This window comes from Malus domestica, chromosome 09 (genome assembly GCF_042453785.1).
Source record: "Malus domestica chromosome 09, GDT2T_hap1".
NCBI classification, from domain to species: domain Eukaryota; kingdom Viridiplantae; phylum Streptophyta; class Magnoliopsida; order Rosales; family Rosaceae; genus Malus; species Malus domestica.
Window position 1 is genome coordinate 11842782 of NC_091669.1, and position 72089 is coordinate 11914870.

Here is a 72089-nt window from a genome sequence, read left to right on the forward strand (position 1 = left end):
TTCAAACACGGTTAAGAACTGGTACCATAACCAGAAAAGACTACTCCGCCTTAACAGCTATATTCCCAGAAGTGCAGTCTTTGACTCTTGAGGATGATGATCATTTCTCAGGGGGTTTCACCTTTGTTGCTGATATTCTGGATGTTTCAGAACCGTCTACTTTCAAACACGCATCTCAAATCCCACAGTGGCAAGTGGCGATGCAGGAAGAGTTTGATGCTCTTCAAACTCAAGGTACCTGGGTTCTTGTTCCTGCTCCTTGTGATAAAAATGTTATAGGCAGTAAATGGGTATACAAAGTTAAAAGGAATAGTGATGGTTCCATATCTCGATATAAGGCTAGGCTTGTTGCTCAAGGTTTTAGCCAAGAAAAAGGTCTCGATTATACCGAGACTTTCAATCCTGTTGTTCGCCATACTACTGTCCGGTTGATTTTATCTTTAGCAGCTATACATAAGTGGGATCTTCGTCAATTAGACATCAAGAATGCTTTTCTTCATGGTGAGTTACAAGAGGAGGTTTATATGAAACAACCTCAAGGTTTTGTTAATTCTCAGTTGCCCACACATGTTTGTAAACTGGTCAAATCTTTATATGGCTTGAAACAAGCTCCTCGAGCCTGGAATGAGAAGTTTACTAGTTTTCTGCAAGCCATTGGTTTTGAAGCTTCTCTATCCGATTCAAGTTTGTTTGTGAAGACCGATGGGGTTCATATGGTTATTTTACTCCTTTATGTCGATGACATCATACTCACAGGTTCTAGTACTTCATTGATTCAGTCTGTGATTACTACTCTCAGTGAGGTTTTTGATCTTAAGGACATGGGCAGATTAGCTTATTTTCTTGGTCTTCAGGTCATATATAAGCCGAATGGAGATTTGTTCATTAGTCAAGCCAAGTATGTCAAAGATCTTCTCCATAAAGCTGGGATGGATGATTGTAAGTCATGTTCAACTCCTTGCCAACCACATAATCAAATCTTGACTACTGCAGGTAACTTGCTTCCTGATCCTACCTTATATCGGAGTTTAGTTGGAGCCTTACAGTACTTGACCTTTACTCGTCCCGATATCGCCTTTGCTGTCAATACTGTTTGTCAATATATGAGTGCCCCTACTGATGTACATTTTGGAATGGTGAAAAGAATTCTGAGATTTCTCCAGGGCACAATTCATTGTGGTTTGACATACACTTCTGGAAGTTCTATGCAGTTAAAAGCCTACAGTGACTCTGATTGGGCTGCCGATTTGAATACTCGGCGTTCACTCACTGGTTATGTTGTTTATTTAGGAGATAATCCGATTTCGTGGCAGTCCAAGAAACAATCTTCTGTTTCTCGGAGTTCCACCGAGGCTGAATATCGTGCTTTGGCTCATACTACTGCTGACATTGCTTGGATCAGATTAATCCTTAAGGATTTACATGAATATTTGTTTTCTCCTCCAGTGATCTATTGTGATAACCAATCTGCAATTGCTTTGAGTTTAAATCCAGTTCAACACTCTCGAATCAAGCACTTGGAAACGGATTTTCACTTTGTCCGTGAACGAGTTCACAAAGGTGACTTATCTGTTGAATATGTGTGTACTAAAGCTCAGATTGCCGATGTGCTCACCAAAGGTCTTCATGGTCCCGATTTTCTTCGTCACTGTTTCAATCTTAAGCTTGGTTATCCAAGCTAAGATTGAGGGGGGGTATTGGATAAGTAAATAATATGCCAGGTCATCATTGTACATGTGCAGAACATGTGCACATATAGAGTAGTATAAATAGTTACTTTCCTCTTGTATTTTGGTAAGGTCGGTGTATAACAAAAACAGTTACAAAAATATATTGAGAGATTCTTCAGTTTCTTCTTCTTCAAGCTTTCTTAGTCTGCATATTTCTTGATTTCTATGAAGTATTTCCTTGTAGTTAATAACAATATTAAGAAAACCATAAGAAGAGACACTGGAACTTTCCACATTAAAACTACTTCACAATAATGTCGGATTAATGCATAAATCAAACTTGTTACAAACTTTTACTTAAAAATAGAATTTGAGAGACACAAAACCAACAATAAGCAATACACAATGCAACTTAGTGCCCCTTTATTGGCTTTTTAATGTCTCCTCCCTAATCAATATAATTTAGTAACTAGTTTCATTTGTGTATATATGGCGTATTATATGTACGCAGCAAAGAGTGGTCAAACCAACGCTATTTATCATCATGCGAAGGGCATGCCTCATGCATAAATTAACCACGGAAATGTTAGGGACCACGTTTGTGGATCCATGTGTGGAATATTATTCCTAAAATTTGTGGATCATATATACACGCACACCACAAAATGATATAATATAACCCATTTGTTAGCTATGCAGAAATGTATGATCCTCCAATATGGAAGATAAGATAGGTTAATCTTCTGTGCATATAAAGCCAGCGCCCCAATTTGGTGTCACGGCTTCACCAAAAGTTTTTGGACAAAAATGTTCAAAAGTAACCCAATATAATGCATCAAATAATGCAGAGGTATTTTTTGTCATATAAACAGTGTTTTTAAATAATTATTTTTTGAGAGCTACTAAACCCACCTCATTGTCCTATTTTTCCACCCATATTTTAATAAAAATTTCAAAGACATGTATATCCTTATAGGAAAAGACTTATAAATCCCTACATATTTATCTCCCCTACCGTCTCTCCCTTCTCCATTCTCTCTCTTCTCGGCTTCTCCACCAACCGTTACATTGTTTCTTCCTGTCTCTATCTCGGAAACCAGTCTCAAATCATTCGAATCTCTCCCTCTCTTTCGACCTCCCTCTCTCTTCCCCAACCCAAATCTTATGTCACCTACAATCCAAATTGCATCACTGAAAAAGCGGATCCAGTCCCCACCCAATATCCCATTTTAACCTTTGTCTATTTATGATTTCTATTTGCTTCCACTGTCAATTTTTTATTCAAATTAATTTTGGAATTAATCAATATTTGAGCTAGGGTTCATTTTTATTTGAATAAAACAAGATTGGTTGTATTCGCATCTGACTCCAACAAAACCAATGACTATGTGGCTCTCAAGGTTGTAAATTTTCACCCTTTTTAATTTTTCACAAGATAAGTTAATTTCTGGGTTTGTTAGATTTGCAATCTTGATTTTGGTGCAAAGTTAGTTCTTGGAGGTGTGGTGTTTAAATGTTATTTTAGGAATAACAGTGGGTGGGGAAATAAAATGTTAAGTTTTTAATTTTTTATGGTGGGTGGGATAATAAGGTCAGTGTGAAAATAGAACAATGGGGTGGGTCTAACATCACTCTTATTTTTTTTGTACAATGGTTTATTTATTTATTTTATAATTAGTACCTCACAATACGCTAACAATAATGTGATTCAATAAAAAAAGTCTTTCACACATGCATAATAATGTGATTCAATTAGTTATCAAATGATTTTTTATTTTTAATAAACAATATTATCTACACGGGGAAGGGGGTGAGCTTAGTCTCACAATGATCTAGCAATAATGTGGTTCAATTAGTTGTTTATTAAATATTATTTTCTCTATTTTTAAAAACGTTTAAAACATCTTAAGAGACAGGTAGTGCCGGTTATAAAAATGGTCTTTCGCACACATATAATAATGTGATTGAATTAGTTGTCAAATGATTGTTTTTTTTTTTTTTTGAACAAACCACATTATTTACACTAAGGGGGAGGAGGTGAGCTTAGTCTCACAATGAGTTAGCAATAAAGTGATTCAATCAATTGTTTATTAAATATTATTTTCTCTATTTTTAAACATGTTCAAAACATCTTAAGAAGTGTGTAGCGTTGGTTATAAAAAAGGTTTTCCGCACGCACATAGTAATGTGATTCAATTAGTTGTCAAATAATTATTTTTTCAACAATTTTTTTTCTCTACTTTTTGTTCTAATTTCCCTTTAATTCTCATTGTAATTAGTCCAAATATTTGACTTTCTTTTTGTCATAAAAAAAAATATTGAAGCAATTCAGGCGTATAAATACATCTAAAATATGTAAGTCGTGCCTAACTTGCCGTAATTCAAAAAATATCTTTTGCACGCTTATAAGAGCGTGCATGAAGGCTAGTGTATATAAACCGAAGGAAATTTTCTCTTTCTAGATTTACGTTCTTAGAAAAATGCTTATGTTGACACATTATGAATATGAGTTACGCATTCTTGCAAGATCCGACATGATCAGTGATTCAGATTCAATTTGAAAACATAAGTATCGATCCTTCATTGATCATGTAGCCATAGTGGTAGTACAGTAGCTAGTAAATAAGGTTTTGAGTACATTCGAAACCAAGAACCCATCCATGCTATGCATACACATACATATGTTTTGAGGAGATCCAAATATGTAGTTTGAGAGGGTGCAGTTGTTGTAGCAGTTGCTGGTACAAATTATTGGAAAAGGATTTTCTCCAGATTCTTTTTGTGGAGATTCGATGAATCAATCAATCATGTTCGTTCATCGTATATCGTGCAGTTAGAAATTATTTTAAATTTAATATTTAAAAAATAATATAAATAGTACTTAACGAAAACTGACTGCATAATATACGATGAACAGATATGATGAACGGATATGATTGATTGATTCACTGAATCCTTTTCCCAAATTATTAACCACATTTATTTGAAGGGATTCAGAGTTTTGGACTTTTGCACACAGAACAGAAGAAGCAGCAGTAAATTCATATTTCCGTAGCAAAAACGAATTGGGACCTGAGTTTATTTATAATAGCTGCAGCCAAGGGCTCTCTCTCTCTCTCTCTCTCTCTCTCTCTCTCTCTCTCTCTCTCTCTCTGCTGCTAGAAAACTCCAAAGAAGTATCACTTGTATACTAGAGGGACAATGAAACCCCCTCTCCTCTCCCAAGAAAACCAAATGGGATCGTAATGGGAATTCTAGGAAAGGTCTGGGTCAAGAAAAACTGATTTTACAACGTAGCAAATTAGTCTTTTAATTTAGAATGATTAGGTTATGTCATTAATCTTGATTGTTATATTGTTAGCATTGGTCAAACCCATTGTTCTTTGACTCATTTGAAATTCGGCATGAGTGTCCGACTCCTGTCACATGTAGGAAATTTCTTACAAAAATTACCTTGTATTTTGATCTTGTTAGTGTGAAAGTTGCTCTATTCAGACAACGTTAGTAAAGTTTATCTCGCCCAAACTTGTTTGCCAACCCATTTCATTATGTAGAGCCTTATCATACGAGAATATAGTCTCCTAGAAGGAGAGACAGAAGTTTTGTAGTATTTTCCCACATGAAATAAACAATCATAAATTTGGGCTTTGATGGCTAAAAAATGCCATTGGGAGTCAAAGTGTGAGGCAAAACCAACCAGAGGTGTTGAAATAGCTAGAAGAGTTTTATGGGATTAATGCTTTCAACTGCCACCAAAAACCCTATTACTATTTCAATTCACATGAAAGCTCATACAGTTTCTAGCTAAGGTAGTAGCTACTAGCTAGCTTCATAGGCCTTGCCATTTATCCATCACTGCTACTAAATTTAACTTGGGGCTCTTCACAGTTCACTGTTACCCTTCTCTAAATGTGTGACAACTCAGAATCCTCATTGACCAAGCTGTCTCTCTTACACGAGAAATTTTTTATCACGACGGAAACACGAGTGATATATCATGTGTTTTTATGTAAATGGTAGAAAATTTAATTTTTTAAGTTATTAACTTTTTAACACACATACCCCACCATTTGTTTAGTGATACGTGGTATACCACCTTGTGTGCCGATCAAACAAAAAATCTCTCCTCTTACACGGCCATCAAACTTTGGTTGAAAACTTGAGATAAAATCTCATTACTCTCAATGACGAGAGATTTTTCAGTGTGATCGTCACACGAGACGGTACACCACGTGTTTCTATATAAATGGTAAGATATGTGTGTTAAAAGGTTAATAACTTAAAAATTAAAAATTTTCCATCACTTACATAAAAACACATGGTATACCATCCGTATTCCCGTCACAACTAAAAATTTCTCCTCAATGACCAAGATCAAACGCATAATAGAATTTTCGTTCTTGTTCTTCCATGTGCTTAAACTTAATGGAATTTTAACGAAAATCTTACATTACTGTTCACTTTAACGAAAAACCACATTTTTACACTAAAAAATCAATCCTAGTACTATTCGCTTTACCTTTTATTTTGTTCTTATCGTTAAAACTCAAAACTTTCAAACCATTTTCATTAGTTTTCCTTAAACATTTTATGGTCAAAGGTGGATTTTAAACTTGAAAAAGCAATTCATTTGCAAAACCCTAAAACAATATGGAATTGGATCCTCGCCTTAGCAGGAGATCATGATCCTCCTGACCCACTAACACGAGCTATTGAATTTTGATCTAACGACTACAATTATTATAACTTTTAGATGGACCCCATATTTGTAGCCGTTGGATTAAAATTCAACGGTCCGTGTTATTGGATCAAGAGGATCCTAATCTCCTACTCAGGAGAGGATCCAATTCCAAACAATACCCTACTTTGCTGTCTTCTTTACTCCCCCCTCCCAACACATTTGTGCAATCTCACCTACTTCTCTGTAGATCTCATTAAGTTTGAGACAGAACCCACTTTATCTCTCTCTCTCTCTCTCTCTCTCTCTCTCTCTCTCACACACACAATTTTAGTCATTGTCATCTGTTACACACATGTACCATACTTGTTGAAAAAAATATTATGTACCATACCTTTAACATACATATTTTCCTAGCTACAACATCCACCGCAATGTGTTGAGCTAGCTAGCTGCAAATTTATATGCGGACCAAAGTGGGGAATTTGCATGAAACCATGACCGAGTCTTCAAAAATGTGATACCCGACAAGGTGTTGGTCCAGTTTTAATTTCCTTATCCAACAACATCACAAAGATCTTCATGCAAATGAATTGAATGGTTTCCAATTTTCCAGCTCACAAACATGAAAATGGTAGAGATGGATGTGAAAAGCACTTTAGAAATCTTTCAAGTGGCCCATCGCAATTTACATGAATTTATGGGTAGAGCTCCACTCGTTCTGAAGCAACTTCATAGACCAAATTGTAATTAAATACATAATCTTAGATTTAACACAGAATCCATTCACGTTGAATATGGACCAGGATGAACTTATCCTAGTTCAAGTTTTTTATACTAGGACAATGACATTGGAAATTGATGAATTGATTTTGGAGATTAACTCAAACTGGGTTCAGGTTCTATCCAGGGTTTTATTTTTAATCTTAAATAGCAAAGTAAGACACTGCAGCATATTAGGGGATAGCTAAGGAGGTTAGAGCAATGTGCTCGTCTGTTGCACCTACGTTCAAATCTCGCTCAACCTAATTTATATTAGATAAGAATATCGTTTGAATTCATAAACAAGCCAGCTGAAGGAGAACAACTTTCATGTGGCACATGTAAAGTTGGCACAGGTATACTACTGCTGTGACTTCTTATGTTAATCATATAATGTCATATGAAAAGAAACTTACTAGTATCATTGTATCAGTGACACAAGACGCTTCATGATAGTGTACTCATGTCATGGAAATTCTCCAGTTTGATATGGAGAGAATCATGCTCATCAGGCCACGAAATTATCTGTCCAACAGATGATTTCGTAATCACATTCATTTACCTTATTAAGCTACCTGATTTACGTAAAGTTGTGGAATCTTTCCTTGTGCAAATTGTCAACGGTTGTAAAGCCTTTATAAAAACTGTATAAATACCATGTACTCAGATCAATGGAAATCATCCAAAATTCAACCAAAAACCTGTGTCTCCTTTATGTTCTTTCTCAGCAGTACTTAATCTTTTACAGTTTACACAAGATGTATGCTTCTTCTTGGAACAAATATAATATCATGTAAAGAAAGATAAAAGCAATTAGCTCTCTAGTCCAACTGATATAATTTGTCCAGATCATAACCAATATTATGTCATTGCCCGTGAGTGAGTGAGTGGGTGAGTGAGTGAGTTAGTGAGTGAGTGATAGATTATGGTATGCATCTCAAAAGCCTAAGCTAGCAACTTGAGAAGTTGATACCATGTGTGTAAGAAACACGAGAGTAAATAGGAGTAAATGCACCTGCAACACATCAACTAACCACAATACTCCTTCACCTGCTAATATTAACTTCTCCCCTATCTACCCTTATATATTCACCCTCTTTCCCCTCCCTACAGTTACTGCACCATCCTTCGTTCCTTCTGCTTTTCCCTAATTTCTTGCTCTTCAAAGTAACTAGACAAAAATGGGGAGAGTGAGAAGCAATGCAGCCTCTTTGTTCCTATGGACTTTGGTTGCTGGGTTGCTCTCTCAGAACTTGATCATCCCTGTCATGTCCTCCGCTGTTCAAGACCAGAAGACCTACTACTCTCCACCAGACCCCCACTCCGGCAGCACCCCTGGAGGTCTCTCTCTCTCTCTCTCTCTCAGTTGATATTATGTCATAGCATGCACTAATATGTGTTCTCATGATCTCTCCTACTAATGCAGGTTCACACGGAACTCCTTCCCGCCCACCATCACACGGTGGCGGCTCTCACAGGTCTCATGGAGGTGGCGGAAGCCACAACCCTACACCATCACCACCTTCCAACTGTGGCACCCCACCAGCACACCACAACCCTACTCCATCCACTCCAAGCGGTGGTGGTTACTACCACTCTCCGCCACCAACTTATGGCGGCAGCCCCCCAACCACACCAATAATCGGTACCCCTCCCACCCCAGTCATTGTGAGCCCCCCAATCCCAGTCATTGGAACCCCACCAACCGACCCGAACACCCCAACTATTCCCACTCCACCTTTTCTTCCTGACCCCAACTCCCTTCCACCCTTCACATGCAAGTAAGTAACTGATTTACATAATACGCAGTGATTAGCTGGTAACGAATATCAAACTACAGTATTTGGCACATTACTGATATTTGGTTGAAAATTCGATTAAATATCAACTAAATATTGAAAATGTACCAAATATTGTAGATAATAAGATGATCACATACAAAAATGTTACATAAGCATAACTTCACTTCCATCTCTAATAACAAAAATTGTTACCATGTTTTGCAGCTACTGGAGGAGCCACCCAACACTGATATGGGGTCTGTTGGGCTGGTGGGGAAACTTGGGCCACTCTTTTGGTGTGTCTAGTCTTCCAGGGATCGGATCCGGCACCATGAGCCTCCCACAGGCCCTTTCAAACACCCGCACCGACGGGCTAGGAGAGCTCTACAGACAAGGAACTGCTGCCTTGCTGAATGCCATGGTGGATAACAGGTTCCACTTCACCACCAACCAAGTCAGGGACAGCTTCGTCAGAGCACTGGGATCGAACAAGGCTGCAGCGACTCAAGCCCGCGTTTTCAAGCTTGCCAACGAAGGAAAACTCAAGCCAAGAGCCTGATCTCAATTACAACCATCATTTGCTTTCATTTAATTAAATTTCAAAGTTAATCTTTATGAGTTGTTTAAATACTTCAATCTAAGACTACTTAGAGAGGCTTCAGAGTGTGTGCTTGTTATTGTTCTTGAACGTTACGTTCTTAGTTTCTAATCAAATTTGCAGTGCTACAGCATGTTAAGATGATGCATACTTTGGTTTAAATTTATTTAATTCTTATTTTATATCATCTTAATTCATTTTTAATTAAATATAATTCAAGATTTATATTCATATCTCATGCAGCATAAATAGAGGCAACAGTACTACAAGTGCTAAAACGAATCCCAAACTTTAGATAATTAATGTGAAAACGACATGACAGTGTTTAATTTATGGAAAGTAGATGAAGTTCAGGTAAAAATTACATGTTAATAAAACCATAGTACTACCTCTGCAGCTCATACCCCCGAATTCGTCTTTCATGTTGCAGAAAAGAAAATATGTGAGGACCACCGTCTTAAACTATCAGTACGGAGTATTTTTTGTTGAGTAAAAGCATGAAATCTCTTAGTTATAATCAGTTTCCTAATCTTAATGACATTTTAACTGGCATGCTAACATACCCAAAGGATGTCTGTAGAAGATGAAAACGCAAGCACAAGAACATAGCAGAAATAAAACTGCCAGGAAACTGTAACAGGGAGAAGAAATATAACAAAACTTTGAATCTTGCACAATCACTAAGTTGCATACGTGAGTTAGGCCAGCTAGTCAGGTCACCTGAGTTCAAATCCCCCTCCACCAACTGGTTATATTAGAATACTGTTTTGTCAAACAAAAATTATATCACCAACTCCACTTTTGATTGAGGAGGTTAAAGATGGGATAACTAATAACTTGGGATAAAGGCAATTGAATGGGAATTACTGTTGTTAAGGCCAAAAAGATTGATGAGATATAGCTTTGCTTGGTCCCCTCTTAAATGTCATGTTTAAACTTTTCTCAGCATAATATAATGTTTAATAGTAGAACACATCCGCTAAACTAAGCAAAAAGTATTTGAACTAGGGGAATGGCATAGGTACACCATGGCGTCCTGTGCCAATTAAATAAGAATATGTGGGCAAAAGGTTACATAAATTGTTATTTCATTGCTACGCGATGCCACATTTGCAGTATACTCGTGCCATATAAGTCCTCTTTGAACCAAATCACAATTCATTAATTCACAAACAAAACATTACAAAAGCTAGTCTTGGTCAAATGTGTAGCCCAAGTTAAAGCAAATATTATGGTACATAATTAAGTAAAAAAGCACACAATACAAACAACACAAAACTTTGTGTGAGCCAAATGGGTGACAAAGATCATATATAATTGAAATTTGAGTTAAATGCACCAAACTCAAAGCAAGCTTAATGTATTAAATGTACTTAATAGTACAATGAAGGATTAAATATCATAATAAATGGATACCTACCAAACTAACAAAAAGGAAATATATGGTATACGTTAAAGGGCCAAAAAACAAAAGTGGCACCATTGTTGTCCACATATTTTGAATTTCCTACCCCATAACAGTGTACTCTAACTCACCCACTACCTTAAATCTAATAGTGTTTGTTTGATGAGAGAGAGAGAGAGAGAGAGAGAGAGAGAGAGAGAGATGAACGGCCCATGGAACCGTGCACGTAAAGTTTTCCCGTCAAGATTGGGGAAGGGGTGGAGGAAGAGGAGCGAGGAGCGGGGAGGCGGGAGGGGGCGGGAGACAACACAGAGAGAAAATAGAGAAATAAGTAAACTCGACAGTTAAAATACTTTGTATGTCATGAGCAAAGTTTTAAGTGTACATACAATTAACTGCAATGTGATACTTGTAGCAAATATTTTACGATAGCAGTTGAGTTATCATCCATTGTCCAACCTAGAAAGTGTATGTAAGTTTTTAAATCCTCTAGGGGACAAGACAACTAAATGCCATCTTCTATTTACTTAGAAGTGTTGTGCTTCTGATATTTCCTTATGCAACCTACGGGATGCCTGTCCAAAGATGCATCTGTTTCTATGGTCCTCCTGGTAAGCTTCAGAAGACCTTTCTAATGCCTCAATATACAAAGATGGACACTATGATTTGAACGCTAAACATGTTCCCTCGGTACAACAAGCATTAGTTGCAACATGCACATAATAATTTTCTTTGGATGTTTAATAAAAATTTCAACGTGTTTATAACAAAGCACATATAGCAAAAGAACGAGCAAAAGTACTTCCTACAAAAGTAGTCCCAAACAGGCCCTAATTCTCCATGAACAACTAGAAATAGGTGATCATCTCTATCTCATGCTTGTGATTACACGGTGAGTAAATCAAATGACATTCAAGATCAACCAGGGTACAGTAATACAGAACAGCTATCGAGTTTTTATGCTCTTATTTTCCCACTGGTTATCCGTTGTTCAGATAAGAGGAAAAGAGGATCAAAGTGAATGAGAGATCTACACATCTAAAACTTAACAAATGTTGGAATCCCAGCAAATATCTTATTGAACAGAAAACTACTTTTATAATTCTTTATTACTTCCAAATGATGTAATAGGAAGATTAATTTACACTTACATTGGGCAGCCAAGTTTACAGTTGACCTAACAGATACTGTATATCTATCATGTACACTCTTCATCGTGCAACCTTCAAGCTTGTCGAGCATATCATCCAATTCAACGTAACCTTTTCTTCACAACTAATCAATTGATTTCGGATTCGATCCAAAAGAACAATTGAAGATATGTCTTTTCAAATCCCTTCCGCAACAAGTACCGAACAAAAAGCTGGTGCTAAGCCATGCACTGAAATTACTTCAAAGCTGGGGCCAGATCCACCAAATCAGGCAAAGCAAGGGAGAATTTGGCAAGCGGTTACCTCATATGAGATTCAAACCATTTAAACATCCTGTCAGAGTGCAAGCTGGTCATTTCATGGTACGCAAATGCAAGATTTAACTCCTCTTGGATGTAATGGGCCAGATGCTTGTCTAGAGAAATAATTTTACTCTCTCTCACAGCTTCTTTCCAATGTGTTCTACGGCCATCATTCTTCATATATCCATTCTCATCGATAAAACCCTTTTGCCGGAAGAGTTCAAACAACTTAGCAGAAACAGACTGATCAAGACCTGGGATTCTATCAGCTAAGAGATGTGGCGACAAGGGGAACTCCATGCATTTGAGCTCTGCAACATCAACACCTTTATTCCTCAAAACTTTCATGTACTCATCAATCTTTTGCTGCCTAACTATATCTTTGGGCATGTGCATGAAAAGGGTTGGGGGATAGCTCTCTTCTATTTTGACTCGATCAAACACCCCTTCGGCAATCATGATTGCAATACTATTGAACTTCAACACAGTGGCAAGCACAGAAACAAAGTATCCCCCAGAAGAGGCCCCCATAGCAACAAGAGGAAGCTTTTCAAGCTTGTTTTTCTCAACCCACCATCTGATAATATCTTTAACTCTAATTAGCTCCTTCCCCATAGTCCAGCATGTCCCCACACTTGATATGGTAATGACAGCAAACTTTCGGGCAAGAGAATTAAGAGCAATTAGCCTTTCCTCTGGCAAACCAATGCAGTCAGGGCAGTGAGAAGATTTATCCCAAAAATGAGGAGCTCTACCTCCGCAACCATGCGCCAGAAAAAGAACTGCTTTAGGCGAATCTGGTATTTGCCATATTATTTCTGTTCCATTTGGAAACTCTAAGGTTGGAGAAAACCGCACCACTGACTCATAGCTATTCCACTTTTCCTCTGGAAGTCCAAGTAATGAACTGGTCTTTGGGACGGTGTTGCCAGCTGACAATATGAAAACTAGAAAAACTAATGTAAAACATACTGCGAGAAATGCGACCCATCGGTTTTGAGGCCCATTCCATGCCTTTGATTTGTTTCCGTGCTTCCACATTATTACTGAATACAAAATATTGGGGAAAAATCTTCAGATGAAGTTTTCAAAAGTTAGAAAAAGTTGACTAAAAGGAATCAATTGTAAATCAATAAGCAATTCCACAACTTAAGAGTATAAAGACTGCAACAAACTAAGCCAAACTCAACAATTACTCCATCAAAGCATTTTAAATCAATGGACAATATACAGCTGACAACAGAAATAAGGTCCATTACATAAAAATCACCAAGAACCGGCTTTCACTTTTCACGTATCAAATCGTCACCACACTTTCACATACTGTAAACAACTAAAAATGGTGCAACCTTATAGAATACTGTAAATAAAATCCTTTAAGCTGATTTTTTTCATTTATCTTTGAACTTCAAAGTTTTTCTTAAGTACTTTTCGGGATCCTTTACCGAGTGTACAACTGCTATCTTAAAAGTACATAGGCTAAATCTCTAGTCTTGATAAACCCCTTTCTAACCCTAAGTTTGATTAAAGCCACAATTAGGTCCAACTAATCATGAATTAAGTAATCTTCAAATTTATGCACATTCCACATTTTCTATCGACTTAGAAACATCACATGCTTTTCTAAAGCTACAATCTTCAAAGTTTTTCTTAAGTACTTTTACCGAGTGTACAAGTGCTACCTTAAAGGTACATAGGCTAAATCTCTAGTCTTGATAAACCCCTTTCTAACCCTAAGTTTGATTAAAGCCACAATTAGGTCCAACAAATCATGAATTAAGTAATCTTCAAATTTATGCACATTCCACATTTTCTATTGACTTAGAAATATCACATGCTTTTCTAAAGCTACAATCTTTTGCTCAAAAGTTACAATCTTTGATGAGGAAATGCAGGGGAAAACACCAAACAAAGAGCATTTTGTTTGAGTCGAATCAAAGCATGCAAACAACATACAAATTCTTGTTCCAAATATTTCGTTTTCCTCGAATTTTCTCGGAAACCAAACAAGTCGAAAAAGGAACAGCTAAAACGTACCGGGAACTCCAGATCCAGTTCTGGGAGTGAGCCTTCTCTGAGAATTTGGTGTGCTTTTTTCAGTTGTAGGATAGCACCCGCCCTGAAGGCAGAGAGTGGTGGGTCACTTTCTATGGGCTTTGATTGAAAGGGTTTTGGAACGAATTATGGTCTCGGTCCATGACGGCCCATAACTATTTCAGTTGAACTTTTATCGGTTGATCATTGAAAGGTATTGGAATATCCAAGATTTGATTAAAAAATATTAGCACTTACAAATTGTATCATACAAAATTGATCTCAAAGTAAGGTTTATTCTAGTTATTTGGTAATTTATTGACCACAAAGAATTTATTTGGGAAGAAAGAGAAAGAGTGACAAAGCTCAAAAGGAAGAGTGATCTCAGCCGCACAATTTTACGTGAACGGCTGAGATTATTTGGTCCTCAGAATTCGGATGGAAATGATCCAGAGAGGATTCTTTCCAAACTTATGTAAGTTTTGATTAATTAGAATTACGATTTGATGGTAGTTTTCTTTCATTACTGATTTGGGAAAGAGCTCATTTCCCCCGATTTCTTCACCGAGAAATTTTAGAAACAAAACCGTTTTTCTTAATTTTCATTTGCATTAGAAATTGTTAATATGTTAATTAAACTGAAGAAGGGATGATTTTTGAGGTAGTAGGAAAGAGAATGGATGATTAATTAGCCATGGAAGTTGAGAAGCTGGACTACAACATTTGCTAGCAGCTCACCACAAGTGGCACACTGCGCAGCAACAACCGTTGTAGAATCAATTGCATGGATTTGGATATCATCCAGATCCAAATTGTGGGGATCCTAGAAATCTTCACATCTTAGTCATTTATCGTGCATCGTGCGGTTAGAAATCATTTGACATTTTTTTATTTAAAATTAAGTACAAATAGTACCTGACGAAAACTGGCCGTATGATATACGATGAACGACTAGGATGTGGGGATCCCTAGGATCCTCACAAAATGAATCCAAAGAGAATCCTCTTCCCAATTGGATAACGACAATCAGTAATCTAAGCTTGCAGACCGAAGAAATTTTGTATCGGATCAATGTCATGATACAATTGGTTAATGTACCGGAAATTTTTCTTATAACTACCCGCTTTGAACTTTGCGTTATAATTAGTAAAATTACAAAAATACCCATATTGACGGGAAGGGTGACTTTCGTTGACTTTCATCCTTGGACATGTTATAATTTTCCATTCATTTTATTTCCATAGTTCTCATCGATACAAACGCGTAGGCTCGATTGAAATTGAGTTTTGAGCTAAAACGAAGCTTCTACAATTTTTGAACAATAGACGCACTTTGTACCTCTACATGGTTGACACGTGGTGTCCCTTTTTCCCATTTATGATACCCTTTTTCCTCTCATTCCCGTTATCTCTCTCTCACTCTAGAACTCTCTCATTTCTCTTTCTCATCATCACTCTCATCTCATCTCCTCTCCGGTGAACTCACACACACATATACTTACATACACACAGACAACAACCGCCACACCAATATCATCACCACTCGGACCCTTCCTTATCTCCCTCACCTCTCCGACCTCACTCTCTCTCTTTCTCGTCATTGTGCAAACAGTTTTCCCGATGAGTCATCATTGTCTTCGATGAAGGTAAGTTGATCTACCCTTCGATCTTCTTCCCTAGTAGTTTAGAATGCTTAGTAGTTCAATGAAAAATGGTTTTGGTGAAGGTTTAAACGTGAAAATTTCTCAAGAAACATTTTCCATATTTCCCGACAAAACCCGATGGTTTGCAAGCCAATCTCCAACCAACTCCAACCACTACATAACTCTAAAATGGTACGAATCTCTTCCTCTCATGTTAAGCTTCATTTTGGCTTTTGAATCATTACAAATGGTGTTGATTTGAGCTCGAACAAAGCTCAGGAAGGTTTACCCAGATTCTGGCGGAACCCACGGCCTAGAATCGGGTTAACCCGACCCGTGACCCTCAATCCAACTTGAAACCTAACCCAAAATCCAACCCACTAAACCTAACCCAAGCCCAAATCAAGATTGGCCAAAACCTCTTGGCCCAAAACCTTAACCAGAACCCAAAACCAAACCTGGATCTGACTTGAATCCTAACCCAGCCTCTTGGGCCGGTGCGTGGCCTGCGCATGGATGCGCGTCATGGCTGGTGTGTGGAACACACGCACCTTTGCCAGAGGTATTGTGCTCCGCTGTCGTGGACAACGACGCCAACAACTTTTCCTGCAAACTTTCCGGCGACTGAACTCAGCACGTGCAATGGTTCGTGGTCTTCCGGGTAACCGCCCTGTGGAGGCGCGTGAGGAACCTGAGGTCCCTCTTTGGGTTTTTCGACGTGCTAAACCCAAATCCGCCGTTCGTTTTCCTAAATTTCACCGTTTTAGTAGAGTTTTATTAAATGGTCTTCATTTGTGTTTAGGTGCATCGGTTGGAAGTGATCCAGTCCACCATAGTTTGAGCGGCTCTCCAGTAGTGGAATACTCGTGAGTGGATCCTTTCTAAACTTGCATGTTTTCATAAAATATTAGGTTTGCATGCATTGCATATTTCATGAATGAAGCATGTTTTATAATATATTTTACAGATTTCCATGCTTATGATTTATTTAAATTGCTTTTAAAGAATATTATGATTTATTAGACTTATGTTTTATGAAAATTATGTATGGTTGGATTTTCATATATGAAATTCCATGACTTTCGAATATGATTTATTTTATGGATTTATGAATTGAGGCTTTAAGCTTGTGAACTCTGGATTTGATACGAGTTTTTTAGGTATGTTTTCGGTGCTTATCTAGCGGGTTATCATACAACACATCCACACAACACTGGTATGTAGATGTCTATGGCCTTAGGACACAATTGAGGATATGTATGTAGATACCTCTTCTCCAGTGTAACCCAGAGTCGTACAGCTTCACCTTCGGGTGATGGACCATGTTTTCTTCACTGGCATAACCCAGTGTTGTACAACTTCACCTTTGGGTGATGGACAGGTACTGCCTTTGGGTGAATGAGGAGTTAATGATATTGATGATATACCCCCAGCTTCACTAGCCAGGGGCTAGTATCGGTGTGTGATGTTATATATCTTCTTCTCCGGTGTAACCCGAAATCATACAACTTCACCTTCAGGTGATGGACCATGGTTTTCTTCATTGGTGTAACCTAGTGTCGTACAGCTTCACCTTCGGGTGATGGACAGGTACTGCCTTCTGGCGATTATGATACCCTTAAAGAGTACAATATGATGTATTTTTACAGATTTGCCCTTAGGTTGCGATATTCATTTCTGAACACATTTTTTTACGTACTAATTTTATGAACGTTTACATGGCATGTAGAGTTTTCGGAAAAAAAACCCTTTGTGTAGTATTATATATATGAGTTTTCAAAACAGGGGGTTCATGTGTTCCAAAATAAAATGGTTTTCCTATTATTAGTATTAATATAAATTATGGTCCACTCACCTTTTCTGTTTTGTGCCCTCTCAGGACATAGCGACGAAGAGTACGATCCAAGCTTCGAGGCATTTTCCTACCAGTGACCTTGCATCTTTCCACTTGAGTATGGATTCTTTTTATGATCATTGTTACTCGTTGTTTTACCTTGCTCTTGCACCTTCGTTTAGTAGTATGCTCTGGACATATTCATGATTGTTGAATACCTTGTTTCGTGCATGCTTAAATTAAATGTATTGTTATTATTACTTCTTAATGTTGCGTATTCGTTGTGAATGTTGTTTCTTGCATAGTTTTTGAATTGCTAGTGCTTTCATATCCTCACAGAATCAAACTCATGGCTTTCGCCACCCTTGGATGTCGGCCAGCATGTGCCATCCAGGTGTCATTTAAATATTTGGGTTGGGACGTGTCATTTCCCAACATAAAAAAAAAGCTCTCCCACAACAGCATTCTTCATAGGCGTTGGTAGCATGTAAATAAAATTAGTCCAAAAGGGATTTGGATCCCATCTAAAGGGATCTTCTTCACATCCTATCAGTTTATGGTACATCGTGCGGCCATAAATTATAATGAATTTTTTTATTTAAATTAAACACACAAAAATAACTATTGAAACTGGCCGCACAATGTATAATGAACGAATATGATGTAAAGATACCTAAGATCCTCGTAAAGGAATTTGGATCCTCTTTCTGAGGATCCTAAGAATCTGTGAATCGTGTCCGTTCATTTTAAATTTTTTTATTCAAAATTAAACACAAACAATATCTAACAAAAACTAACTGCACGATATACGATAAACACACACGATTCATGAATTCCCAGGATCTTCACAATGAGGATCTAGTGAGCATCATGTTGGCTCTTAAAGGGGATCTAAAGCGGATCTCCAAAGGATTCAAATGAATGAGTGATATTCCACATCAGCAATGTCATGTCAACATTATTAGTAAGTCTTTTAGACCATCTCTAACCCTTGGAGTAAAACCTAAAATTTTTAGCCTATAAAATTTAAGTTTTAATTGAGAAACAACTTTTCTGCTCCAACTCTTCTAACCTAAAGTTTTTAGCTTGAGGTTATTAAAGAATAAATTTAGGCTAATTTTTTTAAGTAAATTTAAAAAAAAAATATTTACACTATCCTAATTTAATTTTATGAACATTGTAATCTAAAATTATTTAGATTCCAATAAATATTGAAAAATCACTAAATTTGGGTGAATTTTGAGTTAAATAATTTTTTTCAAATTACTTTTGGATTTAAATTTGGGCTATTAGATATTTTTTTATACCATTAGATTTGATCATATCAGTCGTTGGATTCAATAAATTTATAAATATAAAATTAGAAATTATCAAAGTTTAAATCTGAACAGTTGGATGGAACCAATTGTTCGCTGCTCTGCACCGTTAGATGAAATGAAGAGCCATTTGGCTCATATATCTTCCCCGACATGCCCTCATGGGTGTGTCCCCTTGCTATTTGTTTTGGAAAAGTGGGGGGTGTGGGATTGTAAATGGCGCATCAATCCCATGTGGTTTAAAAAAAACACACGCTCATATGTGGGCTAGCCCACTAATCGAAACTCAAATTTTGGCCAGAATTTGGCTAATTTTTTAGTTTTAGCCCATAATCCAATTTTAGGCCAAATGTTGGAGTTTTTTTGGGAGGAATAGAAAGTAAATTTTGAGTTTTACTTTAAAGGTTAGAGTTGGTCTTAGGTTGTAGGAAAATTTATTAAAGAGTGTTACTTGAACCGTTGTCTCCTCAAATCCTCTCCCTCTTTTTGTCTTCAACCTGTCGTGAAATTCAGCACAAGATAGAAGCATGCAAATTGAGTTCAAGATCCACTCCAACCCATAGCTTGTAAGCAATAAAGCTTCAATGTTTCCATGTTTTCTCTAATTAAAGTTGTCTAAATTATATAATCACAGGTCAATAGCTGTTAATTATGGGAAAATTCCCTCAACGTAGATCCAGATCTCCTACTACTGTATGAAAGAATTTGGTTTAATCGTCCTTCATTGGGTTAATGCAACTCCGCCTGTGTAAGTTTATCTTACATTGCCGGTCCCAAGCCCGGATAAAGGAGGAGGGGGAGGGCGTCAGGTAGTCGACAGCCGACACTCCTCGGTTACGTCGAATCCTTATGAAAATGAATCCAGAACGAAATCGCGTTAAAACTAGGGTGTCACCCGTAAGTAGCGTGCTGTGTGGCCCGAGCACAGTGATAAGTGAGCAAGGGTCGCTGTATCTCCATCGGCACCCGGATGCAGTGTTAAATGAGCAAGGGGGCCATAGAAACTTCTTTTCGAACGACTCCACTCAAAGTTGTTTGGGAGCATATGCTCCTATCAACTTTACACAGGACACACAAAAGAAGTACTTTGATCCTATTGGACGGGGGAGGGTGAAGAAGCTAGGACAGAAGGGTAGAGTTCAAGAGAGTAGAATGCGTTTAGGAACGTGGAATATAGGAACCTTAACTGGAAAATCTATGGAAGTAGTGGAAGTTATGGTGAGGAGAATGATAAATATTATATGCCTACAAGAAACTAAGTAGGTTGGTCTTAAGGCAAATGATCTAGAGAACTCAGGGTTTAAACTTTGGTATTCGGGCACAAATAGAACGAGAAACGGTGTTGGCATCATCGTGAACAAGACCTTGACACAAGATGTTGTAGATGTCAAGAGGGTAGGAGACAGAATCATGGCAATCAAGATTGTAATAGGACAAGAACTCATCAATGTGATTAGTGCGTACACACCTCAAGTAGGGTTGGATATGAGTTCGAAGGAGAAATTTTGGGAGGACCTTGGAGACTTGGTGCAAGGAATTGCCCAGACGGAGAAATTATTTATAGGAGGAGATTTAAATGGACACGTGGGCAGGGAGACAGGTAACTATGGAGGTTTTCATGGTGGTCATGGTTTTGGGGAGAGAAACGAGGATGGGGAAGCTATCTTGGATTTTGCAATGGCATATGATCTCTTCTTAGCCAACACCTTCTTTAAGAAGAGAGAAGAACATGTGATCACCTACAAGAGTAGGTCGTCAAAAACACAAATAGATTTTCTTCTAATGAGGAAAGGGGATCGTATAACTTGTAAGGATTGCAAAGTTATACCGGGAGAGAGCTTGGCTAATCAACATCGCTTGTTGGGGATGGATGTACATATCAAAAGAGTGAGAAAAAAGAACAAGACTTGGAAGTGCCCAAGGACTAGATGGTGGAATCTAAAAGGAGAAAAACAAGCCATTTTCAAAGAGAAAGTAATCACCCAGTGTGGGTGGGATAGAGAAGGGGAAGCTAGCCAAATGTGGGATTCCATAGCTAGTTATATCCGAAAAGTAGCAAAAGAGGTATTAGGAGAGTCCAATGGCTTTGCTCCACACCAAAAGGAATCTTGGTGGTGGAATGAGGAGGTACAAACAAAGGTGAAAGCTAAGAAGGAATGTTGTAAAACCTTATACAATGACAGGACCGATGAAAATGGTGAAAGGTATAGAAGAGCGAAGCAAGAGGAGAAGAAAGCTGTGATAGAAGCTAAGTTAGCGGCTTATGACGATATGTATAAGCGACTAGATACCAAAGAAGGAGAGTTGGATATCTATAAACTAGCTAGAGCAAGGGAAAAGAAGACAAGGGACCTAAACCAAGTGAGGTGCATCAAGGATGAGGATGGAAAGGTTCTTGCTACAGAGAACGCAATCAAAGACAGATGGAGAGGTTATTTTCATAATCTTTTCAATGAAGGACATGAAATGAGTACTTCTTTAGGGGAGTTGAGTAACTCAGAAGAGTGTAGAAACTACTCCTTTTATAGTCGAATCAGGAAGGAAGAAGTGGTTGTAGCTCTGAAGAAGATGAAGCATAGAAAAGCAGTGGGCCCAGACGATATACCGATCGAAATGTGGAAAGTCTTGGGAGAGACAGGTATAGCATGGCTCACTGGCCTTTTCAATAGGAATCTGAAAACGAAGAAGATGCCAAATGAGTGGCGAAATAGCACTTTGGTGCCTATCTACAAGAATAAGGGCGACGTACAAAATTGCATGAACTATAGGGGTATTAAGCTAATGAGTCATACAATGAAGCTCTGGGAGAGAGTCATTGAGCATAGATTGTGGCAAGAGACACGAGTTTCGGACAACCAATTCGGGTTCATGCCAGGGCACTCAACCATGGAGGCAATCTATCTCTTACGAAGATTGATGGAAAGATATAGAGATGGGAAAAAGGATTTACACATGGTCTTTATAGATTTGGAAAAAGCGTATGATAGGGTCCCAAGAGACATTCTTTGGAGGATTTTAGAGAAGAAATGAGTACGAGTAACATATATCCAAGTTATAAAGGATATGTATGAAGGAGCAAAGACTGTCGTAAGAACTCATGAAGGACAAACCGAAAGCTTCCCCATAACTGTAGGATTACATCAAGGCTCATCCTTAAGTTCTTACCTTTTTGCGTTGGTAATGGATGAGTTAATAGGACATATTCAAAATGATATTCCTTGGTGTATGCTTTTCGCAGACGATATAGTGTTGATAAATGAAACTCAGGAAGGGGTAAATGCGAAGCTTAACCTTTGGAGAGAAGTGTTGGAATCTAAAGGTCTTCGCCTAAGCCGATCAAAGACAGAATATATAGAGTGCAAGTTCAGTGCAAATAGAGGCCAAAATGAGTTAGGGGTGAGGATCGGAGATCAGGAAATACCAAAGAGCGATCGTTTTCGCTACTTAGGATCTATCTTGCAAAAGAACGGAGAATTAGATGGATATCTCAACCATAGAATACAAGCTGGATGGATAAAGTGGAAGAGTGCATCCGGCATGTTGTGTGACCGTCGTATGCCACTGAAGCTCAAGGGAAAATTTTATCGGATGACAATAAGGCCGGCGATGCTGTATGGCACAGAATGTTGGGCGGTGAAGCATCAACACGTACACAAAATGGGTGTAGCGGAGATGAGGATGCTTCGTTGGATGTGTGGGCACACGAGAAAGGATAAAATTAGGAATGAGGATATCCGAGGTAAAGTAGGAGTAGCCGAAATTGTAGAAAAACTGAGAGAAAATCGGTTACGGTGGTTTGGACATGTGCAAAGAAGGCCTACTGACGCTCCGGTTAGAAGATGTGACTACGGGACAGAGGTTCAGGGCCGAAGGGTTAGAGGAAGACCTAGGAAAACTTTGGAAGAGACTCTAAGAAAAGACTTAGAGTATTTAGATCTAACGGAGGACATGACACAAGACCGAGCACAATGGCGTTCTAAGGTTCATATAGCCGACCCTACTCAGTGAAGAAGGCTTTGGTGTATTTAACACAATACATTGAAATGAAGCAAAGCTTATTTATTGATATTTCCGATAAGTTACAAATATGTACATATACATGAGTCAAAATAAACAAACAAGAGGGAGCTTTCACAAAGGTTGCTTAGGAGAAGTCTCAGCAGTCGGTAGAGCCCCAGAAAAAGAAGGCACCGGAGGGGGATCATTCGGAGCCTCAGTACTGGACAGAATCCTAGAAGGATGAGGCATCAGAGGTTGATCATTTGGAGTTTCATTACGCAGTACAGCCCTAGAAGACGAAGGTAATAAATGCATTTGGAACAAACCCACAAACCGCTGATGATCAAGTAAAACCTGACCATCAGATTCCTTCATCTGGTCAAGCTTCCTCTTCATGTTTGTAGCATAGTCATGTGCGAGCCGGTGCAACTGTTTATTCTCATGCTTGAGCCCTCTAATCTCCTGTTTGAGACTCATCACTTCAGCCGCCAATGATTCAACTTGGCGGGTTCGAGCAAATAGGCGTTGGGCCATATTAGACACAGAACCTGCACACTGAACACTCAGAGCCAGAGAATCCATAACAGCCAACTCATCAGACCGTTTGGAAAGTAGTCTGTTATCTTTGGGAGTTAGAAGGTTCCTGGCCATCACCGCAGCGGTCATATCATTCTTCATCACGGAATCCCCAACGGTAAGAGGATCAGTAGGGGATAAGAAGGATGGGCGTCATATGTTGTCTGGAGAAGACGTGGCTGCCTCTTCAACAAGGTTCAAGTCAAAACGACGGTCGGAGGGGCCAGACATTTTCAAAGGTGTTGAAGAGAGAAGAGGTCGGACAAATCAAGATATTAGAAGTGCAAGAAGGGAGCTTTTACTGGTGAAGATTCAAGTGTGCTTTCGAACTTAATGCCAGCCTCTATAAAAATCTGCACTCGACGGAGCTTCAGAAATCGAAGAGGCGCCTGCCCAGAAATCGAAGAGGTGTTTGCTTTCTCAAAAGCTAGGCTGCTCAGAGACCACGAGGGCTGATCTCAGAAATCGAAGAGGCATTTGCTTTCTCAAAAGCTGGGTTGCTCAAAAACCACGAAGGCCGATCTCAGAAATCGAAGAGGCGCTTGCTTTCTCAAAAGCTGGGCTGCTCAGAGACCACGAGGGCCGATCTCAGAAATCAAAGAGGCACCTGCTTTTCTCAGCCTTGTCAGCACCTGTCACATGCACACTCAGCTTTGCTGAAATTACGGGCATTCTGTTGAAGATTTCTGGTGAAGTAGAAAGCACATGAATCTTACTGTTCAATCATCCACTTTCCACACGCACCATCAGCTCATGAGTACCACAGATAACTTTGCCAAAAATCTCTGACAAAGTTTAGACACGTGAAGCTTGCAGCTCCCACTACATCGCTATAACCAAGAAGGGTAAAAGAATAGCAAAGAAACATCACTAACAAAGTTTAGACACATAAATTTTGAAGGTCTAGCTACCATATTATTACCCACAAGGGTAAAGGAATAGCACCACTGCTGGATAATTGGAAAGTCCTTGTGTGTCAACCTCTGTGCTCTGTGACAAGGTAGACTAGAAAACATGCCCAACCTTTACTCACATTCGAGAAAACACTCCCAACAAGATTGCTTGCTCTAAAATCGAAGAGGCATCGTCCTCCGAATCTCGAAAGCCAGACTCCCAACATGATTACTTTCTCAAAAATCGAAGAGACACCACTCTTCGAATCTCGAGAGCCAGACTCCCAGCAGGATTGCTCTCTCAAAAATCGAAGAGGCACCATTCTCCGAATCTAGAGAGCCAGATCCCCGACAGGATTGCTTGTTCAAAAACTGAAGAGGCACCGCTTTCTCAACTTCGAGAGCCAGATCTCCTTGGATAAAGCTTGTTTGTAATCTTCACACGCAACATCAGCTTTCTAGATACCACAGACCACTTTTTCAAAGTGCTCTGACACACGTGAAGCTGGCAGCTTCCACTACCGTGTTATGACCAAGCAGGGTAAAAGAATAGCATTACTACTTGTTGTTAAGGAGACTCCTATATATGTCGACCTCCATCCTCAACGGACAGGCAGACCTGCAAAAATGCTCAACCCTTCCTCATATCTAAAAGGGCACTCCCAACGAAGCCTCTCGAAATACTCAGATTTCTTTCCCCCCGATAATACCTCTGCAAACAAGCTACACCAGAGCAAGAATATCTCATATCATCAGGGTTAAAAGCAAGAGTATCCCATATCATGCTTTTTCCCCTGTCTTTTCCTTTGGCCTTGTTCTTACCTGTAAGACAAGGAGAAATAGAGTAATCAGTCAGCACTTGGAATCAAGCTTCCAGTCAGGAACTGACTGCCTGGAACCCCTTTCCTGATTACTTACCTGGCATTGCTCTCGAGTACTCATCTTCAACATCTTATGCTTCCAGAGAAGATACCACATCTGCCTGAGGAACAGATAGGGAAAATGAGAAGGATACAAGGAAGCATGTGGAGACAAGCGTAACAGAACACGTGCCGATACATCCACTACTTTGTCAACAGCAAAAGTATCCCATATCAGCAGGGTCGAACGTACTCTAGATTTGATGGACTTGTTTTGACCCTCAAATTCTTCAGTCGACCTTATACTCTAGAGGAAACCAGAAAACCCTCCAGCCCAGTTCAAGAATAAGCCTATGGAAAGTTACTTCTTCAAAAGCAAAAGTATCTCATATCATCTATTCTCCTTTTCTTCTCTTTATCCTTCATGCTACCTGCAAGATAGGGAGAATGAGAACAATCAGCCGGAACTCGAAATCAAACTTCTGATCTAGGACTGATTGCTTGGAGCTTTGATTGCTTACCTTGTCTGTCACCTCTTTCAGCAGATCCCCTAGCTCGGCGACTTGGGGGACTCCTACTACATGGTTTGTATCACGCTTGACCAATCCTGAAACTACAAGTAAGCTTCAAGTGAAATTGATACATTACCTTGTACATCTCCACCAGTTAAAGATACCACCCCTGGATGGAGGAAGAGTACTTCCAAAGAAGATGCCACATCTACCTATGAGACAGATAAGGCAAGTGAAGACGATACCACACTTCGGTACTTAGAAGTTTCGTGATTACGAGATCATTCTCCCACAATATTTCCTAATGTCATTTGTACTAAATCATTCACTTGTACTCATTAAAGGAGAGTTTGAACCTATGTACTTGTGTAAACCCTTCACAATTAATGAGAACTCCTCTACTCCGTGGACGTAGCCAATCTGGATGAACCACGTACATCTTGTGTTTGCTTTCCTGTCTCTAACCATTTACATACTTATCCACACTAATTACCAGAGCAATCTAGCGAAGATCACAAACTTAATACTTTCTGTTGTACCAAAGTCCTCACTGATTTTGTGCATCAACAATCCTTAAGTCCTTACCTTTTTGCGTTGGTAATGGATGAGTTAACATGACATATTCAAGATGATATTCCTTGGTGTATGCTTTTCGCAAACGATATAGTGTTGATAGATGAAACTCAGGAAGGGTAAATACGAAGCTTAACCTTTGGAGAGAAGTGTTGGAATCTAAAGGTCTTCGCCTAAGCCGATCAAAGACAGAATATATGGAGTGCAAGTTCAGTGCAAATGGAGGCCAAAATGAGTTAGGGATGAGGATCGGAGATCATGAAATACCAAAGAGCGACCGTTTTTGCTACCTAGGATCTATCTTGCAAAAGAACGGAGAATTAGATGGAGATCTCAACCATAGAATACAAGCTGGATGGATGAAGTGGAAGAGTGCATCCGGCGTGTTGTGTGACCGTCGTAGGCCACTGAAGCTCAAGGGAAAATTTTATAGGATGGCAATAAGGCCGGCGATGCTGTATGGCACAGAATGTTGGGCGGTGAAGCATTAACACGTACACAAAATGGGTTTGGACATGTGCAAAGAAGGCCTACTAACGCTCCGGTTCGAAAATATGATTACGGGATAGAGGTTCAGGGCCGAAGGGGTAGAGGAAGACCTAGGAAAACTTTGGAAGAGACCCTAAGAAAAGACTTAGAGTACTTGGATCTAACGGAGGACATGACACAAAACCGAGCGCAATGGCGTTCTAGGATTCATATAGCCGACCCTACTAAATGGGAAAATGCTTTATTGTTGTTGTTGTTGTTGTTGTCCTTCATTGGGTTAATGCCAGTAAAATCAATGTGGGTTGTAATTTTTATGCCTTATGAATATTGGGTTACGATTTGGGTCAGTTTTGTGCTGCATTTTTTCATGGATCCGGTTCAAAATGTTGGGTCTGGTTGCTTGTTGGGAAAATTAGTTTGGAAAGTGAAATGCTTCTTTTCTCTTTGAGAATGAAGTCAGGAAGATCAATGGCGGTTTTTCGTTTCGTTTAAATCATTGTCTTTGCAAAACAACTTAGGATTTGTAGTATTTTCGTCTACCCTGGAAATAATAATGTAGTAATTGACCTGTTTTATTTGTCTGTGTGGCATCAATTGGAGAATGAACACGTCTTTGCGGTCTAAGCGAGATGAAGGTCTCAAAAATTCTTAGTCATGAATTATAGCCACGAACTCCTCAGTACTGAGTTTATAATGCCCGTGAATTTCCATTTTTCTCATGTATGATGATGATTTGTTTCTTTTAATCATGTCAGTTACCAATACATTACCTTGTTTTTCCTGCATTTGTTAGCATACTCTCTTTTAGTTGAAGTTTTGGGGATTCTGAGTCAACTTTTGTGTGTTGAATTATGTAGAACTCTTTTGGATTGATATGGCGAATGTGTACAAACCGAGGAACATCCTCATTACTGGAGCTGCCGGCTTCATTGGTTCCCATGTTGTCAACCGGCTCATGCGGAACTATCCTGAGTACAAGATTTTGGTCCTTGACAAGCTTGATTACTGTTCAAATTTGAAAAACCTTCACCCTTCACATTCATCACCCAACCTTAAGTTTATCAAGGGAGACATCTGCAGTGCTGACTTTGTCAATTCAATTCTTCTCAACGAGTCCATTGATACAATAATGCACTTTGCAGCCCAGACCCATGTCGACAACTCTTTCGGTAACAGCTTTTGTTAGTGTTTTAGAGAGAGCAAATTTGAAAAAAGAAGAAAAACAGAGAGAGAGGGTGGTGGTTCTTTCTTCTTCAATTACTCAGAAGAATAATGTTTTCATTAAATGTCTCTCTAACTTTCACTCAACGTGCAAGAGAGGATATATAGCTTTACAAAACCTGAGCTGGATCAAGGACATTCAAAGTAACAGATCTCAGCCACACATTTAGCTAATCTATAAGATCATCACACATGGCACTCATGGCCTTTACATCTATATATCTTCTCACTTAGTATTTTAACATAAGTGCATACACATATTAACATCACAACTTATTTCTAATCAGCTAGAGACTTATAATTCAACACTCCCCTTTAAGTCTTGAGCTGATTTCACTCCAAGCAAATTTCTGAGATAGTTGAACCGATCCTTGGCCAAAGGTTTTGTGAAAATATCTGCTATCTGCTCTTCAGTGGGACAATAAATCAAATCAATGATTCCTTCTTGCAGTGCATCTTTAATGAAGTGATACCTTCTGTCTATGTGTTTGGTCTTTTGATGAAAGACATAATTCCTAGTGATTGCAATGGCAGAAGTGTTGTCACAGTGAAGAGGAGTGGCTTCAGTCTGTAGTTCTCCGAAATCTTCCAAGACAAATCTCAGCCATATAGCTTGAGTAGTAGCCTCTGATGCACTTATGTACTCTGCTTCTGCAGTGGATAATGCCACACAACTTTGTTTAACTGAAGCCCAAGAAAAAACTCCACTTCCAAAAGAAAATGCATATCCAGATGTACTTTTGCTATCATCTGATGATCCACCCCAGTCACTGTCGCAATAGCCAATCAACATTGCTTTCTTGCCCTTTGTATACTCCAAACCATAGTCTAGAGTCCCTTTGATATACCTGAGCACACGTTTGGCAGTTCCAAAATGCTTGCTAGTAGGACAGTGCATAAATCTAGCAAGTAAACTAGATGCATACATGATGTCTGGCCTAGTAGCAGTGAGATATAGAAGACTTCCCACAATGCTTCTGTATAACTCTTCACTTACTGCTCCACTTCCATCATCTTTAGTTAATTTCTCAGTTGCCGCAAGTGGTGTGATCACAGATTTGCACTCATTCAGACCGAACTTGTTTAGTAAAGAACTTGCATACTTCTTCTGATGAATGAAGATGCTAGAGTCGGTTTGGATCACCCCCATTCCAAGAAAGTGATGTAACAATCCCAAATCTGTCATCTCATATTTCATCTTCATATCTTCCTTGAATTCTTCTAGCATTGTTTTACAGTTTCCAGTGTAGACTATGTCATCTACATAGATGGAAACAATCAAGACATCTTCTCCCCTTGCCTTTATGTATAGAGTTGGTTCACTTAGGCTCTTCTCAAAATCACACTGTGTGAAATAGTTATCAATTTCACCATACCAAGCTCGTGGAGCTTGTTTTAGACCATAGAGAGCCTTATGAAGTTTGTACACTTTTTCTTCCTTGCCTTTAACAACAAAACCTTCGGGCTGTTCAACATAGACCTCTTCTTGTAAAACTCCATTCAAAAAGGCCGATTTCACATCTAACTGATACAACTTCCAGCTCTTGTGTGCAGCTAAGGCAATCAAAGTTCTAATAGTATCTAACCTAGCAACTGGTGCATAGGTCTCATTGTAGTCCAAACCAGGCTTTTGAGCATAGCCCTTTGCAACTAACCTTGCTTTATTCTTCAACACTGAACCATCAAGGTTTAATTTGGTTTTGTACACCCATTTAACCCCAATGACAGGTTTCTCAGTTGGTCTATCAACAAGCATCCAGGTGCCATTCTTTTCAATCATGAACATCTCATCCTCCATGGCTTTTAACCAAGACACATCTTGTTTGGCATCTTCATATTTCTCTGGATCCATAATACAGAGATTACATTGTGCTAAGACGTCATCCAGTTTTCTCCACTTCAATGGTGTATGATCAAATGCTTGAGTATCCTTTTCACTCAAGTTTGAGTTGTTTACAGATTCACCTGATGTAAGTCCCTTAGATTGGACAGAATCTCCAATACTAAGAACATTCCTAGGTGAGCATGCTGTTGATGAGGTAGGAGTCTGCATCATTCCTTCATTTCTTCCTGTTCTTAATTCATCATAAACAAGGTTTTCAGTAGTAGAGATAGACTGCTCAGAGTTCACTTCCCAATTCCATACAGCTTCTTCATCAAAAACAATATCCCTTGATAATATCAACTTCTTTGATATGGGATCAAACACCCTATATCCCTTTTCACAAGTTGCATATCCCACAAACACCCCTTTGAAACTTTTAGGCTCAAGTTTATGTCTGTGCTCACTTGGAACATGAACATAACATGCTGAACCAAATACTCTCAGATGAGCTATTCCTGGTTTCCTTCCCGAGTAGGCTTCAAAAGGTGTGATGTTTTTCAAAGCCCTTGTGGGACATCTGTTTAAAACATACACAGATGTGTGAACTGCTTCTGCCCAGAGAAAATATGGTAAACTCTTCTCATGCAACATAGATTTAGCCATCTCAACCACAGTCCTGTTTTTCCTTTCTACTACTCCATTTTGCTGTGGAGTATATGCAAGGGTAAACTGCCTTTGAATTCCAGCTTTTTCACAGAACGAGTCAAATTCGAATGATTTGAACTCCCCTCCTCTATCACTTCTCAGATACTTGATCTTGAAACCACTTTGTAGTTCTACCATGGCTTTGAATTTTTTAAAACAGTTGAATGCATCAGATTTGTATCGCAGAAAATAGACCCATACCATCCTGGTCATATCATCTACCAAGAGCATGAAATATTTATTTCCTGCAATTGACTCATTTTTCATGGGTCCACACAGATCAACATGTATAAGTTCAAGTGGAGAAGTTGCTCTCTGTACTTGACTTCTTGGAAACTCTTCTCTGTGTTGTTTTCCAAATTGACAACCTGCACAGACTCCATTGTAGTCTTCAAGCTGCGGTAAGCCGTGTACCATATCCTTGTCTCTCAACTGTTTGAGACCATCAAGATGCAGGTGTCCAAATCTCTTATGCCAAATCTCAGTGGAGTGAGTGACACTAGCCTTTAAGACTACTTGATTCTCAGATAATAAAACCAGTGGATAACACCTGTTCACTTTCTTCTTCACTTTCATGATTAAACATTCCAGTGATGGACCATCATACACACTGCACACTCCACCACCAATCACAAGAAAATATCCGTGCTCATCCATTTGACCTACACTTAGCAGATTCTCTTTTAAACCAGGCAAATACATTACCTCTCTCACATATTTTCTGCCCTTATTTGTATCTATCACCAGTGATCCCATTCCAGCTACATTCACAAGATCTCCAGTTGGCATTTGAACTTTGCCAGCTATGTTGGTTCTCACATCAACCAGCAAATCCACATTTCCTGTCATGTGGTTACTGCAACCACTATCTATGTACCAATCTCCATTGACCTTAGTCTCAGCAACTGCACAATTTGCATAAAATAGATTTCCTGTCACCTCCATTTGATTTGCACAGTTTGCCTTTTGGACAGACTTTCCAACAGTACACTCTTTGGCCCAATGTCCAAATCTATCACAGTTATAGCACTTCGATTTCCCCTTGTATCTACATTCACCATAATGAAACTTTGAACACACTTTACATTGAGGTTTTACACTCTCTTGACCCATAACCTGTGAAGAAGTACTATTCTGTGCAACATTTGTGAATGATTTTTGCTGAAACTTTGGTTTTGAATCCCACTTCTTACCCTTTTGATTCCAATTTTTCTGTGATTTAAAAACACTAGACTGAGCATAACCTCGATTCTGCCCTTTTGAATTAACAGTAAGAGAAGAAAATGCTCTCTCAGTTGCATCGGTGGAATGCAAATCAAACCTCTGCTCTTGACTCTTCAATATGGCTAGTACCTCTTGCAGTTCAACAGATTCTAGACATTTGGTATTTTCTATCACTAAGCATATAGGATCATACATCTTAGTGAGACTGATTAACACCTTCTGAACTAATCTCTCATTTGACAGAGTTTCACCAAACGTCTTCATTTGATTAATCAGATCATTTAAACGAGTAAGATACCCAGTCAAAGATTCATCATCACGCATTCTAGTGTATTCAAATTCTCGTCTAAGATTTTGAAGTTTCACCGATCTTACCTGATCCCCACCGTGATATTCGCCATATAACAGATCCCATGCCATTTTTGCTGAATCTGCGTTTGCGATTCGAGGGAAGATCTGATCGGAGACTGCGCTTTGAATGATTCCGAGAGCTTTTGCATCTTTCATGAAGATTGCAGCCATTTTCTCATCATCGTCAGTATCAACATCTGTATCTTCATCAGTCTTAGCTTTCTTCTTCTTCGAATCGGAAGTTGAAATTCCTTTTTCCACCAGACTCCATAGTCCATGTGACTTGAAAATGGTAACCATTTTGATTCTCCAGAACTCGTAGTTCTCACCGGAGAAGATCGGGGTCCTTACTTCAGTACTCCCAGATCCAGCCATCGTGAGCTTGTGTGAATCCAGAAACACGTATTTCTTAGATCACAAATAAACTCCGGCAAACTTCACCGAACTCAAAACCGGTGATGTTTGAGTGCACAGAACACGCCCAGATCTAATCGAACACAGGCTCTGAGGCCATGTTAGTGTTTTAGAGAGAGCAAATTTGAAAAAAGAAGAAAAACAGAGAGAGAGGGTGGTGGTTCTTTCTTCTTCAATTACTCAGAAGAATAATGTTTTCATTAAATGTCTCTCTAACTTTCACTCAACGTGCAAGAGAGGATATATAGCTTTACAAAACCTGAGCTGGATCAAGGACATTCAAAGTAACAGATCTCAGCCACACATTTAGCTAATCTATAAGATCATCACACATGGCACTCATGGCCTTTACATCTATATATCTTCTCACTTAGTATTTTAACATAAGTGCATACACATATTAACATCACAACTTATTTCTAATCAGCTAGAGACTTATAATTCAACAGCTTTGAGTTCACTAAAAATAACGTCTACGGTACACAGGTTCTCTTAGAAGCATGCAAAGTCACTGGTCAAATCAAAAGGTTCATTCATGTAAGCACAGACGAAGTGTATGGGGAGACAGATGAGAATGCTGTGGTGGGAAATCATGAGGCTTCTCAGCTTCTTCCGACAAAGCCCTACTCTGCAACTAAAGCTGGATCGAAGATGCTTGTCATGGCGTATGGGCGTTCATATGGATTGCCGTTGATAACGACCAGAGGAAATAATGTTTACGGCCCCAATCAGTTTCCTGAAAAGATGATTCCAAAATTCATTCTATTGGCTATGCAAGGGAAGCGTCTTCCGATTTATGGAAATGGATCCAATTTCAGAAGTTATCTCTATTGTGAGGATGTCGCAGAGGCATTTGAAGTCATTCTTCATAGGGGTGAGGTAGGCTGTGTCTACAACATCGGGACAAAGAAAGAGAGGAGATTGATTGATGTGGCTAGGGAAATTTGCCAACACTTCTCTTTGAACGCAGATGCACATATTAAGTTTGTGCAGGATAGGCCTTTTCATGATAAGAGATATTTCATTGATTACAAGAAGCTGAAAGCCTTGGGATGGTCCCAACAGACGTCGTGGGAGGATGGGTTGAAGAAGACATTGGACTGGTACGTGAAGAATCCCGACTGGTGGGGGGATGTTTCTGGAACACTACTTGCTCGCCCGAGAAACTGCAAAGTTTCTTCAAATTTTTCTTTTTAATGATATCACTGTTATCACAACTTCTCTGTCTTCTTTTCTTCTTGGAATGCCGGTCAGGTGTATATCAAAGAGAATAAAATGATTGTTACTTGGAAAGCAAGGCAGGGTAAAGCTGCCAGATTCAGGAAGTGAGCCTTCAGATTTATGAGCTTTCCATGTACAACGGAAGTTTTCTCCAGCTGCTTGTTGTGAATACGCACAGGAAACCCGAATGAATTAGGAAAACAGAAAGACTAAGGACCGAAAAGAATACGCAATTAAGCACAGAAAACACGTATGGCTTAGGAAAACAGAAAGGCTAAGAATCGAAAAGAATACACAAACTGCAGGCACCAAGAGAGTGAGGGAAAGTAACTCTTTCACACGGGTAATCAGAACAAATCGAGCTGCTGGTAGCCCTATTCACCTACGTTAAACGCAAGAAGACATTCTAGTTTCGATTCGTTTCCTTGGCAATTTAAGCTTTCCAAATGAATTAGGGGTTTTTTCCTTCTTTCGGGTGTTATATTTTCGTTTTTCAAGTAGGATTTCTCTATCAACCGGCGTCATCATGCTCACTATATAAAGAGTTCTTGGGATGTATTTGTTAATTAAATCATCGATTACCATCAAAACTTTTAGCTTGAGCAATCGAACTTGTCATCTCTCTCTCTCACACACACACAAGCATGGAGTGCCATAGCATTGCTCTCCAGTTGACTTTAATCTGTCCATGCAATAACTGTTGGTCGAAAGTAGAATCCGTGCTGTATGAATTCGAAGGCGTGCTTGATTTTGGGAAAGATGCAGATACAAATAAGTTGGTTGTGGAAGTGGAAGACTACGTCTGTCCAAGAGAACTCATCACAGAGCTAAACAAGTTAAAGAGGGTGACGGCGGAGCTTCGGGGAGCTCAACAGGGTTCCCAAAACAATCAAGCTCAATTCCATAACAAGTTCGGTAGCATGGTTATTGGCGAGAGTAGCAAGGGAACGGCAAAGCCCGAAAAACTATCACACATGACCTGCCGGCAGAAGAAAACGATGGGCAGTGGCGAAGTCAGAAATTTTTGAGGGGAGGGGCTGAATTTTAGAAGGTAAAAGGTCCCAAAAAATATCGATAACCACATCATTTTAGATAATAAATAATATTAATATCGTTCATAATTTGTAAATATAGACAAGTTACAATGTTGTTCATATTTTGTGGTACTTTCCCTATTAAAGAGATGGTACAAGTGATGGTTCAAGAAAATGGAAAAAAAATATCATTTTTGTTAAATGTGGTATTATGATAAAAAGTTAACATGTATACTTTTTAGTGGAATATATATCGACGATGTGAGTAATTAATATATTCATTTGATTAACATTCTCAAAATTATAGTTCTTAACTAAATTATATACCATCGATAAATTCATAAAGTAGCTTAGAGATGATCTAACAAAAAGACACAATATCAACTTGACAAAACTAAAACAACTAAAAAAAATGAAATCGAGGGATAATCGTAGAACCAAAACGCCTTCATTTTAAATAAAAGTATTTAATGAAATAAAAACAAAAACAAAAAAGAGCCCAAAAATTGGGCTGAACCAGTTTCATGTGGGCTGTAGATATAAGTAAGTCAAAAGCCTATACCCGAAACAACATCATTCATTAAAGCCAATAAACATTATGATTCCGTTCCTCTTAAAGCCAATAAACGTAACGACATTGTTCCTATTAAAGCTAATAAACTGAAATATACTACAATTCTTCTTCCTTGCAAGAAGATGTTTGGAGATTTCACTGCTTCAGTGTAGGTTTAGAGGATTCAGATGTCCAGAGGGGCGGCTTATCAAACTTAGAGTCAAGTTTCGGTGACCGGAGGTGCAATCGCACCTCCTTGGGTCTCTGTGGCTCGCCACTACTCGCTCAGATTCTGTGCAGCTGTAGCAAAAAACAAGCCTTCATTTTCGGCGAGAGGAGGGGCGGGTACTTGTTCTTGGGTTTCATTTCCGGCGAGGGGAGGGGCGGCCGCCACTCCTCGCCCTCATGTAGCTTCGCCACTGGCCACAACACCTTAATAACTTTTTGAGCCTTCACAGAACTTCCAGAAATCCCAATAGAAAGAAGAATGCAAAACTATTCCACAAAATTCTTTATAAAGCCAGAATTGAGAGAATCAATTTCAAGTAGTTGGAATTTAATAGATAGTACAACAAAATTAATGGCATCGGCCTCCTTATGGAAATGGAAACGAAGAGAGCATACCAAATAGAATAAAAACCAACTCCAATCGTAGCCCACCAAAGTACCTGCACTTGGGTACCAAAACCTTTTTGTTAAGGATAATGGAAAATTCTAAAACTCTAAATTTGTCCAGAACAGTAGACCAAATTTGACCTACAAAAAGCACTCAGAAAATATGTGAAGCAGTTTCCATACCTTCACAACAAAAAGAGCACATAGATGCTATAGCAAAACCTCTTCACTGCAAGAGATCATCAGTTAAGATCTTGCTATGTAAATACTTCCACCGAATAACAACATTACGAAATGAGAGAAAAAGTGTCAAACTCATCTATCCCATTGAACCGCTGGTTATTTACTACGCTTAACATAAGCCAAAGATGAAAAAAAATTAAAGTTACCATTAGAAGCAGACATCCAAATTAAAGTTTCCATTAGAAGCAGACATCCAAATCATTCCATATGTGTCAAATGTCAAGTTTTTCCTCTTAATTTTCAGTACACGTCTCTATCAACACTAAAAGGAGAAAAGATATGAAGGAAACATATAAAGTAGAAAAAATGTGATTAACTATTTGAATCTTTTGAGAGTATGTGTTATTAGTGGCTCCATCTCATAAGCAGTTAAATGATCCAGAATATGAGAAAATCTGTTGTCACTGAAATATCCCCTTTATATATCTCCTTATGTAGTGTTAACCTAGTCGTCAATTATATATATTGTATGTTGGGGTGTCCTTTTCAAACTCCTCAATTGACCGTAATCTTAATTCACAACTACCATTAGTACGTTTAAGACGTATACGTAAGGGCTCTAACCATCTCATTATAATAACGCTGCCATCATGTTTGCATTTGATGCACTTTGTTTTTTTGGTCAATAAATTTCATGCACTTTGTTAGTATGATGATCCACTCTGATTAAGGCATAACCCATCCTACTCTGATTAGGCGTAATTGTACAAGTTATCCCAAAAATTTTTTGCTCCCGCGAGTCACTTATGTAGATGTTTACTTAGTTGTTGATGGACTAGAACTCTCATGAATCTTTAACATGCATCGATGTGTAATGTACAATATTGGATTTCTAGTCTGCACATTCTACCCTTCGTTCATTTTATCTACGTCATAATTAAACTGGAGCACAATAAAATTTTCGTAACTCTCAAAGTAAGATTCACATTTGATCAACTACAAGTCATTCATAGCAACTCTGAACTTTTTGCCAACAAGAGTGCAGACGCATGTTATTCTTTCTACTGCTATGTTAGCTAGTAAGTTAAAACAAAAATGGTTTCAAAACAAATAGCTGGACTTTATTTTTGGATATAAATACTCATGTCGATACAATGATTTCAACCGATATTTATATGTATAAAGGGTTGAAAATTTTAATTTGAAATGAATTATTTTATGTGAATGGAAACTATATTTAATGAGTTGTGTGACTATTCATGAATAAGTTTGTAATATCTCAATGAATGAGTTGTGTGACTATTCATGAATAAGTTTGTAATATCTCAATGAAGGAGAAAGGTTGCAACCCTTTGCCTTTTAATGGAAGAGATGAACTCTTCAAGAAAAGACACGTTTATTCTGAAGAGTCATTTCTATGTCTGTATAAAAGGTCTTTCCATCTTTAGTCATAGGTCAATTAATTAGTGGAGTCATACAAGTTTATACTAGTCATATCATGCTTCGAGATAAAGTGAGTCTTTAAAAGAGTTTAACACAATCATGGTTTGCTAGAGCATTACGATATGATGTGCTACTATCTTAAGGAGGAGGTCGTTCTATCCTAGAAGACAACTGTCGATCAAGTATGAGCATCATATTGGGGCGTAAATTGTTTTTAAAGAGAGAGAACCAAATTCTTGACTCAATCATTATTTTCATATTTTTCTTTTTCATTATGTCATGTTCGTGTTATCATTTGATCATGCATTACATATTGTCTTTACTTGCATGATAATATTTGAATTTTTATGTTATTATATAGCAATTAGATCTTATTTTTCAACAAAAAGTAAGACCATGAACAGTAACATTTTTGAATGAAAGACAAAACGGCTCTCGGTGAAATATGCCGCGCCATGAATGCAAGGTGTTCCCTGATGAACATGGTTGAATGTTGATGTCCTTTCTGTCGATCACCTAAACAGGCTCTTACAACTTTACATTTGTAGTAATATATATATATATATATATATATATATATATATATATATATATATATATATGAAATTGACATGTTGTATTTGGTGGCCAATGTGTCTAATTGGAGAATGAATGTCTTTGCACCTCCAATATATCTCTTCTTTTCGTTGGATGGTCCCAACGGAATTCGGAGGAGAATGGGTTTACGACGATGGTGGACTGGTTCGTAAGAATCCGACCGGCGGGGAGATGTGAGAAGTTACTTTACTTCTTGGAATGCCTTTCATGTGCATATCAATACAGCTTTTAGGAATTCACTGCCGGAGGCAATGAAAGAAATTGTGTTCCGATTAATTGGTTCCTCGTATTTAACAGACAAAAAAGAAATTAAAACGAACAAATAAGAGATATGCAAGGCAGGATTGAGGAAGTGAGCGCAGACAGCCACTAAAAGAAAACCCCAAATGTATTAGGAAAATAGAAAGGCTAAGGTTATTTCCAACTGAATGATCCAGAGGGCCGTAAATAGCCCCAAAATCGTCTCCAACCGAGGACCAGGTCAAATAGCTCATGGGCCCCACTAGACAAAAAAAGGCCAAAGGGCCAATCGGCCAGCCCAAATGAGCCAACCAGCGGGCCTTGGGCCGAGCTAAAAAATTTGAATCTCAACGGCTAGCTGACGTCACCTAACTGTTATTTATGAAGTCTTTTTTTTTTTTTTTACAATTTTTTTTTGGGCCAAAAATTTAAAAAGAATATTTAATTAGGGCCCAGAAAGGTGATTGGTTCTATGTGGGGATGTTGCTTTTATAAGCATGTTTGATTGCTCAAACCTCTCCCACAACCGATGTGGGACAAATATAATGGGTCCCACATATCCAAGCTTTTGCTTGTTCAATTCTCTCCCTATGTGAGACAAATATAATGGGTGCCCCAAATATAAGCTTCCTATTAGAGATGGTAAATGTGCATTTAATTTAAGTTGTTGTAGTTTTAAAATTTAAATAACATGTTTGGCTCTATGCCCCTCGGTTGGAGATAAACATGGTTAAAACGAGCCCCATGACCCTTTGGCCCTCGGTTGGAGATGGTAAGAAATATGGCCCTGCACTATTCATTAAAATATTAATTTCTTGGAGGGCCAGATGTCTAAAACGAGTCATTTGGCCAACCTTCGGTTGGAGATGGCCTAAGAAACCGAAAAAAAAGGCAAAGCAGGCACTAAATATACAAGGGGAAGTTACTTTTTCAAACAGGTAATAATCAAAACAAAATCGACGTAGGTTGCCTGATTCATAAACTTTTTTTTTGTTGATGAAAGTGATAGATATATTGAAGATAGAAAAGGATTGCATCAAGGGAGCCAACCAAACTCCTATTAACAATCTTCAAATAAAACATCTAAGAAAATGTTCGGTGGTTCTTCAAACCAAAGAGCAGGAATAGTGGAGGAAAAACTATAGCGGGCAGGTCTGTGAGCCACCTCGTTTGCTTGGCGTCTGATATGGGTAAAGCTGACTCCAGTGATTGCCGAGGCAATTGCTCTGGAATCCTCAATGATAAGACCAACATGGGAGAGGTCTGGTGAGGAAGAGCAGAGAGCTTGGACAATCTGGAACGAATCACTCTCAACAATAATGTTTTGAAAACCCCTGGAATACGCCAAAGCAAGACCCTCCCTAACCGCTATGGCTTCTACAAAGAAAGGGGAAGAGATGTAAAGAGAAGACTTGGATAAACCCGCCAAAAAATTCCCATCCGAGTCATAAATAATCGCCCTCGTACCACCAACAAGGTGAGTGGCATCCCAGGCACCATCACCATTCAGCTTCACTTGTCCTTGCCTAGGTTTAGTCCACTTTTGCCTTGTGGAAACCTGGAAGCTATTCGGAGAAGCAAGAAAAAATACCATCAGGAAGTTTTGCCACATTAGGATTAAATCAAATTTATGATTATCCAGTGCAGGAATAATGGAAATCAGCCACTCACTGACCGATCGAGAGGGATTGCCACTAAGCAGCCTTCCCAAGGCTGAGAAACTCCACATGCAGGCTGCAAAGGGGCAGTCCTTGAGAATATGAACACCTATTTCATCATCACCGCCGCAGAACATGCATCCGGAATTAGTCGTAATATGTTGTTTGGCCAAGTTAGTCTTAGATGAGATAATATCCAAACAGGAGCGCCATACATTAATCCTGACTTTTGGCATAACTTTTGCTTCCCAAATTTTCTTTCAGAGAAAAGAAGCTTGCGACTCAATAGAGGGAGATGCACGATTTGACCTTCCTATAGTCACGTCAAGCACCACGTGGTACATGCTCTTAACAAAGAATAAACATTTCTTCTTGAAATGCAAAATTAGCTTGTCTTCTGGTAGGCGATGACTAATAGGCAGCGAAAGGATAAGGTTTGCCTCCAGATCCGAGAACAGGTCCAATATCACCTTAGACCTCAAGCATTTTCTGTTTGTATCAATGAGGTCGCTGTCAAAGTTAAAGTCGCAATTTGTAGGCTTAGGGGTGAAGATACGGAATGATGATGAGAGGGGCAGCCACCTGTCCTCCCAGATTTTTATACTTCTACTGAACCCAACTCTCTATCTTGACCCCTTCTCTAGCACATCTCGACACGAACAGAGGCTTCTCCAGATGAAGGAATCCCCGGGTTTGACTGCAGCCTGGGAGAATGTGGAGAGGGAAAGTACTTCGCATAGAAAACCTGGGCCACCAAGGAGTTAGGTTCAGTTTGGAGTTTCCAAGCTTGTTTTGTAAGGAGTCCTAGGTTGAAAGCATGAAGATTTCTGAAGCCAAGACCTTATTCAGTTTTGGGAAGGCAGAGCTTGTCCCAAGCAAGCCAATGGATTTTTCTACTTTCTTCGGAATTATTCCACCAAAAACATGCTACCAGTCTATTAAGCTCATCACATAAAAACTTAGGTAAAAGAAAACAGCTTATTGCATATCGAGGGATGGCCTGTGAGACAACTTTAACCAGTATTTCGCAGCCCGCTGAGCTTAGAAGTTTCATTTTCCAGTTATGTAGCAGTTTCTAAAGGCGCTCCTTGATAAAATTAAAGCATTGGCTCTTGTTTCTCCCCACAAGTGTTGGAAGACCTATATATCTATCATGCTGCTCCACCCGATTCACCCCCAACTGACCCGCTAGAGAGTTTTGCACATTTCTCTTTATATTTCTGCTGAAAGAAACTTCGCTCTTCTGCAAGTTAATTTTTTGGCCCAAAGTGATTTCGTACTTATGGAGAATAAGCATAATTTATTGACATTCCTCCGGAGTAGCTCTAGCAAACAGAAAACTATTGTCGGCGAATAGGAGGTGATTGATTCGGGGAACACCAGAGCATATTGAGATTCCCTGGATATGACCCTCCCATTGTTTTTTTTTTCAATCAAAGCCGACAGTCTTTCAGATCAGAGGAGAAAAAGGTAGGGGGACAATGGGTCTCTTTGCCGTAGCCCTATCAACAGGTAGAGGTACCTTTTTGGCACCCCGTTGATCAGGAAGGCATACGAGACGATCGAGACACAAGTCATAATCAAGTCCACCCACCTACGATAAAAGTCAAGATGGAGCATTACATTTTCCAGGTAGCCCCATTCGATGCGATGTTAGGCCTTGCTCATATCGAGCTTCAAAGATAAGAATCCTTTTTTCCCCTGCGCCTTCCGAACAAAAAGTGGGACAGTTCCGTGGCTAACATAATGTTGTCCGAGATCTGACGTCCCAGGACGAATGCATTCTGGTGGTGGGAAACTATATGATGGAGCAACGGTTTCAGTCGGTTTGCAATAGCCTTGGAGGCGATTTTGAATAACACATTGCAGAGGCTGATGGGCCGAAGCTGGGACATGTCTTTCGGAGTTCTAACCTTTGGGATGAGAGTGATATAGGTATAGTTCATTTTTTTAGGAGATTACCGGAGTTTAGAAAGGAGAAGAGATATGTTGTTACATCTTCACCAACAATACCCCAGAATTTCTGGAAGAAAAGGGGAGGCAGCCCATCAAGCCCAAGGGAGGTGGAAGGCTGCATCTGGAACACAGCCCTTTTGACTTCATCCACATCAAAGTGTTGCGTCAGGGAAGAATTCATATCGTCTGTCACACGCTTGTCAATGACATCCATAATTTCTCCATCCAGGGGAGGGTGGTCGGACGAGAAGATAGTTGAAAAGTAATCGATGACTACCCCCTCAATGCCCGCATCGTTGTCGTGCCAAGCACCATGGTCTCTCATCCAAGATGTTTTAGATCTTCGTCTCCAATAGGTCTCATCCTGGGCCCAAATGGAGTCTTGTTGTTAGGCAAGAGCCTGCCTTTTTGCAAGGCTAGAATCCGAGAAAGGTTGACTATCAATTGAATTAATTTCATAATGAACCTGGGTTAACTCAGCTTGACGGACTTTGAAGGTAGTTCGATGTCAGGACAATAGGGCCATACAGGTGGCCTTGATCTTTTCCACCACCTGAAACATAGGATACCCAATTACACTATGGGCCCATGCCGAGCGGATCACCTCCATACAATCTAGATGCTGGGTCCAAAACTCTTCAAAGCAGAATGAAGGAGGTTGTGGGTGACGAGAGCTGGTCTGAGACTGAGTAGAGAGGACAATTGGGATATGGTCGGAGTTGAAGGGATCAAGGTGGCGAACTACAGTAGCTCATTCCAGGAATTCCTGGCAAAGAAATGGTCTAATCTTTCCTTTATGCCCCCATTTCTAAACATTACCCAAGTGAAAGGATTCCCCAAGAACCTAGGTCCCGGAGATTACAGTCACACATAGCTTCACGAAAGTCTAGCATTTGGTTGAGGGTCGGGCCCCGCCACCCAATTTCTCGCCCGAGTGGAGGAGTTCCTTGAAATCCCCTCCCACCGCCCATGGAATAGAACTTGCCAATGAGATTTGCCTTAGAAGATTCCAGGACTGGCGTCGGTTTGACAATCTTGGGCTTCCATAGAATCCGGTGAACCTCCAGTGCTCCGGATCTCCAATACCTCCAATTTCAGAATCAATATAAGATTGGGAGCTAGAGAGGATTCGAATATTACAATCCTCTTTCCAAAAAAGACAAAGCCCTCCCGATTACCCCAAGGAGTCAACACCAAACAGACAATCAAACCTGAGTTGAGTTTTGAGAAGTTGCATTGAGCTAACTGATCTCTTGGTTTCGCAAAGGAAAACCAAGTTGAGATCTTCCAGTCACACTAGATTTTGCACTGCTTGAACTCGTCAGGGGTTCCCAAGCCCCCAACAGTTCCAAACTAAGAGATTCATGGTTTTTGGCAGGGACAAGACGCACCCGCCGCCGTCAATTGTGGAACACCCTTGCCAGCCACTGGAATTCTGCCCAAATACCCAGCCTTGACTGCATCTTCAAATTTTTTTTTTTCTTTTCCCTTTTTGGTTGACTTTATATTTGTTGTTATTGGATTTGTGACGATATTTAGTGCTTGAAGTTTGTCATATAATGCTTAAATTTTTTGGTATTAAAAATGTTTAATTTTGTTGCTTGATCTCTCTTTCTCTTTATGTCTCGTGTATGAGGAACTAGTTCAAATTATCAACAAAATATGTAAGTAGTAGATTGCCCTAGTTGATAGGACATTCACTTACCTTTCTTTAATATAGTTTAAAGTAATAATATCATTTGTAATTTTGTTTTTCTTTTTGAAACAAGAAAATTAAATAACAATAGTCACTAACATTAGTTACAGAATAAGGTGGCTAAAGTCTTAAACATTGGCTAAGAATCCATCCCTTTAGTCACTGTTTAAGATTTTAGTCACCTCATTTTGTACAATTAATATTAGTGATTATTTTTCACTTAAATTTTCTTGTAATGAATATATATATGGGGTTCTCAAATTTAGGGCCAAAAGCTCAATTATTAGATTTACCTATCCACTAAAAATAATAATCAATCAAGCAAACTTCAGCATATGCATGCAAATGTGACATTGGCTGATTCATTGTCATGGGGATCGACTTAGAAGAAGGTTAAAATGCCTCTGACTTAGACATAAGGAAATAATTATTAGGCATATTAGGCAAGGAATAATGCTAAAACATGCACATAACTAAAGTATTAGGCAGGTTAGGCATAAGGAATTAATGATTACGCATATAAATAGTGAATGAATAATGTGCTAAAGCATGCACATAAGTAAATTATTAGCCATATTAAGCATGTTTTCTTTTTTATATATTAGGCAATGAAACAATATATAGTATGCGGGTGGGTAAAACATTGCTTTCTCATTTGGAAAAGGCAAAAAACTTTCATGAGAGCACAAGCTTGGCGTTTTTCCAAGTAATGCATCATCTGATCCTCTGAAAGCTTAATCATAATTTTTTTTTGAACAAAACGCTGATCATAATATTAAATAGGGGCATGTAGACTTGAGAATCTAAATAAGATAAGTGTATTGATTAAAACCCGGATGGTTTATAAATTTAATTCAGATTTCTATTTTAATTCGTAATTCTTAATTGCATATCATATTAATTAGCTCCACCAAGTTCATTATTTACAAATGTTGTCATAAGGCAAGTGGCCCTTTACCACAGTGATGGAAAGGTGTTGAGCCCTTGCATGACAGCGTAGGTGCAAACCCCGTCGTTGGCTAATCTAACATCTAATCTAACAAAATATATCGTTTGACAAAAAAAAAATGTTGTCATAAGAAAATTTGAACACGTCCACAACTAGTTCTACCTATTAATAGGTGATATTCCATTTAAATTCAAATTGTTACCATAAGCAATGATCATTGGGAGAAATACTAAGGAGACTCTCCACGTTATAGTTTAACGTTAATTCTCATGACAACATTATAAAACATTGTGAAAAAAAATGAGGTGGCAAAAAGTCCATGGAGAGTCCTAGCACTCCTCTCATCATTGGTGTAGAAAAATATATAATATAATATAACTAGAAAATCATTTCATAGACACAAAAGAATCATTTACCACTAACATGATCGCAAAGAATGAGAAGAAGATGAAATCACCATACGAAAGCTTATAGTTACGTACATAAAAAACTTATGGATCTACACATGTAGGTTCCATAAATGTAGGTTCACACATGATATAGATACATAAATATAGAAAACATAAGCCAATTTTCATCCATGCCAGACTATATACTTCAAATTAGGTCCATACTATATACTTCAAATTAGATACATATATAGGTTCCACATTGTCTTCCAAGCCATCTTCAAACTCATACCGCCATTCTTATATGATTCATCTATATCACTACTACAAAAAACCAAATGTGAAATTACAAAATTCCCTTCAAGACAAATGCATTGACTTTTGTTGACCGTCTTGTCATGTCACGTACGTGTGGGCGCAAGCGAAGTCAAATTTGGAGTTATAACGAAAGAGTTATTAATGAACAAAGTTGAGGGTAAAATGATCATTTGACCATAAATCTCGAAGGCTCCAGATTTTGTTGGAGCATCAATCTGGAGCCACGTGTATGGTTGTGATGAAAAGAATAGGAGAGAAAAGAGTGGGTGCTGCCTAATTGGGAAGGAAGAGATAAGTGCTAACTAATCAGAGAATAGAGAAAGGAAGGAAATGAGGGAATAGAGGAACCAACCAACCCGGACTTCCATTCGACCCGCGACCCGGCCTGATTTTTACAAACACCCCGATGCCAATTCCGATGTTTTCCCAACGAATTGACTGTCACCACCACCTGCGCACAACTCCACGATCTTCCTTTTTCATGTTCCACCCTAAACCCGATGGGAATTGGCCTAGTTCTGTGATGAGCAGTTACGGCAGCTCCGAAAGTCCTATGGCGGCGATCTGCCTATCTTGCAGGCTACACTGACCATCACCACCACCAATACACTTCTTTTGAACCCAGAAACAAGTCCCAAGCTTTGGTTGGTGCGTCGGAACATCGAGGAAGACGAATCGAAATACACTCCTTTTTAGGGTTCCGATGGATCGAGGGTGTTTTCACACATTTCCCGGTCGAATTGGACTTTGGCCCAGGTATGAAAGTTGTTCACCTTATTTTTTTTCTACATTTCTGTAAAATTTGGGATTTTTTTGAGTTGTTGAAATTTTCAGCTAGTTGGGGCTACTAGCTGTCGTGTGTGACGGTGAGTGGCCTTCTGAGCCGTCGCCTCGTGGTGGCTCATGCGGCGGTTGGTGGAGGGAAACCCAAGGTCCCTCTTTAAGTTTTTCGATGTGTCGAATTCGAATCCGCCGTCTGTTTTCCCACATTCTGACGTTTTAGTAGAGTTTTACTAAATGGTCCCTAATTGTGGTTTGGAAAGTGACTACATCCTCGATAGCGCAAGTGGGGGCAACCAAATATCTGTGAGTGGACCTTTTCTTAACTTGCATGATTTTATAAAATATTAAGTTTGCATTCACGAAAAGTATGATTTCATGATTTTACGTTTTATGCATTATTTATGATTTATCGCACTTTTGTTTTACGAAAGGTTATGAATTATTATATTTTCATATATGAAACTCTATGGATTATGAATATGATTTATATTACGGTTTCCGAATATGAGCTATGAATTATGAGATTTTCATATATGGAATTCTATGGATTTACGAATATGAATTATCATGTTTTCATGAGATGAGGATTTGAGCTTTTGAGCTCCAGATTTGATATGAGATTTTGAGATATGTTTTCGGCGCTTATCTAGTGGGTTATCATACAACACATCCACACAACATAGGTATGAAGACGTCTATGGCCATAGGACACAGTTAAGGGCAATTATGTATGTATTTCTTCTCCGACGTAACCCGGAGTCGTACAGTTTTACATTCGGGTGATGCGGTCTACCATGTTTCTTCACTGGCGTAACCCAGTGTTGTACAGCTTCACCTTCAGGTGATGGACAGGTATTGCCTTTGGGCGAATAAGGAGTGAGATATTTATGTTATACCCCAAACTTCACTAGCCACGACTAGTGTCAATGTGTGATGTTATATATTTCTTCTCCGACGTAACCCGGAGTCTTACAGCTTCACCTTTGGGTGATAGGGCCTACCGTGTTTCTTCACTGGCGTAACCCAGTGTTGTACAGCTTCACCTTCGGGTGATGGATAGGTATTGACTTCGGGCGACTATGATACCCCTAAAGAGTACAGTATTGATTAGATTTATGGATTTACCTTCGGGCGACGATAGCACCATTATTGAGCACTATTTTACACGTACATGTTTTACGAATGTTTTCATGGCATGTAAAGTTTTCGAAAAACTACTATTTAGTATTATATATAAATGTTTTCAAAACAAAGGGTTAGTTTGCTAAGAAAGAAAATGGTTTTCTTATTATTATTAGTATTATTATAAACGTTCGTCCACTCACCTTTTCAGTTTTTGCACCCCCTCAGGAGTTAGAGTCGAGGCACACGATCCCGATGTCAGGACAAGTGTTCTCTGTGTGGTACCCATTCCTTTGTTCGTACCTTTTAATATAATTCTTAATTAGTTGTATGCTCTGAACACGTTCATGTATTAGGATTTTCTTTCTAATGACATATTTTATTCATAGGCATGTTTAAAATGACTTTGTCACCCTCGGGTGTCGGCCAGCACGTGCCCATCCTGGTATTAAAAGGATATCGAGATCCGAGCATGTCAAGTTCATCGAGCAAAATTTTTAGAAATAAATTTTATTATACAATTTAAAATAAACAAGGTGTATGCAACGAAATATTGGTATTCGTCGCGCAAAGTTTTTTAAAAATAATAAAAAAGAAAATAATTTTATTTTACAATTTAATATATAAAAAAAATAAAATAAATAGGGTTTAGGTGACAAAATGTTGATTCGTCGCGCAAAGAAAATAATTTAGGTTAACAATATAAAATAAAAATAAAATAAATAGTGTTTAGGTGACGAAATATTAATATTCGCCACGTAAAGTTTTTTAAAAAATAAAAACTATAAAAATAATTTATTTTACAATTTAAATAAATAAATTGGATTTAGGCAACGAAATATTTGGACTTCATCGCGCAAAGTTTTTAGAAAATAATTTTTATTTTTTTTAACATATTGCGCGACAAAGTCTAAAATTTCGTCGTGCAAAGTGACTTTGCGCGACGATGTGTGTTTCATCACCCAAGGGGTTTTTTTTACTAGTGTGCCCACACATATAACTTGGGATGTATAAGGATCATTGTCATCTTCGTCTTCAATACCATCTGGAGGAGGTGGTGGGTGGTAGAACTGGCTGCAAGAAAACGTTAAAACTAGGGTAATGCTAGGGGGACTAAATTGGTAGACTAAAAATTTTGTAAACCAAGGGATATGGAAGTTGATAATTGAATTATTACTTAAGTGTTAATTAACATGTTTATAAATTATTGATGACACATCATTTAGTTTACAAATTTAATCTACAAATTTAGGCTACCTAGCATTATTGTGTCCTTAAATATTCCACTCTTTAGCTTCCCTCCTCACAGTCGACACTCTAATATCCTTCTCTCCTTTTTCTCTAGTCATTTCTCGTCTTTCTTCTTCAACCTGAGCACAGGACAAAAGGCTGCGATTTGTACTTAAGTTCCACTCCAACCCAGGATTTGTAAGTCATAAAGCTTCAATCTTTTCCATCTTTCTACTTTGTTTATATTGTTATCTCACTTGAAATTAATAGAGTCTAAAATGAAGGTCTATTGAATTCTTAACCTTAAGTCATCAACACATGAAAGCCTCGCTAGCAAGTTTGTTTTGTCCGTGAATCTCCCTTTTTTTGTTTGTGTCAGTGGCAATATATCCCCTTTTTCTCCTGCATTTGTTAGCATGCTTTGTTTTTCTCCTGATTCTTAGTCATTTGTTTTTCTCCTGATTCTTAGTCAAACTTTATATGCTGGACTATACAGGAGTCGTTTGGATTAATATGGATACTGAGTATAAACCGAAGAACATCCTCCTTACTGGAGCTGCTGGCTTCATTGCTTCCCATGTTTGCAACCGGCTTATCCGGAACTATCCTGACTACAACATTGTGGTTCTTGACAAGCTTGATTACTGTTCAAATTTGAAAAACCTTCATCCTTCAATGTCATCCCCCAACTTCAAGTTTATCAAGGGAGACAAAGGCAGTGCTGATTTTGTCAACTTCATCCTTTTGACCGAAAACATTGATACAATAATGCACTTTGCAGCCCAGACCCATGTCGACAACTCTTTTGGTAACAGCTTTGGGTTCACCAAAAACAACATCTATGGTACACATGTTCTTCTAGAAGCATGCAAAGTCACTGGTCAAATCAAAAGATTCGTTCATGTAAGCACAGACGAAGTCTATGGAGAGACAAATGAGGGTGCTGTGGTGGGAAATCATGAGGCTTCCCAGCTTCTTCCGACAAACCCCTACTCTGCAACTAAAGCTGGAGCTGAGATGCTTGTTATGGCATATGGCCGTTCATATGGATTGCCTGTGATAACTACCAGAGGGCACAATGTTTATGGCCGCAACCAGTTCCCTGAAAAGATGATTCCAAAATTCATTCTCTTGGCTATGCAAGGGAAGCCTCTTCCGGTTCATGGTTATGGATCCAGTGTCAGAAGTTATCTCTATTGTGAGGATGTAGCAGAGGCATTTGAAGTCATCCTCCATAGAGGTGAGGTAGGCCATGTGTACAACATTGGAACGAAGAAAGAAAGGAGGGTGGTGGATGTGGCCAAGGAAATCTGCCACCTATTTTCTCTGAACCCTGATACTCATGTAAAGTTTGTAAAGAACAGGCCCTTCAATGATCGGAGATATTTCTTGGATGACCAGACGCTGAAAAACATGGGATGGTCGGAAAGGACTTCGTGGAAGGAGGGTTTGAGGAAGACCATGGGATGGTATGTCAAAAATCCCCAATGGTGGGGAGATGTTTCTGGGGCACTGCTCCCTCATCCAAGAATGATCATGGTTCCTGGAATTGAAAGACAATTTTATGGTTCCGAAACTGGCGATTCTGCTTACCGTTTGTCAGCAAGTGATTCTGATCACAGCAAAATGGTTGCTTCAGCTCCAAGGAACATCCCATCCACTGATAAGCCATCTCTGAAGTTTTTGATTTATGGTAAAACAGGGTATATCGGAGGCCTTCTTGGGAAGATTTGTGAGAAGCAAGGGATACCCTATGAGTATGGACGAGGGCGTCTTCAGGAACGGTCACAGCTCATGGCTGATATTCTAAGTGTTAAACCAAACCATGTTTTTAATGCTGCTGGAGTGACGGGCAGACCCCATGCGGATTGGTGTGAATCCCATAAACCAGAAACAATTCGGACCAATGTTGATGGTACATTAACCTTGGCTGATGTCTGTAGAGATCACGGCCTCCAAATGGTGAATTATGGCAGCGGTTGCATTTTCGAGTATGATGATGCCCATCCAGGGCCGGCCCAGGCCCAGTGCAGGAGGGGCAACCGTTCAGGGCCCAAAAAAATTAGGGGCACCAAAATTATTAGGGTGGTATATTTACATATATTTTTATAAGAGTATAAATTTATAAAATTTGATTCAAAGACACATAAATTTAACTAGAAGTGGTGGTTTGTCATTTGAAAATAATAAGGAGGTCTTGGGTTCAAAACACCATGTGTGCTTATTTACTTTTCTTTTTTTACAAATTTTTTTTTATAAGAGTATAAATTTAGAAAATTTGGTTAAAGGATCAAAAAGTTTAATTAGAAACAATGATTTTTGTTGTTTAAAATTAACAAGTGGTCCTAAGTTCGAAATGCTATGTGCATGTTTATTCTTTTCAATTTTTACAAATTTTTGTTTGGTTGGTAATTTATTTTTAGTTACTATCTAGTAGCTATGTGGGTTATTTTTATATATTCGTTTTAATTCAAGTCTAATTTTCAACAAAGAATAATACGTAGACCAAATTTGCAAATTATATGACGTGTCATCAAAATGTTTAATTTAGTACCCATTTATTAATAATACATATTAATTAAAGATTCGAAAACATCATTATTTTTTAGTCCAGTATTGACAAGTTTAGTAAATAAGAAAAAAACACCTCACGATTTATTCAAAAACACATTCAAAGTTCAAATGGAAAACAAAACTCATCATCTATCTACTTGTAAGCCGCAGTTTTTTTGTTTCCCTCTCTCAATACAAAATAAATTAGTCTTTATGTGTTTCTAAATTATTGAGTTTGAAGTGTTTTTCTAAGTATAATTTTTTCGATGTCTTATGTGTGAAAATAAATAATTTTTTTACATGAAATTAGGGCTTTTTTTTTTACGTCGCCCTGGGCCTCAAAAATTTCTGGACCGGCCCTGTGCCCATCCTGCAAGATCAGGAATTGGGTTCAAGGAGGAAGACACACCCAATTTCGCGGGTTCATTTTATTCCAAAACCAAAGCCATGGTACTTTCTCCAACTATAGGTTCTTTTTTTTTCCTTTTTTTTTTTGAGAAAACTATCATGTTTATTACTGTGATAATCTTGAAAGAAGTTTTAGAATAGCTCCCAAGTTCCCAACTGGTATCTCTTTCCCATTTGTGCAACAGGTTGAAGAGCTTCTGAAGGAGTATGAGAATGTTTGCACTCTTAGAGTTCGAATGCCAATATCATCTTCTTTTTTTACAAAATTTTTTTTATAAGAGTATAAATTTAGAAAATTTGGTTAAAGGATCAAAAAGTTTAATTAGAAACAATGATTTTTGTTGTTTAAAATTAACAAGTGGTCCTAAGTTCGAAATGCTATGTGCATGTTTATTCTTTTCAATTTTTACAAATTTTTGTTTGGTTGGTAATTTATTTTTAGTTACTATCTAGTAGCTATGTGGGTTATTTTTATATATTCGTTTTAATTCAAGTCTAATTTTCAACAAAGAATAATACGTAGACCAAATTTGCAAATTATATGACGTGTCATCAAAATGTTTAATTTAGTACCCATTTATTAATAATACATATTAATTAAAGATTCGAAAACATCATTATTTTTTAGTCCAGTATTGACAAGTTTAGTAAATAAGAAAAAAACACCTCACGATTTATTCAAAAACACATTCAAAGTTCAAATGGAAAACAAAACTCATCATCTATCTACTTGTAAGCCGCAGTTTTTTTGTTTCCCTCTCTCAATACAAAATAAATTAGTCTTTATGTGTTTCTAAATTATTGAGTTTGAAGTGTTTTTCTAAGTATAATTTTTTCGATGTCTTATGTGTGAAAATAAATAATTTTTTTACATGAAATTAGGGCTTTTTTTTTTACGTCGTCCTGGGCCTCAAAAATTTCTGGACCGGCCCTGTGCCCATCCTGCAAGATCAGGAATTGGGTTCAAGGAGGAAGACACACCCAATTTCGCGGGTTCATTTTATTCCAAAACCAAAGCCATGGTACTTTCTCCAACTATAGGTTCTTTTTTTTTCCTTTTTTTTTTTGAGAAAACTATCATGTTTATTACTGTGATAATCTTGAAAGAAGTTTTAGAATAGCTCCCAAGTTCCCAACTGGTATCTCTTTCCCATTTGTGCAACAGGTTGAAGAGCTTCTGAAGGAGTATGAGAATGTTTGCACTCTTAGAGTTCGAATGCCAATATCATCTGATCTCAGCAACCCACGCAACTTCATCACAAAGATCTCGCGGTACAATAATGTGGTCGACATTCCAAACAGCATGACCATCTTGGACGAGCTTCTGCCCATTTCAGTTGAGATGGCCAAGAGGAACTTGAGGGGCATATGGAACTTCACAAACCCCGGCGTGTTGAGTCACAACGAGATTCTGGAGATGTACAAGAACTACATTGACCCCAGTTTCAAGTGGACTAATTTTACTGTGGAAGAACAAGCCAAGGTTCTCGTTGCAGGAAGAAGTAACTGTGAGGTGGATGCATCTAAGCTGAAGAAAGAGTTCCCTGAACTGCTCCCGGTCAAGGAATCGCTGATTAAATACGTGTTTGAACCCAACAAGAAAACATTTGCAGGTAGGGCAGCAATTGAAGTGTTTCATGAAGTCGACCTCGTTACCTAGGGTTTCAGTTATTTATTTATCTTGTGTGAACTCTAACTTTTCGTCCAAAAAAAAAAAGTTATTTATTTATCTTGTGCGAAATGGCTAGGGTTTTAGTTATTCTCATGTTGTCATTCCATCAGTGTCATCCTATTAATTAAGTTAAATTTTTTCTGTGATAGATTAGGATAATTTCATAAGTTGGTGGTATTGGTTCTGCTTCTGGTTTGGCTATTGTGAGATAAGAAACTTTGGAATTGCTTTATATATACAAGGGTTTTTTTTTTATCTATTTTATTTTTGACAAACGATAGCGTCAGTAATTTAAATTGTTAATGGTAAGAGAATCGGTACGGTTTGAAGTTTGAACCCACACTATAGTACATATGTATTATTATTTTCCGCCACTACAGTAAAACATCATACACCCTTTGTGTGATTTTTCATATCCACTGTCTTTGAGGACATTTCCTTGCTCTCTTGTTTTTTTTCAATATATTGCCTTCTCTTTACTTAATTATGAAGAAATTTGGAAATATAGCCATTTTAAAGAGCATTTATTGAAATATAACCTAGTTTTTTTTCACATTCGTATAAAACTAACCAAAATTGATTTTTATAAGACTTAATTACCCTTAGACTAAAACTCTATCTTTCTCTTAATATTGAGTTGATTCTAATGAATCAAACTTCTATGGTGAGCCGAAACTTGAGTTTTATGAGAGTAATTTTAGTTGTTTAACAATTATGTTATAGAAATTAAACTCAAGTTGCTCGATTACATGAGTACATTGAATTATTATAATTTATAACTATGATAACATCTGCTAAGTGCTAACACATAGAAATGTCTGCTAAGTGTTAGCACACACATAATACAAAAATTATCTTACCCCCACATTACAATCCATAATTTTGTTTATCAAAAACCATGATTTTGTTGGAGTTAATATTTAACATAGGATAATTGTGTAAATCCTAAATAAAGATAAATTAAGAATCATTCGGGATATAGAAGATCTTTCCTTTTTTTTTTTTTTTGAGAAACCTCGACAATACGAAGGTAATTTTATTGATAACGAAAAAATAAGTTACAATTAGTCAGTTGGGACATAAACCTTACCCGTCAACAAATAAAGACAACAAAAAGGAATACATGAAAAAGAGGGGGGGCATAAACCTTACCCTTCTAGAAACAAAATCAAGAACGATAACAAGAAAAGAGGGGGGACATGAAACCTAACCCCTCTAAAACCAAACCTAAAGGTCTAAACTTGCAAAACAAGTCAAACAACACTATAAAGTTAGGAAGAAAAAAAAAGAAAGTGAGACAAACCTGGATGCCGACATGCACATTAATTTTAGAAGTGGTAGCCAAGAAAGCCAACATAGTCTGAAAACAAAGCAGCATAAATCGCCATCGAAGGAGAATCATGCCATGTTAAAGATGGAGAAGACAAGCCCATGTTAGTACAATTGTCCGCAACAAGATTTCCGTCACGATATATGTGAAATGCGTAGAAAATCATTTTCCGAATGCGATCCAAACAAATAGACCATTGTGTACGAAGAGACCAAGGATGATCAAAATTAGATGATTAAAGAGCATAAATAACACAAGAATTGTCACTTTCTAACCAAAGACAATGCAACCCCCGCTGATATGCAAACTCTACACCAATAATAATTGTTGATAACTCTACAAAAAAAAAAAAAAAAGCAATGACCAATCTGGTGACAGAAACCTCCAAGAAAACGACCATGGAAATTCCTGAAAACTCCTCCACAAGCAGCAGGATTGGGATTTCCTTTAGACAAACCATATGTATAGAGCTTAACCCAAGGAAACCAAGGAGGAGACCAAAGGACAGGAATAATAGTAGGTGCCTTGTGAGGGATAGGTCTGATCCCCAAAGAAGAAATTATCCAAGTGTCAAAACCCTGAGAATAACCAGAAATAAACTTCTCACCATGAACAATCGCCGAATTGATAGACATGCAAAGACGATGAAAATAGATTGGACGTACGACCCTAAAAAATAAACTTATTTCGAGCCTTCCAAATAGCTGAAATAGTAGAAAGACCCGGAAAAATCCATAGATTGTGCAACTGTTTGGAAAAGGGCTTAAGGACATAGACATCCCAAAAAACAGCCAAAGAATCTAAAAAAGGCAAAGAGGTACCTAATTGACATGCTAACCACCTCTAAAGTTGCCTAGATATTCGACATCCAAAGAAAAGATGAGCAGTAGATTCTTCAGAATTACGACATAAACAACAAATGGATGCCAAAGAAATACCACATCGTTGTAGCGCACCCTCTGTAGGAAGTTTATCATGAAAAAGCCTCAAACCCAAAATAGGTAGGCGTGGCGGAATAAAATGTTGCTAGATAACCTTAGCCCAAGCACAATCACTAAGTCTTCTTTGAATAAGTGATAACCATAAGAAAAAAGAAAACTTCCCAGTAGGTGAGGGCTCCCAATCCTCAACATTTAAAGGCAAAGGCAGACGTAAATCTGTTACACAATTGAAGGGAATGAATTTGTAAAATAATCTGGCAAAGACCAACTTTGTGCTTCAATAACATTTGAAACCCGAGGAAGAACCTTAGGTGAAATGACCGAAGACAAAGAAGGGCTAGTAATAGGTTCATCCAACCATTTGTCAAACCAAAAGGAAACTGGCCTCCACTTGCATTTCTCCATATTCTCTCTTTATCGCACCTATTCCTTTCTCTCTAGATTTTAGGTCACAACACGTTATCAGCACACTCTTGACGATGCGCTATAAAGAGCTTGTACCATCTTCAATAAGAAGAGTATTACGTTTCAATCATTCTTATTATGATTAACTTTTTATTTTATTGATTTAATGTAGTTGCTATTCAATTATTTAGTTTTTATGTTGAATGTGATACAAGCATTAAAGATGGAAATCCAACATTGAAGAAGGAACTCTTACAAATCCGTTTGCAAGATTCATCATCGCAATCCACCTTCTTCTAAAACACTATCTTAATTGTCTATATTTTTTTAACTTCAATTGCATAAAACATTCATCATGACGCATCAACCCAACTTTTACACGTTTTGAACTATAGATTCTACTTAAATTGTGTTCGTATTATTTTATACATATATTTTATTGTGAATTGAATATGTGTGAATAAGCAAAGAAAAAGGAAAAAATTCAAAAAAAACAATTAGAGGGAAAAACCCTTTTTTTTTTCGAGCCGAGCTCCCTGAACTGAGCCACGTCGTCGAGCTCCCTGGGTCGAGCCGTTCCATGCGATGAGCCCTGCTGCAGGTCACAGCTTGAAGCCATGGGCCGAACCGAGTTGTCGAGCCGATATCCAAACCCAACAGAGATCTATACGACGTCATTTCGTCCCTCTATCTCTTCTCATCTCCTCTGTGCAATTTCCCGTCGAGATCTATGATCTTCGACCACCCACGACGACCTGCAGTCGTCCTAGATGACACCCTCGTCTTCCCCGACGAATCCCATTGAGATTCCAGTTGAATCTCGTTGAAGTTTTGTCCCCTTTGGTTTTTTGGGATCCCTCTCTCTTATGATCCATGTTTGTCGCCGTCTTCTGAGCAACACCATCTAGATCCCTACCCTTCGTCTGGCTAGCCTAATGCCTTTTATAACTTTATCATACAAAATTGATCTCGACTTTATTCTAGTTATTTGGTAATTTATTGACCACGAAGAATTTATTTAGTAATTTTGTAAATCTAATCAAATTCAAATTTTGAGTAAATATGCATAAATTAAAATATAAAATTAAAGTTGCAAAATATGGAAACTGGACTAAATTCAACAACAGCTTAATTTTTGGACCTGGATCAAAGTACCCTTTGGTTTTTTGGAAAATATTGTATTTATTCTGGAGGTACGATCCGGGTCATTTTTTTTGCTGCATTTTTCATGGATCGGATTCACAATGTGGGCTCTAGTTGCCTGTTATGAAAATTCATTTGGAAAGTGAAACGCATGTTTTCTCTTTGAGAATGAAGTCAGGAAGATCGGTGGGGGTTTTTCGTTTCGATCAAATACTGTCTTTGCAAAACAATTTTACATTTGTAGTATGTTTGTCTTCTCTTGAAATCATAAATGTACTCCCGTTTTATTTGGTGGAATGTGTCTTTGCAACTGAAATGTATTTTCTTTTCATTGTTATCGTGCTCAAATGCTGTCTAAGCAAGATGAAGGTCTCATAAATTCTTAATTATAATTATAGCACACGAACTCCTCAGCAATAACGAGTTTATAATGCCCGGGAATTTCCATTTTTCTTATGTATTTTGATGATTGTGTTTCTTTTAATCATGTCAGCGACCAATACATTACCTTGTTTTTCCTGCATTTGTTATACTCTATTTTAGTTGAAGTTTTGGGAATTTTTTAGTCAAATTTTATGTACTGTGTAGAACTCTTTTGGCTCGATATGGCTAATGACAGACCGAGGAACATCCTCATTAAACGAGCTGCCGGCTTCATTGCTTCCCATGTTGCCAACCGGCTTATGCGATACTATCCTGAGCACAAGATTATTGTCCTTGAAAAGCTTGGTTACAGTTCAAATTTGAAAAACCTTCACCCTTCACATTCATCACCCAACTTTAAGTTTATCAAGGGAGACATCTGCGGTGCTGACTTTTTCAACTTGATCCTTCTCGATTAGTCCATTGATACAATAATGCACTTTGCAGCCCAGACCCATGTCCACAACTATCTTGGTAACACCTTTGAGTTCACCAAAAACAACGTCTACGGTACACATGTTCTTCTAGAAGCATGCAAAGTCACTTGTCAAATCAAAAGGTTCATCCATGTAACCACAGACGAAGAGTATGGGGAGACAGATGAGGATGTTGTGGTGGGAAATCATTAGGCTTCTCAGCTTCTTCCGACAAACCACTCTGCAATTAAAGCTGGAGCGGAGATGCTTATTATGGCATACGGACGAACATATGGAATTCTGGGACAACGACCAGAGGAAATAATGTTTACGGCCCCAATCAATTTCCTGTAAAGATGATTCCGAAATTCATTCTCTTAGCTATGCAAGGGAAGCATCTTTCGATTTATGTCAATAGATCAAATGTCAGAAGTTATCTCTGTTGTGAGGATGTAGCTGATGCATTGAAGTCATTCTCCATAGGGGTGAGGTATGCTGTGTCTACAACATAGGCCCGAAGAAAGAGAGGAGGTTGATTGAGTGGCTAGGGAAATTTGCCAACACTTCTATTTGAACCCAGATGCTCATAAAGTTTGTGCAGGATAGGCCTTTTCATGATCAGAGATATTTCATAGATTACGAGAAGCTGAAAGAATTGGGATGGTCCCAACAGACTTCGTGGGAGGATGGGTTGAGGAAGACGTTGGACTGGTACGTGAAGAATCCCAACTGGTGGGGAGATGTTTCTGGAACACTAATTGCTCGTCCGAGAAACTGCGAAGTTACATGCATCTAATTTTTCATTTTTATGATATCACTGTTATCACAACTTCTCTCTCTTCTGTTCTTCTTGGAATGCCAGTCACGTTGCATATCAAAGAGAATAAAATGACAGTTACTTGGAAAGCAAGGCAGGGTGAAGCTGCCAGATTCAGGAAATGAGCCCTTGAGATTGATGAGCTTTCCATGTGCAACGAAAGTTTTCTCCAGCTGTTGTTTTGAATACGCACTGAAAACCTGAATGAATTAGGAAAACAGAAAGACTAAAAATCGAAAAGAATACACAATTAGGCACAGAAAACCCGAACGGATTAGGAAAACAGAAAGGCTAAGAATTGAAAAGAATACACAAACTGCAGGCACCAAGAGAAAAAAGGAAAACTAACTCTTTCAAATGGGTAATCAGAACAAAATCGAGCTGCTGGATGCCCTATCCACCAACTTTAAACACAAGGAGACATTCTAGTTTCGTTTCGTTTCCGTGGCAAATTGGAGCTTTTCCATATAAATTAGGGTTTTTTTTCCTTCTTTTGAGTGTTAATTATATTTTCGTTTTTCAAGTAGGATTCCTCTATCAACTAGAGCCATCATGTTCACAATATAAAGAGTTGTTGAGATTTAAATCATCGATTACGATCAAAACTTTTAGCTCGAACAATCAAAACTTGCCATCTCTCTTCTCTCTCACACACACAAACGTGGAGTGTCATGGCATTGCTCTCCAGTTGACTTTAATCTGTCAATGCAATAACTGTTGGTCGAAAGTAGAATCTGTGCTGTATGAATTTGACGGCGTGCTTGATTTTGTGAAAGATACAGATACAAATAAGTTGGTTGTGGAAGTGGACTACGTCTGTCCAAGAGAACTCATCACAGAGCTAAACAAGTTAAAGAAAGTGCGGAGCACGGCGGAGCTTTGGGAAGTTCAGAAAGGTTCCCAAAAATCAAGCTCAACTCAATAATTCGGAACCATGGCTGTTGGGATAGCAGCAAAGGGAGCAGCAGGGGCCGAAAAACTGTCACACAAGAAAAATGGCAGATCGTCTGTATGTATGTGCAAAGAGATTATACTCCAATATTGCATAATTGAATATGAAGATAGTACAACCCTAATATACAAACTAGCAACAGCCTTTACAAGGCAAGTTTGACAAATTAGAATAGCAGACAAGATCCCATAATCCAGTCCTACAATCAACGTCCTATACTAGGAAAATAATCACAACATCAATCATATTTACAATTAATAAAAGAATTTCAACACTCTCCCTCAAATTGGAGCATGTATGTTGTGAATACCCCACTTGCTGAGAAGAGCATGAAACGTTGCATTCCCCAATGCTTTTGTAAATATGTTGGCCAATTGGTGCCTTGAAGGTGTAAACCTTGTTGCAATCATTCCTGATTGTAGCTTTTCTCGAACCAAATGACAATCCAATTCAATGTGTTTGGTTCGTTCGTGAAATACCGGATTGGCTGCAATATGTAAAGCAACCTTATTGTCGCAGTAAACATGAGTTGGAGCTGCATGAGGCACTTTTAAGTCTTGTAACAAATAACAAAGCCATGTAAGTTCACAAGTGATTGCAGCCATTGATCTATACTCCACCTCTGCAGACGAACGTGAAACCGTATGTTGCTTTTTAGTCTTCCAGGAGATGAGTGATTTTCCCAAAAAAAAAACACAATAACCTGTCACAGATCTTCTAGTTGTCAGACATCATGCCCATGAAGCATTACAGTAACCCCTCAATTGCAATGCATCTTCAGATGAAAAAAACAACCCTTGTCCTGGAGTCCCTTTAAGGTATTTCAAGACTCGTATAGCAGCTGCAAGATGAGGCTTGCGAGGTTGGTTCATGAACTAACTAAGAGTTTGAACAGAAATGTGATATCTGGCCTTGTTATGGTGAGATAAATAAGTCGTCCCACAATCCTTCTATATCTTGTTGGATCCTTCAACAATTCACCATCCGTTGGCCTTAATTTCAAATCTTGCTCCATGGGAAAATCAAATGGACGTGCCCCTAACAATCCAACATCATCCAGAATGTCTAAAATATATTTCCTTTGTGAGATAGAAATACCTCATTGTGAGTGAGCCACCTCGATTCCAAGGAAATATTTGAGAGTTCCAAGGTCCTTAATGCGGAACTAACGATGAAGAAAACGTTTCAATCGTTGTATAGCCTCATGATCATTCTTTGTAATGATCATGTCATCAACATATATAAGCACAACTGTAATAGAATGCCCAATTATGAGAAAACTTAGAATGCTCAGTTAAACAATGAGTAATTTGCTGTCGACTGTTTGAAACCCACAAGTTGAATGGCTTGAGAAAACTTAGAGAACCATTAGCAAGAAGCCTGATTCAAGCCATAAAGTGATTTATGGAGTCGATAAACCTAATTCTCCCCATGTTGACTAAGACCAGGAGGTGGTGACATGTAAACCTCTTCCTCCAAATCACCATGAAGGAATGCATTTTATACATCAAGCTGGTGGATAGGCCATTTGCATTGAGTAGCCACGACTAATAAGCACCGAACGGTAGTAAGTTTAGCCATAGGTGCAAACATTTCAGAATAGTCCAAACCCTCAATCTGCGTGTAACCTTTGGCAACCAATTGCACTTTATAGCGCTCGATGGAACCGTCAAAGCGATGCTTGATCTTATAAACCCATTTACTACCAATGGCACGTTTTCCAGATGGCAGATGAGTGAGTGTCAATGTGTTGTTTTGTTCGTGTGCAGCAAGTTCAGACTTCATTGCTTCCTGCCAATGAGAATCAAGATTGGCCTGTGCAAAGAAAGTAGGTTCCACACAACGAGTTATGTTGTTCACAAAAATTTGGTGAGATTATGATAAATGAGAAGGTCAGAGGTAATTGGATAATGGATATCTAGTACCAAACCGCAAAGAAGAAATGGATTTGGAAGTTGACGTGGTGACCTGTGAGTAGTCATAATCCTTCAATAAGACAGAAGGTTGCTTGGGGCGTAAATCGCGACCAATGGCAGGTGGTGGTGTGACATTGTCTGCGGGGCTAGGGAGATCAATAGAATTCGTTTAAGACACGGTCGACGACAATGAAGATATTTCAGGTAGAGTGTTTTATGGGAGACCGTGAGTGGAGAATGGTCAAGTAAGGTGTTTGGTGGTTGTTGAAAGGTAGAGGGTGAAGTAGGAAACTCGGTGGGGCTAGGTAAAGTTGTTTGTGGTGGATTTGAATGAAATATAGGTGGGTCTGGGCCTAATGAGGTGGTTTCGGATGTGGTTAGTGGCAAGACAAGCACAAGTTCATCAGATTAGGTGTCTTGAGTAAGGTATGAGAAAAGGAAAATGTGTTCATGAAATACCACATCGCGACTAGTAAAAAATTGGTGATGTTGAAGGTCATAAAGACGATGCCCATTTTGACCAGAATGATATCCAATAAAGAGACATCTACGAGCTCGATCATCAAATTTGTGTTTAGATGATGTTTGTGTCGCATAGCAAAGACACCCAAAGACCCCGTAAGTGCATATATGTTGGTGTGCATTTGTAGAGCATTTCATAAGGAGTTTTTTTTTTGGATAAAACTATGGTGGGTGTGCAATTTATAAGGTAAGTGGCAGTGAGAATGCTTTCTCCCCAAAATTTTAGGGGAAGATTTGCCTAGAAACGAAGGGCTCGACCAACATTAAGTAGGTGACGATGTTTACGCTCCACCAACCCATTTTGTTATGGTGTGTGTGCGCAAGTACGTTTAAAAAGTGTCCCTGATTTGTCAAAGAAGGGGAGCATGGATAGAAATTATGCACCATTATCGGTGCTAATTTGCTTAACTTGACATTAAAATTGGGTGTTGACATATGCAAAAAACAGTTTGATTTTCTCTTGTGTTTCAGATTTTAAATTCATGAGAAATAGCCAAGTGAATCGGGAGTAATCGTCAACGATTGTTAAGAAATATCTTGCACCTGAGGAAGAGGGCAAACGGTGCGGACCCCAAATGTCACAATGTATCAACTCAAATGGTTTTGAACTAGAAGTGGAACTTAAGGAAAATGGTAACCTTGTTTGCTTGGCTATTGGACAAACATCATAATGAGAATCAAAATTAAAGGAAATTGAAGGAATGGAACTAGATAAAAAAACTAGCTGGACCATTGGAAATGTGCCCGAGCCGCTGGTGCCATATGTTGGCTGATGCAGATGCAGAGGCAGCAACTACCCCAAGCTTATTTTGTCGAAATATAATGTCTTATTTGACTGGTACAAGGTAACACAGGCCATCATGCTCCTTCCCCAATCCAATCATCTTCTTCGTTGCCAAATCTTGTAGGATACAAAAGGTGGGAAAGAAAATGATCAAACAATTCAAACCCCGAGTAACGTTGCTAGCAGACATCAAGTTTACTCGAAAACCAGGAACACAAATCACATCTTTTAGTTCTAAATTGGAAGTGATCTTGATTGACCCAAGACAAGAAATTGTTGCTTGTGACCCATTTAGCATATTGACGGAGGAATAAGGTGGGTTCCTTTTTTCATTTAAGTTGGAATAGGAAGAAATGTGGTCTGTAGCACCACTATCAATAATCCAAGAATTTGGATTATTTGTGGAAAAAAAATAACATCGGGCATTAGGAATACCTGCTGCATTTGCAAAAACCTGATTTTTACCATCACCTCAAAGAATGGCTTTGATTTGGTTGATTTCGTCCGCTGTAAATTTCAAATCATCAGGGACTTTAGTGGTGGTCGACTTTGCTTCTTCTTTGTGGATATTATTGGCCGTTGCACTCCTAGTTTTGTTTGGAGGCTTTACGCCCTTCCTATGGAATTTATGTCCAGGAGGAAAACCATTAAGGTAGAAGTAATAATCAACTGTATGAGTATTGCCATCGCAATAAGTGCAATGAAAATCTTTACCTCCACCGTTGTTCGTCTTGCGAGGCTTGTTCCCAGCGTCTTAGATACGTTCATGGCATGTGCAGTGCTGCTCTCACTACCTTCAACCACTTCTCTTTGTTTCTCTTCTTGTAAAAGCAGAGAGTATGCCTTAAGAATGCTTGGTAATGGCTGCATCAAGATGATCTGTCCTCAAACAGCCAAATAAGAATCATTTAACCCCATGAAAAACTGAATAACATGTTCTTGCTGTTCCTTTTCATTGACCGCTTTCATCGTCCCACATGTGCATGCTGGAATTATGTTGTAGGACGCTAGTTCATCCCAAAGTCCTTTGAGTTTGTTATAATATACCGATATGGACTGTTGGCGCTGTCAGTGTTCAATGATCTTTCTTTTGATTTGAAATATGTGAGGAAACGTTCATTCAAATCCTCCCATATCTCAGCGGGAGAATTCATATATAAGACGTTGCTTATCAAATCGTTGTCGACGAAGCTGATGATCCATGAAAGGACTACGTCGTTACATCATTTCCAAATGGAATATTTGGCATCAGTTTCTGGTGGAGCTTCAATCGAACCATCCATGAAATCGAGCTTGTTCTTGGCGCTTAGACTGATTGTCATTGCACGGCTCCATGTGGAATAATTGTCACCATCTAGTGGTTTGGAGACAAGGTGTAGACCTGGATGATCCGAGTGATGAATGTAGAATGGATTAGTGATGTCCATTGTTGTTGTGGGTTGTGACTTGTTTGGATTTTGTTTAGGAGTTTCTTCGTCACTCATGTTGAACGACGAGATTGAGCGGAAGCGTTTCAGGCACCAGGAGGGTGCTCTAATGCCAAGAAAAATGGTAGAACGTATGAATGTATGTGGAAAGATATTATACTTCAATATTGATAATTGAATATGAAGATAGTACAACCCTAATATACAAACTAGCAACAGCATTTACAAGGCAAGTTTGACAAATTAGAATAGCAGAAAAGATCCCATAATCAAGTCCTACAATCAACGTCCTATACTAGGAAAATAATCACAACATCAATCAACGAATATTTACAATTAATACAAGAATTTCAACAACACATGATCTACCGGCAGAGGAAAATGATAGTGGGAGTGTGGTTTGATCACCACGGGGACAAAAAACAATGTAGGAAGGAAAAAATTTGAGGCAAATTAATGGTGAGAGTGTAAGTATGATCACATGTGTACCCAAGTAACAACATGCATGAGTACTCAAGTTATAAGTTAGCTTACCACCCATATATATGCGTACTCAAGTTATAACGAAGATACGTACCCAACTTATGACATGCATGGTGAAGAAAGTTAGAGTTCCACTATAAACCCAATTGGCAATATGAGGAGTAGTCCAACCTCTTATAAGTCCATGCAAGGTCCCTCCTCCCATTAATGTGGGACTCATTCTCAACACATCTTCTCACTTGTGGCGAATTTTAAAGCCTTACACATGGACAACACAACAGGGTGACATGGAGCACCTGTGGCCATTTGGCTTCATAAGTGGGACAACCTGCTTTGACACCATAAAGAAATTGAGGTTTAACTATAAAACCAATTGGCAATATGGGGAATAGCCCAACCTCTTATAAGTCCATACAAGGTATGTCCTTCTATCAATGTGGGACTCATTCTCAACACATGGTATCGTGTATGAGCACCCAACTCACATGTAAGCAAACCCACATCCGCAAACACACAACATGACACATCCCGATCCCGATGTTAGGGGGCAGCGAGATAGCCATATGCTGGCTAACACCCAAGGGTGATGCAAGTCATTTAATGAATGCATATGCCGAGAACATGTGAAAGTCATGCATATAAATTTCACGCATAACTACGCAATGTAATATTCAAATACAAACTTAACAAAATAATATAATAGCCATAATGCACGCATGCTCAAAGCATACATCTAATTAAGAATACAGGCGAAATGTGCTATTACAAGTGATGTCAAGCAGAAAGGATGACACAATATCACTGGTAGGGGAATGCCTCATAACTCGGATCGTATGCCTCGTTCCTATATCCTGATGGGGTGCAAAACAAACATAAGTGGACTAAGTTAATATATATGTAATATGGAAACAGTTATTCAACAACATACTAACCCCTAAAGTTTATGAAAACTAATAGCATAATATGTGATAGGTTTTTCGAAAACCCTATCATGCCATAAAACGTTTCATAAAACATATATCATATATAATGTGCTAGCTAGTGGTATCAAATTGTCCGAAGGCTCTCCATCACGCGCCTGTAGGTAGAACATACGCCCGTAGGCAGGACCGTCAGGTGCCCATAGACAGGACATACGCCCGTAGGCAGAACATACATTTGTAGGTAGAACATACACCCGTAGCTAGGACATACACATGTAGCCAGAACATACGCCCGTAGGCAGGACAGTGACCACTAGATACGCATAAAAACATTGAATCTAATATTTCCAACATAAGTACATATATCTCAAAACATCTTCATAGTATATAGTCATCCATCATATATACTACAAAGAGTGTAAAAATATGTTCATAAATAGTATATCGTCATCCATCATATATACTACCAAGAACATAAATTCGATAAAGTATGGTATTCCAAAATATTCTCAGTAAAGTATGATAATCATAAGGTGTAAATCTAATTTACTCATAAAACGTAACCACAAAATCATGATTTTCATGTATGCATTTCGACTATTAAAACATGCATTTTAAAAGGGGTTAACTCATATATACTCCGTCTTCGATGAGATTTGCAAATAGGAAGGACAAAATCATTGCTAATAGTCGCACCTAAGCACATAAAGGGTCCAATTAATAAAACTCTATCATAACGATTGAATTTCAGGAAACAGACATATAAATGGATTCAGGACGTCAAAAAATATAAGAAGGACCTCGAGTACCCCCACGCGCCGCCGTAAAGTGGCAGCTCCGACGGCCACGCTCCACCGCACCAACAGCCCTTCACTCACGCCCACGCATAGGCCCACACACAGCCTGGGTTCCTGGGCTCTGACTGGGTTACGCCAGATCTGGGTCTAGGCCGAGGCTTGGTTCCTGGGCTTGGGCCTATTAGGTTTAGCCTTGGGTTCGATGGGCCAAATGACCTAGTTGGCACAGCCTAAGGGCCTAGGTTCAAAGGGATTTGGGCTTAAAAGCCCAGCCCAAGTCTCTGGGTTTAAGGACTCGGTTCTATTTGGGTTTTGGGCCGAGGGGAATGGGCTAGGCTATAATGGTTTGGGGCTTGGTAGCCAGGCCCAAAGGTTTGGGCCAAATGACCTGGGTTTCTAGGTTTGGGTCATTTCGACTTGGTTTCAACGGAAGGGAATGCCACAGCTTCCCGAGCTCTGTTCAATGTCGATTCTAAACCCTAGGGTATGATCTAGCTACCAAGTTGAAGATAGAGGTGAGAAAGAGAGATTTTGTGCCTGTCCCCCGCCGTGAGGTGGCCAGAGTTGGCCGAATTTTTAGCTCGAAAGCCACGAGTTTGCCTGAGAGGTTTAGATGGCTTCTGGGTGTCTTAGTGCTCCACAGAGGAAAAAGGAAAGAGAGGAAGAAGGTCTAACACGATGGTGGTGGTGGTGGTGGTGATTGTTCCTTGGGTGTGTGTATGTGTGTCATCGGGAATGGGAAAGAGATAGAGGTCCGAGAGAGAGAGTGTGTGTGTGTATGTGTGAGCTGAGAGAGTGTGTGAGTGTTCGAGGGGGGAGAGGGGAAGAAAAGAAAATAAAGGGGACGATAGGGGGCTACCACATGGCAAGCAGAGAGGATGGGAAAGTTAAGAGAATCCAAAAAGGGGATCCGGATTAGGTTGGGGACAAGGGCAAAAAATGGAAATTTTATACTCCATTAATATGTGAACATATATAATTTGGGAAGGGTTTCACAATCTACCCCTTTAAAAGAATTTCGTCCCTGAAATTACAATCTCACATAAACAAATACGAATACTGACTCCTCATTAGTTCTTTCATTTCCCAAGTCACTTCCTCAACTGCATGGTTTCTCCACAACACCTTTATTAACGAAATAACTTTGTTTCTCAATGTTTTATCTTGTCGGTCAATAATAGACAGTGCTAAACAACAACTGAGTATTCATGGTGTCATTGAACGCTCTCCAAAATATGGAAGTGAATCTTGGATCTCTGTCCAAAATAATGGTGATCGGTGCACTATAAAGTTTAACAACGTTGTCAATGAACAACCGTGCCAACTTCTCTAGTATCTAGATCTGTCGAACAGGTAAGAAATGGGCAGTTTTGTTGAGTCGATCCACAATCACCCAAATGCCATCAAACCTCAACCGCGTGCTCGGCAAACTATACACGAAATCCATGGTGATGTCTTCCCTTTCACGTCGATATAGGGAGATTCTACATTAGCCCTTCATGTTTCTATCTGTCTGCCTTCACCTGTTGGGAAATATTACATCTCTTTACATACTTAGTTACATCCCGTTTCATCTCATACCAGTAGTAAAACAGACGGATAGTGTGATACAATTTGGTACTCCTCGGATGCATGGCATGCTCTGAAATGTGGGCTTCATCAAGAATTTCCTTCTTCACCACTTCATTGTCTTTAGGCACAAATAGCCTATTTCCCATCACCAAGGCTTCATCTCTCCAAATTTTCAAATCTTGCCTAGAACCGTTCCGCACCTATTCCTTTAGGTCTGCACACTGTTGGTCAAGCTCCTGAGCTTCCCAAACCAAATCTACCAACACAGGCCTAATCTGGAAGTGTGCTAACAACGCTCCCTATGAATCTAGCGTCACTGCAACGCTGGTTTCTCGAAGAGAAAACAGTAGTAGAACATGGATAACTCGAAATGAGGCAAGTTGTCCATAAGATTTCCAACTAAGTGTGTCCGTTACAACGTTGGAGTGACCAGGATGATACTCAATAGTGCAATCATAGTCACTAATAAGATACAACACTTATCACCGCACAAGTAATGTCGCCATATTTTTAGAGTAAAAACCATTGTTATCATGAGTGGGGTAGTTTTTCTCGTGAGTTTTGAGTTGCCTGGAAGCATAGGCGATGACTTTCCCATGCTGTATCAGAACACAACTCAAACCTGATAAGGATGTATCACTATAAATTTCAAACTCACCGTCATCGTCTGGAAAAGTAAGGACTAGGCAATGAGTAAAACACTGTTTAAGCTCCTAAAAGCTTCATTCACAACTCTCTTCCCACTCAAATTTGACCCCTTTCCAGGTCAACTTAGTAAGAAGCAAGGTGATTGCTGAGAAATCCTGCACAAAACGTCGATAATAGCCAGCCATTCCCAGAAAACTCCTCACTTCAGTAATGTTCCTCTGCTGCTTCCACATAGACACTGCAGAAATCTTCTGAGAGTCCACACTAATTCCCTCAGTGGAGACTACATGCCCAAGGAAACTGATATGGTCTAACCAAAACTAACACTTACTGAACTTCGCATACAGCTGATGTTTTCTCAACCTCTCCAACACTAACTTCAAATGTTTCCTATGCTCAACATTACTCTTGGAGTATATAAGAATGTCATCAATGAACATAATCATAAATCGATCAAGATACTGTCTGAAAACTCTGTTCATCAATCCATGAAAGTTGCAGGTGCATTCGTCAGTCCAAAAGGCATGACATAGAACTCATAATGTCCATACCTAGTACGGAAAGCAATCTTCGATACATCTTCATTCCAGATCAGGAGCTGGTGGTAACCCGAACGAAGATCGATCTTAGAAAACACCTGAGCACCCCTCAGTTGGTCAAACAGATCATCAATCTGAGGCAGGGGATAATGGTTATTCACCATCACCTGATTTAGTTGCCTATAGTCGATGCAAAGTCTCATCGACCCATCTTTCTTTCTGACAAATAGTACAGGAGTGCCCTAGGGAGACATGTTGGGCTGGATATATCTTTTATCCACGAGCTTCTAAAGTTGAATCTCCAATTCTCTCAACTTTGCTGGTGCTATTCGGTATGGTGCCAAGGAAATAGGGTTAGTACCTGGAAGTAAATCAATAGTGAATTCGATTTCCCTCGCAGGTGGTAACCCTGGCAAATCCTCAGGAAATACATCAATGAATTCATTCACCACTGACACATCTCCAGCACACAGAGAAGGTTCATCCCGAGTGACCACGTAGACTAAGAATCCCACACAACCCTTCTATAGTAACTTCGTCATTTGGAAGGTGGAAATAATACAATTCTAGAGGATCTGTCGCTCACCCTGAAACGTGATCACTAGTCGTCTAGGCCGATCAAAGGTCACAAATTTCTCTTTACATCTGACATAGGCATTGTGCCTAGACAACCAATCCATTCTCAGAATGAGATCAAACTCCACAAGGTTGAAGGGAATCAAATTAGCCTTCATAAGTTCCCCTTCAACAATAACTGGACAATCCTTAAACTCCCACTGTGCACAGAAAAAAGCTTCAGGTGGCAATTTTATGAACATATCGAAACCAAACGATGTAGGTTACGGGTTTACAACCCGTACAAATTATGAAGATATAAAGAAATAAGCAGCATCTGAATCAATCAGTACATGAGCCCATTTACCACAAACAAGTAACATATCAGTAATGACTCTAGGATCATGATTCGCCTCCTGCTGAGTCATGGCGTTGATACGCACATGAGCCTGATGTCCCAAACTACTATTACGACCGCCTCAAGTCTTAGAACCCTGGCTGTTACGACCTGCTCGGTTCCCCTGAGTGCGATTGCCTGAAGCTTCTCCAGAAAACTACACTTGCCTTTGAGCAGAAGACTGAGTACTCGGGTTGCTACTCCTACCATAACTCAGAGTAGTCGAATAATTACCCCTACCGTAATTCGATGTACTCGGGGTATTTTTCTAACCGTAACCCAAACCAAAAGCAAAATCATCAGATGAAGGTGGAGTACCACAATTTTGAGCTATGTGTCTAAGCCGCCACACCTATAACACTCGGCTGGATTTGCCGCACTCGAATTAAAGTGGCTGAAAGATCGCTTCGCCGACTCACTACCTGAGCCTTCACTGGATGATCCTGAACGCTGACTCTGTCACTTAAACGACTAAGAATGTCTTGAGCTGAAGGAATTAGAAGAAGTAGAAGGCTCTCTCATACTCCAGGATTGAAATCCACAACCCCGCTGATTCTGGTTCCAAGTCTGGTTCTGGTTCCAAAACTGATTATGGCTCCAAGGCTGATTCTGATTAAGTGTGTTCCACCTCATCTGTTCGATTCTCAAAGCCACCTCAATCATCTCCTCGTAGAAAGTATGCCTCTATGATGCCAAAAGCTCACAAAAGTCCTGGTTCATAGCAATCTGCAACTGAATCATCATCTCTCTCTAGTTCCCATAGGTTTCCACATGGTGTCTCGACAAACGCCGAAAAATGCTATCAAACTCGAAAATACTTAGATTGCCATGGCAAAACTCTAGGAACTCCTATCTCTTCCTCAGCTGATAATCAAGGCTCAAAAAGTGTGCACTGAAGAGTCTCCTGAACGTAGCCCAAGTTATCATAGAGTTATGGGGGCGAGAGCCCGTCACTGACTTCCATCAATATCTCGCAATCCCCTAAAGGAAGTAACTAGCGGTATTCGCCCATTCAGACGCTGGGCATCTCATACTCTCTAAGGTGTCCTCCATATTTTCTAACAAATCCTCAACCTCCTCACAGGCTCCAACTACATTAAGTTTCATAACGCCGTGGCTATGAGCAATCTCCATATATGTACAACTCAGCCTGTTACTACTAGGAAAAACATTTCGTATCGTGGAAGTCAATTGCTGAATTCCTCCCATTAGACCAAAACGAGGTCGTCGAAGTACATTCTCACTAGCAAGATCCATGATTCTGATAAAAGGCAAACAAGATTTAGAATGATGAAAAATCGTGGCCATAAAAAAGTTTATGATTACAAAATGGAAGAATGAAGTCCTAAGTATGCTTTGATACCAATCTGACATGCCTCAATCCCGATGTCTAGGGGACAGTGGGATGGCCATGTGCTGGCCGACACCCGAGGGTGACGCAAGCCATTTAATGAATGCATATGCTGAGAACATATGAAAGACATGCATATAAATTTCATGCATAACTACGCAATGTAATATTCAAATACAAACTTAATGAAATAATATAGTAGTGATAATGCATGGCATGTTCCAAGCATACATCTAATTAAGAATACAAGCGGAAAGTGCTATTACAAGTGATGTCAAGCAAAAATGATGACAAGATATCACTGGTGGGGAAA

The 72089-nt window shown here is 38.9% G+C and overlaps 4 protein-coding genes and 1 pseudogene across 4 annotated transcripts; 4 read left to right on the forward strand and 1 right to left on the reverse strand.

Annotated features, from left to right (window-relative positions):
• Nucleotides 1–8200: 8200 nt before the first annotated feature.
• On the forward strand, nt 8201–9637 carry LOC103443204 (protodermal factor 1-like). Its single transcript, XM_008382004.4, has 3 exons — nt 8201–8451; nt 8537–8891; nt 9117–9637. The coding sequence occupies exons 1-3, from the start codon at nt 8292–8294 to the stop codon at nt 9448–9450; spliced, it is 849 nt and encodes a 282-aa protein (XP_008380226.1). The 5' UTR covers nt 8201–8291; the 3' UTR covers nt 9451–9637.
• A 2302-nt stretch (nt 9638–11939) lies between these two features.
• LOC103443205 (uncharacterized) lies at nt 11940–14483 on the reverse strand. Its single transcript, XM_008382006.4, has 2 exons — nt 14385–14483; nt 11940–13393 (listed from the first exon to the last, which is right to left on the reverse strand). The coding sequence occupies exon 2, from the start codon at nt 13386–13388 to the stop codon at nt 12345–12347; it is 1044 nt and encodes a 347-aa protein (XP_008380228.1). The 5' UTR covers nt 13389–13393; nt 14385–14483; the 3' UTR covers nt 11940–12344.
• A 13466-nt stretch (nt 14484–27949) lies between these two features.
• On the forward strand, nt 27950–34012 carry LOC103443306 (trifunctional UDP-glucose 4,6-dehydratase/UDP-4-keto-6-deoxy-D-glucose 3,5-epimerase/UDP-4-keto-L-rhamnose-reductase RHM2-like). The gene is made up of 3 exons (XM_070804356.1): nt 27950–28244; nt 30050–30056; nt 33265–34012. Exons 1-3 carry the CDS (start codon nt 27950–27952, stop codon nt 34010–34012), a joined length of 1050 nt encoding a protein of 349 aa, XP_070660457.1.
• Nucleotides 34013–49305: 15293 nt separating this feature from the next.
• Nucleotides 49306–53423, forward strand: LOC103443307 (trifunctional UDP-glucose 4,6-dehydratase/UDP-4-keto-6-deoxy-D-glucose 3,5-epimerase/UDP-4-keto-L-rhamnose-reductase RHM2-like). Its single transcript, XM_070804357.1, has 3 exons — nt 49306–50829; nt 51733–51805; nt 52929–53423. The coding sequence occupies exons 1-3, from the start codon at nt 49316–49318 to the stop codon at nt 53421–53423; spliced, it is 2082 nt and encodes a 693-aa protein (XP_070660458.1). The 5' UTR covers nt 49306–49315.
• Nucleotides 53424–57859: 4436 nt separating this feature from the next.
• Nucleotides 57860–58889, forward strand: LOC114819214 (trifunctional UDP-glucose 4,6-dehydratase/UDP-4-keto-6-deoxy-D-glucose 3,5-epimerase/UDP-4-keto-L-rhamnose-reductase RHM3-like; annotated as a pseudogene).
• The last annotated feature ends 13200 nt before the right edge of the window (nt 58890–72089 follow it).

Excerpts from the sequence above, each read along its gene's own strand:
- LOC103443204 (XM_008382004.4), top strand. The coding sequence starts at position 8,292 with ATGGGGAGAGTGAGAAGCAATGCAGCCTCTTTGTTCCTATGGACTTTG. Across the intron at positions 8,452-8,536 it reads CTCCGGCAGCACCCCTGGAG|GTTCACACGGAACTCCTTCC; the intron begins GTCTCTCTCTCT and ends CTACTAATGCAG. Across the intron at positions 8,892-9,116 it reads CTTCCACCCTTCACATGCAA|CTACTGGAGGAGCCACCCAA; the intron begins GTAAGTAACTGA and ends CATGTTTTGCAG.
- LOC103443205 (XM_008382006.4), bottom strand. The coding sequence starts at position 13,388 with ATGTGGAAGCACGGAAACAAATCAAAGGCATGGAATGGGCCTCAAAAC.
- LOC103443306 (XM_070804356.1), top strand. The coding sequence starts at position 27,950 with ATGGCGAATGTGTACAAACCGAGGAACATCCTCATTACTGGAGCTGCC.
- LOC103443307 (XM_070804357.1), top strand. The coding sequence starts at position 49,316 with ATGGATACTGAGTATAAACCGAAGAACATCCTCCTTACTGGAGCTGCT. Across the intron at positions 50,830-51,732 it reads CCAGGGCCGGCCCAGGCCCA|ATCAGGAATTGGGTTCAAGG; the intron begins GTGCAGGAGGGG and ends CCATCCTGCAAG. Across the intron at positions 51,806-52,928 it reads ATTCCAAAACCAAAGCCATG|GTTGAAGAGCTTCTGAAGGA; the intron begins GTACTTTCTCCA and ends TTTGTGCAACAG.